Genomic DNA, 72,089 nt, shown 5'->3' on the forward strand with positions numbered 1-72,089 from the left:
GACATGTTAGTTTGTAATGTAAACTAAATTGTGCTTATTGTGTTGTGAAGTTAATTACACCTAAAAACATGAACTTGATTAGTTTTTATCAATAATGTCTGATAGGCCCCGCCGCGTATTTGAGGTGCAAACCTCTTTTTGCCATGGACGAAGTCGCAATACACAGATTGTGCGGATGAATCAACCTACGTGCAGTTGTGGCAAATACAAGATAAGACACTATCCATGTTCCCATATGCTCATTGTTATGTCTGAATGCGGTGACAATCCATTCGAGTACGTTGATCCAGTATATAGGCTTCCTGTATACATGAGAGTTTGAGAAACTAAATTCAATCCAATACCGCATCAAGATTATTGGGATGATCCGCAGTGGACCTTAATGCTTAATGTACTTCATCTGCGAGAAGTAAAACAGGGTCGTAAATCTGTGTCCCGTATTCCAAATGAGATGGATATATCAGATAGGCGTTTGACCGCTCGTTGCAGTGAGTGCCAGCAGACAGGTCATGACAGGCGGACATGTCCGACGTGGCTTGGTCGATTAAGACTATGTAAGGCTTACATGAGTTTTGTGAATTGTGAAATTGTAAAATGGTTGCGCTTTTTAATTGTGAGATTGTAATTGGACAGCCCATGTGAATTTTTAGCTTGTAATGCAAATGACCCCATGTTAAACTATTAATTAATTATATTTACTAACGTTTTAGAGGTTAGACCAATTGAACATTTTGCAAACCCTAAAGTCATTTTCTTAATTTGAACTCTAAATAGATCATTTTTAATTTTAATTTTTTTATATATTGTAATTGTTTTATATTAAAAAAAAATTTACAACTAATATACTAAGCAAATAAATTAAACTAAATATGTATGAAAAAAATTTAACTGTAGCACATAGGCCTAAGTTTTTTTATTGTGTACTTGATTGAAAATATGTATTAAAAAATTCTATACTTAATCAAATAGTTCTTTTACCATTTGAAAATTTAATATTTATGAATAAATTTAATATTTTCAAATGCTCCAAGCATTTTTCACATTTACAATTTATGAATAAATTTATGTAATTTAAAAATTTTATACTTTATTGAAACTTTTAGCATTACAAAATCAATAATTAAGTTTTGTCAAATATGTCATAAATGTAATCATCAACCTATTTTTTAAACAAAATTTTCTCATTTCAATTTTTTGGCAAATATTTATGTAGGAAAACTATGGACATGTTACTGCACTATGTTCATGGTCATTATTAAGATTATGTAACTGAGGCGCTAAAATTATTTTGAAAAAAATTTCTATATTAGTTATAACATAGATAACGGTAGGTTTTGTTAAATTGTTTATCATATTTAATGACACATAATTTTGAATCTTAAAATAGAAATGTATATATTTTTTTAAAAATCATAAATTATGGAATAATTAGAGTTTTTTTTATGATTATAATTAGATTTTAGTGAATTGCTTCCATATTAGGGGTCACACAAATTCATAATTTTAAAATAACTGAGCACATTTTTCTTTTAGAAGTCCTCATGTATGAAATAATTACAGTTTAATTGTTATAGTTAAATTACAGTTAACCAATAGAGTTTTTTGAAATAAAAATTAATTACATTTTAGTGAAATGCTTCCATATATAGTATCAGACAAATTTAAATTTTAAAATAGCTGAGCATATTTTTCTTTTACAAATCATAATTTATGGAATAATTAGAGTTTTTTTGTTATGATTAAATGAGAGTTTTATTGTTATGATCTAGTATTTCACTTGTACAGGCTTTCATGGCACATCTACGTGAGACGGTCCCACTTCTCATTCATCCACATCGGGCCAACAGTATATGGGAGCATCCGGTATGCAATATCGTTTATTAGACTTTACGCTTACAATTAAAATACCCTTAATTTTGTTCTATCTTACGTGATAATGCTATTATTTAAACTAGTCATTCTGTTATACAGGAGAAGGCAAGTACAGCGTTGACATGCCGCCGGGCAAATTCTGGCCTGTGGGAGCATCCGTTAGACCATAATGTCTTGCAGTATATACTACGCCCAGGATTTTATGGTGTCTACCGTATTGGTCATATTAGACTAGACCACCCACTCATCATTGCTCTAGCCGAGAGATGGCCCACGGAGACTCATACATTCCATTTTCCGATCGGAGAGGCCACGGTCACGTTGCAGGACGTATCTGTCCTATATGGTCTACGGATTGACGACCGAGCAGTTACTGGTATTGACCCAGCATTTACGAGGGACCAGTGGATAGCTCTATGTGGTGAGTTATTGGAAGTAGCACCTATACCTGCAAATTTATAAGCAAGTAGACTGAGGGTGAGGTGGCTAGCCGAGCATTTTGGTCCTCTTCCAGAGCAGACGCCAGATGAGTTGGTATGACAGCATGTTCGAGCATATATTCTATGGCTTATTGGGGGGGTACTTCTCCTTGATAAGTCACAAAACCTGCTCAAGCTTATGTACTTGCCACTGCTGAGAGACATCGACGAGATCGGCGAGTACAGCTGGGGTGGCGCGGCTTTGGCATGATTGTAAAGAATGCTATGTCGAGTGGCTCAGGTGGGTGCGAAAGAGGTCGGAGGACCACTTGTCTTGCTACAGGTTAGTAAGAATTTTAGTACATGTCAATTCATGTTGTATGACATATATCAGTATTGTAATTGGGTTCAAACTATTGCAGATTTGGGCGTGGTAGAGATTCATTCCCATTGTCCCTTCTATGTGGCAAGTGTTGCACCTGGGGAGCTTCCTATGGGGCAAGGAGAGCAACAGTTGCCACCCGAACCTCGAGGCAGCTGGTGGAGGGTTGACTTCGACCACGAGGTCATATCTACCCATGTAGTCGTCGTTTATAGAGACCAGTTCGACCGGATGATCGAGGGTGAGGTTTGAAATTTATTGCATTTTAGTTGTCTTGTTCATTGTATATGTTTTGAGTTCACAAGAGAATTTTAATATACTTGTCGTTGTTGTAGTTTATATGGCAGCTGTATGCTAGGGTCCTCAGTACGCTGCCAGACTACTGCCGACTAGACCAAGAGATATAGAGGGTGAGAGTGCAACTTATTTGTTTTGACGTGATTGAGTGGCATCTCCCTGATCGTGTCCTCCGACAGTTTGGTCAGGTCCAGTTCGTGTCGGACCGGTTCGACACCGAGTGGCAGTTGTATTTGACTGATAGGTGTGGCCAAGCTGGCACTGAATAGTGTCTGTTTTACATGCGGTATATACAGTAGTGGGATGCCCTTCGGGACACTATCGTACAGGCTAACTGGAACGATGAGGTACTCCTATCATCCGACCCTTACATGTTGTGGTATCGACGACATACACGTCTACTAGTCGGTAATTCGAGCCACCTGTCTGAGTCTGGATATCAGGGAGTTGGGCCTTCTCTTGAGGCATTGGTGAGTATCATAGTATGTGTCAGATAATTATTAAGATTATAATTGATTTACTTTCAGTCAACTGTAGCCTAATACGTCCAAATTTTTGTTCGGGTGATTAGAGTTGGGAGGTCATATCACTTGGCTGAGGACGCCTTATTGAGACACGATGGACAACATGCCTTGTAGGCCGTTAGAGAGATCTGAGACTTATTGTACGAGGCGATCCAGCATGTCCATCGGAGGGATCGTCTACATTTTGGCCACTATGGTGTACAGAGTGCTGCAGCTGCTCCAGACATATCAGTGCCATCCACGTCAGTGCCTTCCACTTCAACTCTGGCCACATCAGGTCCTTAGACATCAATGACCCTACTGCATGCTACCCCATACATATCTCCAAATTGCCTCCATGTACATCCTACCCAGCATACTCACATACCTTATGTAGCTGACCCTGATTGGACACCTCCCTGATACATGCATGAGGTTATTACCCCACCCACCCAGTTGCTACCACCACATAGTTCAGGTGTGTGTAGTGTTGGAGTTGATACATGTACATGACATATTCCCACACTATATACACCTACTTTTGTGGGGACTAGTTCGACCGCGACCACGACTACACATGATGCAGTTCCACTGACATCTCCCACGCTCAGGATGAGGTCTATATTGAGGTCCCTCCCCCAGAGCGCGATGGAGAGGCTGAGGTTATGGTTGTGGCGAACGTCGCGACCGAGGTCGGGGTGCAGGCAGAGGCAGAGGTCGAGGTCCAACTGTAGATTGTGATACAGTTGCACCAGATGAGGGAGTTTCACAGCTCACAGCAGTATCCGATGTTGGGCCAGAGGGAGGATCAGAGGCAGCACTGTGACACGCTGAACGTTTAATTAAATATCATATAAAAATTTATGGTTATATATAATTGTGGGTGTATGTGATAATATATTATTAAATAAATAATAATAAGTAAATAAATCTAATTTGGCATTGGGTTATCAAATATGAGATTAATTATGAATTATTATTTGGGGCCAAATTAACACAAATATGAAATTATAATATTAGTTGGGCCAAATTAGAATTAAAGATAGTAAATAAATAAATATAAAAGTAAGAGTAAATAAATAATAATATTAATAACAATAATAATAATAATAAGCATGCTTGGTGTAACTTGATAAGGCCAACATCAATTACTTGGTAATTAATTAAGAAGACTTATGATCTCTCTAGAAGAGAAGGTTGTGCGCCACTTATACCCTCTAACCTGTAGAGAGAGTGAGTCATCAATGTTTAGGCATTATGGGTTGTGTATATAAGAGGGTATTTGGGGGGAAGGGGGGCTGCAAAATGAGGAGAGGTATGAGGGGAAAAACGAAGAAAAATTCAGAGGGATATTGTGTAGAAGGGGATCTCGAGGAGGTAGGAAAATAGAAAGGAAATAATAAGACTCAATCTTAAGGTGGGTTTTATTGTACCTTGAGTCAACATAATATATTTTACTTACGTTTTGACTTACCATCATTTATTTTACACAAGTTATGTTTATAAATTATATTAATATTTCAATTACGTGAGCTATTTTCTGAACTTTATTTGTTTAAAATGAAACCCATTAATATGTTTGTTTAAATTTTAATATATATTTGACTATGACTTTATAAATAATTATGTTTTGTAAGTACAACCACGGGAGTCCCACGCCTTGGGAGACTTAAATAACCATTGGCCTCTGTTTGGCCACTTCGTGGTCCTCTGTTTGTCATGGATCCACTGACCTCTGTTCTGATTGTCACTTCTGTGACCTCTGCTCTGTTCTATTCTGTACCGTGGTTATGGTTATTTATTTACATAATTTTTGTATTTCAGTTTCTACCACTTAAATGATTTATTTTACCAAATTGAGTTATGTAAATATTTTGGCTTAACTAACTATCCATGGTTATTTTGTATTGCCTATATTCTTGGCATAATATTTCTCACTCTGCTATGTGCTTATAACTATTACCCTTTCAGGTGACGAGATGTAGGGGAAACCTATAATCTCATGAAATAGAATCCGCACGTGGATTGATGTCGAACCACTATTTTGTTTTTGTTTTTTTTTTATATATATTTTTTGCTCCCTTTTGTTCTACTCGGGGCCGGTCACTGAATAATAAAATAATAAAATCCCTATAAACGTATTTTCTCTTGTTAAAATAGTAAAATGGAATAATTTCCTGTTTAATTATTTTTATTTCCGCTTGCGCAGTTTAATTTGCTACAAATAGAATAAGTTAGTAAGTTGCGATTCCAACCCTAAGCCCCTAGGGTTGGGTCATGACAAGCACAAGCAGGAGAGGACGGGTCACAATCACAGGCTCCACAGGCAGTTGCTGGAGGGCCACATATAGAGGAGGGAGCACCACGGGATCCGCAGTTGTGACTGGAAAAGCCACATATTCAGAGAGTCTATGGCAGGAGACCGAGGAGGGAGGTCCACGGTCGGGGTTGTGGGACTCGGGGCAAGTTAGGGCATTAGAGGGTGTGAAATGGAGTGTAAAGTATTTTTTATTTATAGTTTTTGTAAATCAAACGTGTACAGAGGATGTAAATGTGCTATATTTATTTATTCCAAAATAGAATTTTACAATTTTTGATTCTTACTTATTCTGAGGCTTTCCTAAATACTTCAAATATTCAAATGATGATGTCACAATGGGTCAAACAATATGACTAAATTACTCGTAAAAAATGAATACGTAGTTATTAATTAATATATTTTGCTTCAATAGATAAAATAAAAAGAAATTTGAGAGAGAAAAAAGTTTCAGTTAAAAAAAAATTTGAGAGAAAGAAAATGGTGCAAATGGGTACATAAGAGATTGAAGTTGTGCTGCATTTGGTACCATATGGATTTTCGTTTTACAATAATAAACTATATTTTTTTTTTTTAAACAATTTTTTTTTTTTAATTTTTTTTAAGAACAATGAATTATTTCTTTACAAAAAACACAATAAATAAATAAATAAATTTTATTTCTTATTTTGTACTCTTTTTTTCCCAAAGAATTTGATAACATAATGGAAAATTTAATAACATTTTTTTTAAACACACACACACACACAAAAATTTAAGATTAAAGAAAACTCCAAAAAAAAAAAAAAAGTACAGAACCTGATAATATAATAGAAATTTTAAGAACTTTGATTTTTTTAAACAACATGAGCACACACACACATACAACATTAAGAAAACAAACACACAATTTTTTTATACTTGTAACGCCCTCAAAATAATAACATTAAACCCTTCAATATAAACATGCATTTAGATACAAAAGATCTACATTTCCTCACATAACTAGAGTACCTCATTACAAAAGTAGTACTTGTCAACAACAAGAATAAATGCCCTACGGGCTTACAGCTTTCCAAGTTAACACTTGGTTATAAAAGAGAGTATTGACTCGGTTACACATTAAGCCCTTGGCATTGAATTTACATGTAATACATCAAAAAAGAGATAAGAGAACAAGAGTCTGCCCGCCTCTAGCGTCCCAAACTATGTCCTTGGAAGTGGCAAGTACATGTACCTGAAATGATGTTCCCATATAGGGTGAGCCACAACCCAGCAAAGATATACTAAGCCAACTATAAACAATGCCTAAAAGATTAGCAACTGAAAGATGGTCGATACTTACACCTCTACTTACATCTTATTTTAATTCCAAGACAACCAAGTCTATGTTACAATTCACTTTTCATTTCTTATTCAACTATGAGTTTGAAAACAAGGCTCAGTATTCTGGCCAAAACATTTGATGATGTATCAATAATACATGAACTACTTCCATACTTCACAAACGATGATGATATACATTTTAGCGCTATATCAAATCAAACAAACTTTTCAATAGATAAGCATGTGAGCTACATCACTACTACAACAGATAAGCATATGAGCTATATCAACATTTCAATAGATAAGCATAAGAGCTATATCAACATCACAACAGACAAGCATGTTACACATCCACATATAAGCGTATTAGCTGTATCCACACTTCACTAGACAAGCATATTAGTTGTATCTACACTTCACTAGACAAGCATATGAGCTGTATCTACACTTCACTAGACAAGCATATGAGCTGTATCTACGGAGTTCATCCCCCATCTCCTCCCAATCCTATCCGGTTTAGAGGTACATCCCCCATCTTCCCCTAAACCGTGGAGTACATCCCCCATCTCCTCCTCTACACATAATGCATATAAACACATTAGTCATATACGCAATCACTCAATACATACAATTAATGTATTCTACCAATCGTCTACACATAATGCAATATAAACACATTAGTCATATACGCAATCACTCAATACATACAATTAATGTATTCTACCAACCGTCATACTCTATGACACATCCGATTGATTAGTTTTAATTTGCCTAATCATCATGCATTGTCTACAACAATCAACACTACCCTCCACCGGTAGCCCAAAGCAATTATTTCTAAGCAGGAAATAAATGCACAAATGGATAATATATCAACATTTCAACTAGATGAGCAATAAAAGATTCGTCTACACTCTTTAGTCACATACATTCCCAATTTTAACATTCTCAATTCAATTCCTCATTTTCTTCAATTAATCGTATGCATTAATTAATTAATCCAATTAGGGCAAATCACCATAGTTCACAAAACAACCCTAAGGTTCCATTTCCATCAATGTCCCAACATTAATCTCATTTCTCTATGCCTAACATGCATATAGGTTTATATATTTAAAACCCCAACTTTTGTAAAATTACACAAAGGCCCAAACTTTCTCAAAATTACCCAACAACCCCCAACATATCAAAATGCTAAAATTCAAAGACAAAACTCATAAGATGGAGTAGGTTATCCCTACCTCGAATGATGGGACCCAGCGAATAAGATGAAGAAACGGAAATGCTCCAAATCCCGAAATTTTCAGATTAAAAGATAGCCCTCTACGATCAACACAACTTTTGTAAAGGCCCAAGGTGAGAAAACAACTCCTACTAGATCAATTCTAAGAGAGAAGTTAGGGTTTTAGAGTGAGGTGCTCTCCAATGGAGGTTTTGAAAAAAAGTAAGAGAGAGAAAGGAAATCAAAAAGTGATCAAAAAAGTGATTTCACGGACTGATATAAAAAAAGGTCCGCTCGAGCGTACAACACCCCGCTCGAGCGTCAGACACAGGTTCACGCTCGAGCGTCCCAAGATCCGCTCGAGCGCCGGATGCACTCTCCCAGAATTTTCTGCAGATGTCCAAAATGCTGAGAGAAGGAAATTCACGCTCGAGCGTCCAAACGTCCGCTCGAGCGGAAAGGCAGCAACAAAATCCCGCTCGAGCGTCAAATATCCGCTCGAGCGGAGAGACCAAAACTTGGGCAAAATTTCTAAGTTTTAAAACACGACCAACTTATTCCCAACTTGCCCAACACAACCCAAAACTCTAATAAAAAGAGTAGGGGATAGAAATGAGGATAAGACAACAACGAATCTACGGAACCGAGTCCGGATTACAGTTAAACAACAACAGGAAATACCGAGATCGCTATAATACTCTACTTTTTTTCCTCCAAAAAACCTGATTACATAATGAAACTTTTTAATGAAGAAGATAAAAATTATAATTAACAATATTACACTTACTGTGCAAGACGAGTAGTAGATATATATTTTGAACAACCACTCTATCAATTTGCAACAAAACTATAAGACTGCAATGTTCTTCAATAGTCTTTCTTCACACCCAAAAAAAAAAATTAAAAAAAAATAGAAAGAAAGAAAAAAGTTCTTGAATACTTGAATAGTCTTTCTCCAAAAAAAAAAAAAAAAAAACAAAAAACAAATTTTAGTTTTTGAATAGAGTGAAGATGGTGAAATGTGGAACTTACACAGCAGTTTGTTATAAATTTAAAATATAAAATAATAAAAAAAAAGAGAGAGAGAAGATGGTGAAACGTGAAACTGCACAACAGTTTTTGAAATGTGGGAAGTGGAAAAGTGGAAGTTATTTACTGAGTTAGTAATGTACGATTTGACCCTTAATTACAAATTGATATAAGTTTTAAAATAATAAATTATTTAACAAGTTATGGTCATTTTAAGAAAAATAGAAAAAAATTTCTAAGCCGGGCTTCATGACACCAAAATTAGTGTTCCCCTTCAATAATAGAATAAATTAACCCCCCAACTGGACCAACAACTTGCAAATGAGATTGTTTCTACAGCTCCTAAATTCTGTAATTTGCCAACCCCACATTTCTTCCTTTCCATCATCACTGTGGTCATCGCTCTTACTCGATTTCTTCCAGGAATCGCTTGGTGAATCTTTCTACCATCCTGTTTGCGACTGTAATTAACTTTACTATGGCCCTCTTCACGCAAAGAACCCCAACCCCCTCTACTGGACCCTTAGCCATTTGCCTTTAACGTTGTGTCGTTGTCCAAAATCTGATTTTTGTCAACAGCCCACTCATTGCCACCATTAGACTCACTATTTTTATTACAACTCCAGATATTAGTGGGTGACTCATTCTCATGCGTGGTTTGAGATTGTATTTCAACTTTACTCCCCTCATTATTCAAAGAACCCCAAGCAGCAGAAGTTTTTGACTGAGGTACATACTCTACATCTTCTTACTTGACTGTGTGAGCTCCCCAATTGGACCAACCACTTGCTTTGGACACTGTAGGCCCTAACCCTCAATTATATCTTCTATCCACATGTCAACTAGGTTACGAGCTTGCAAAACAAGTTCATCTGGTACTATGAACAAGTTCTTAATTAATGGAAGTTCAATCATGTAGAAGAAATTTTTTATTTATGAAAGAGAATTGAGCTTCTCTATAATTTGGAATGAAGCTAGTATTCCGTTTTTAATAATAAACAGTTTCTCCAACTCCCAAATTCTGTAATTTGCCAACCTCACATTCTTTCCTTCCCATCATCACTATGGTCATCGTTCTTACTCGACTTCTTCTAGGAATCGCCTGGTGAATCTTTCTGCCATCCTGTATGCGACTGTAATTCAACTTTACTGTGGCCCTCTTCACTCAAAGAACCCCAACCCCCTCTACTGGACCCTCAGCCATTTGCCTTTGACATTGTGTCGTTTCCCAAAATCTGATTTTTGTCAACATCCTACTCATTGCCACCATTAGACTAACTATTTTTATTGCAACTCCAGATATTAGTGGGTGACTCATTCTCATGCCCGGTTTGAGATTATATTTCAACTTTACTCCCCTCAGTATTCGAAGAACCCCAAGCAACATAAGTTTTTGACTGAGGTATATATTCTACATCTAGGTACTTGACTGCGGGTGTGTTTCATAGTGCTGTTTATGATTGAGAAATTAATTTCGGTTTTATCTCATGTAACTTAGCTCATGGGCATTTCAAGACACTTGAGGGTATTATGGGCATTTTAGTATTTATTTTTGATGACATTAGCAGCTTCGGTTAGTTGGGTGGACAACAGTACAAAAATGAGAGAATCTTGATATTGTCAGTTAAAGTATGGGAGACTTATGTAATTATCAAAATTATAGGAGAGATTTCTATATTCGTCAAAAATCTCAAAGGAGGTAAGTGTAATTTATCGAATAAAAAAAGAAGAAGAAAATGCAAAGAGAAGAAAGGGGGATGACTGTGAAGTTTCGTAAAGTGAAAATAAGATAAAATATAGGCTGCAGTGCCAATTTTCTTTACATATCAAGTAGCCATTTTATTATTTTGTTTTGTAGTGGGATGACAAGTGTCATAAAGGCAACAATTTTGTTTTGTTTTGTTTTGTTTTGAACATTGTTTTGGTGAAAAAATCAATGATAGTTTTACAGGTCGAAGTGAGTTGGAAGGTTGTGTATTTACTTGCATTTTGTTTCATAGTTGTTTATGAACATTATTGCTTTAAAACAAAGAAAATTAAAGCCTCTATTTCATTTTGTGATTTAATTTATAATTTTTTGCAAACACCAATTTGTATTGAAATTGTCAGTTCGAAGTGACTACTTATTGTATTAAAAAAGCATGCATCAGAAAACAGTTTACTGTGGCGATGTGACAACTCACTGCATTACTGATTAATTTGACAACTCGTTGCTCGAATATGAAGGGATTGCATTGTGAAAAAGACAACCCACAATTATTATTTTATCTGACAACCACGTCCATTCATTTTCTGCTTTCGTTTCTAACTTTATGAAATTGTAATTTTGGTCTGCAAGTGCATGTCCGATGCGACTACTTACTACGACACCAAAACAAGCCATGTTACTTGAGCTTGTCATAGTGGGATGAGGGGTGTTAGAAAAGCAACGATAATGAATTGAATGGCGATTAAGTCTGCCAAAGTGACTGCATCACGGGTACACAAAGTCACAGACAACATATTACTCAAGATTGCATGAAATAAATAAGAGAAAATAATATCACGGGTATCACTTCTTCCACAACATCTCAATTATCGTCACCATGTTATCTCTTTTGCATGTCTATAAATAGCTCTACCCCAAGTATGATGTTTGTTTAAGTCATAACAATAGTAATATATCTACAATTATTATTCTTTTAGGCCTAAGTGTTTTTTATTTATTTATTTATTTTTATGAACAATGTCTTCAAGAGGTGCAGGAAGTTCACGCCGTCAAAGAAATCCAAATGTGTGGCTACTACCTCCAATTACTTATGACTTTAAGAGCGAAAAGTACTCGAGTCTAAAGGATTATTATGCTGGTATCCGAGCAGAATGGGCGTTTAGGGTAACAGAGCAAGAAAAATTGTTTAATGAGCTACGTAACTTTGGGGCACCGGTACCTCATCGTCGTTCATTGACCATGGCTAGACGAAATGTGAGTGACTATGAAAAAGCAGTTAGTAGAATTAAGAAGAAGAACAACAGAATGTTGATGTGGAGATGTCGACATTTCATGCTTCAGCTAGCCATCGAAATGGCAGAAGCAATCAACGGAGAATTGACAGTGATTGAGCGAAATAATGTCTTAAACAATGAAAAGTATCTCTCTGACTACTACATGTCAGATGAGGAATGAGAAATCAAACACCTTTATCTTTCATATATGTTTGTATCTTGTGTCGTGTCTTCGTTATTGGGGTGTAAGACAATGTTGTTGTTTGTCTAGGTTACGGATGTATTTCAACTATTTGTTATATGAAGCTGAATTTTATGAAATCACTACATTTATAAGTACATATGTAAAGATTTATTACAAATTTCTCTTCTTATTGATAACTCATGTATGAGCATTGCAAAGCCATTACAATGAATGAAAACATTTGGTCATACATGCAACCAAGTTCATTCAATATCATCATTATATTCCACTTCAATAATGCATAAAATCATGAAAGCCTAGTTCAATTAGCGTTCTTCAAAATAACAATAATGGCGAGAAAGCAAAAGTAATTGTTATTTGTAGAATTACAAGGACTATTCAAAAACTATTGAAATTTCTCCCTTCATTGATAAGTCATGGATAAGCATTACAAATCCATTACAAGATAAATGGTTTGGTCATTCATCCAAACAATTTCATTCATTATCATCATCATCTGATATCTTAATGTCAAATTCATACATAACATCCATACTCCAGGTAAAGTACTGGTGTGTATCATCCATTAACCCATCTTCGGCACGCTCATTTGTAGTCTTCATTAGTTCGGACCTTTGCAAACATTGGGTCATGCGATTAACTTCGTCGTTGATATGATACAATGCCCTTTGCAACAACTGTGGAGTGTCAATTGGCATACGCATGGCTAACCAGCGAGGAAATTTAATATTAACTTCACGACATAGCTCAATGAGAATGCTTGCTTGAGTTGTGCAAAATTCCCACTCAGCTCTCATGGTATTGACGGCGGCATGTGCATAACGCAAATTTGGATTTAATGGGTATTGAAATTCATCTCCATCTATAACCCAATGGCGACCCATTGCTGAATATAGATCAACCACCATATATCTCATGATGATATCGCTCGATATATCAATAAAACTTTTGTTGTGGTATGATGAGATATTTATACCACATATACACAGTTGTTGCAACATGCACAAATTCAAAATGAAGATGGACGCAAGTATTCATGTCTTATAAACTCTAAACTCACATGCCGACAATGAAGTACTGATACTTCAGGAAGTTCACATGGTAGCTGTATGTTTAAAATTATTGTAAAAGAGTTGTCACGTCAACCTTTATGACCTGAAAAACTATGCATCAACTCTAGAAGTTGTCACTTCGACTTTTATTGACTACTCAGTGCATATCTGAAGGTTTTAAGCAAAGTTCAAATCCGCTTAGAAATTTAATTTTACTTTTCCGCTTACAAATATAATTTAATTTATTTTGCCTTGACAATATATTTAATTTCACTTTTTACCTTACATATTTAATTTAATTTAATTAGAGAAATTTAACCAATTTAATTTCAAGTTAACTATGTGTTAATTTAAGTCGGTGTTGTTCTTGTCTGCATACTAGGCTAGCTTTTATCTGTAACACTTTCAAGTTCTATACATCGAAAAACCCATCTATAAGTACTCTACTACAAATTAATCTTCAATACATTCCAACTCTATAATATTTTCTCTTCAAGGTTTATAAATCTATTTGAAGCTGCATAGGGTGGCTTTTTAAATATAAAGGATCTAATTGTTTTGTTTTTTTGTTTTGACACCCCCTCATCCCTTTATGAATTGCTGAAGTTCACATGGGCACAGTAGCTATGGTACGACCTCTTGTTTTTTTCATACAGTGAGTAGTCTCGTCAAAGTCGTCGCAATGATACGTCCAACATTTCTCAGTCATGCAGTGATGCAGTGACTTTAACAGACGTAATAAATTAAAGGAGTCAATGAAATGGCCAAGTTCACATGGCCACAGTAAACAACGTACGGATGATTGGTCTTTTTTGAAAAAGTGAGTAGTCACCTTCGAGTGACGATTGAGGTACTGATTATGTGGAGCGTGTTTAGTATTGATTGTTTATTACTCATAAATATGTGGGCTTTTAATGGCATGTGACTTTGTGCAGCGCGACTTAGATGCTTTGTTTTTTCCTCACATTTCAGATTTGAATTATTAATCACATTAATACGACCACATGGCAATAGTGTTGACAAACAACTATATAAAGGATTGAAGGAACGATGGTAAACACACAACCTTTCCACTCAGTACTCCCTAGGAAACTATCATTCATTTATTGAGAAAAAATCAAATGGAGTATACATTCACAGCAGGGGGTAGGAATCGTAGAGGTGAGAGTTCACGACGAGGAAGAGGAACCGGAAGGGGACTCACAGGGGGTAGGAACTTTGAAAGAGATGAGAGTTCACACCGAGGAAGAGGAACGGGAAGGGGGAAGTGGCGATGCTGAATTTGAAACACCGTTTGCATTGTTAGATGCCTCTTATGCTTATCATGATAGGTTTGGGAAGCAACATTTTGTTATGCCCAAGTACTATCGAGATCCATGTGGTTTCGCGGAGGATCCATCTATTAATCAAACAGGATATGGTTTAGCAGACGCTACACTTTTGAAGTGGCCCGCACTATTTATAGAGGGCAAGCAAATCGAAAGATTATGTCGGAAAAATCGACTGAAGGTGCCGAAAGCACGTTCAGTTGAGATCCAAAAGGAAGATCCAAATAATATTGATAGACTATGTGAAAAACTTTGACGTGAGATTTCTTAAATGCACCGTAGGCTAACCCACGATATGAAACTACCTATACTTAAGTCAGATGCCAAGAAGAACGGAACAGCACCAAATGGTGAGGCTATCAAGGCTGTCAAGGAGGATCCTGCACTTCTCTCTGAACCTGAGCTCTCAGATTGTTCGGACTTTGAGATTGCCGATTTGAGCAAGGATTAGGCATCTATCTGTCTACTAAATTATATTAGGTTATCCATAATTATGTATTGTGTGTGTTAAAATAACTTTTTTAACAATAAGTTTGTGAAAGGTTTGTCTAATATTTGTCTATGTAACTGTTAAGTATTGTACTCGTCACTTTATTTTATGTATTGTGTTATGTTGAATGTTTCCACAAATTATTTTTGTGGGATACTTATGTTTGAACTAGTTACGTCGTTTTAACGTGTTATAAGTGTTATAGTCATACATTTATTTTGTTTTTCTGTTGGTAGCAATAATTAGCAAATTAGATACTTTGTATATGCTGTGTGAAGTTTTATTTAAATATTTCTTAGCAACAAATATTTAAGGGAACAACAAATATTTAGTTTCGAAAATTCCACGAAAGTAGGCATAGTTTGGAAAATAAATTAGTATAGGGGCTTAGTTTGGGAAAAGCCCTGACAAAATCTCTCTAAAACTGTGCAAAATGTTCTCTAGGGAGGGTGCGTGTCTCGAGGCCATTATTTTCTTCTTCTTTTTTAATTTTTAATTTGTTGTTTTTATTTTTGTCCATCATCGATCTTTTTTAAATTATATTTGAATCATAAATTAAAAAAAAATAATCAGGTAAATTAAGCAAATATTTAATTTATATTTTTCGTATTCTTTTTTTACTTTTATATTTTTAAAGTCATAAGCGATGATCATTGATTCAATGGTAAAATCTTAGTCTAATAATCTTTGATATGATGTTTATGCTTGCTTGTTGTTGGTTTTCTTTTTATTTTTTTATGCCATTTCATTACAGCTTAAATCAGAACTCTAGTTTTAGAGCTCTTAATCACTACGCTTTAGACAATTCATGTTGTTTATTTTTAAAAAAATTTATGTATAAATTATTTATGTAAATATCAAATTGATCTGATAGTCGTATATATAATTTTATCATTTTTTAAAAAAAATAATGGATGAGAAACATTATTTCAAAATTAGATAATTTATTATTAAATATTAAAATAATAAAATTTGATAGCTAAAATTGTTTATCAATACGATATTTTATATGAATAATTTATATGTAGAGATCTAAAAGATGACTGAGTGAATTATAGAATGTGGATTGAAGAGAAATCAATCAAAATAATAATAATAATAAATAGTTTTTTACTAATTTCAGATGCTGGACAAACAAATTTCAAGGGCTTTTAAAAGCGTGGTTACAAACCACGCTTTTCTTTTAAAAGCAAACTTTCTTTAAAAGCGTGGTTACAAATCACGCTTTCTTTTGAAAGCGTGTTTTCAAATCGCACTTTCACTTAAAGATGAGAACGCTAATAGGAACAACGTTTTCTTAATTAAAAGCATATTTTGTAACCACGCTTTTATGATTTTATTCATTTTGTACGCCTAGGCCAGAAACATGATGAAAGCGTGTTTTGTAAATACGCTTTAGCTTATTCTGGGAATTTCAGCCAAACTTTGCTTGTTTGGGAAATAGCTTAGTAGGGAGGCGTAATTTGGGAAAAGCCTCTAGTAGATTCAGATGTGTTGGTTTTTGTAGATTTTGTGGAGGATTTGATTTGTTAGTTTTTCGAGCTTTTGGGGCCGTTCATTTTTGTATACTTTGCATCATCTTGATACTTTTTTTTAATAAAGTTCCGTTATTAATAAAAAAAAAAATTTGAATTTTTTTTTTTTTTTTTGTATTTTCTAATACTAATATGGTACTTACTGCTAGCACTGCTGTTCGTTTCTTTTCATTTCATATATTTGGAAAGTAGATATGTGTGATTTATCATTTTAGTGTTTCTTCGTTAGCTCATGTTTCATGCGTGATTGAACTGCGTTTCTCTTTGTTTAGTTGACTTGACAGTTATAATCTATTGGGAGCTTGGATGAAATCAAAAGATTGTGTAAATGGATTCATTATGTTGTATGAATACGGGTCAATATTTGGATCTTACGAGATGAAATTAAACCAGCTTTTCATTATTAGTTATAGTATTGTGTAATACATATGTAAAATTTAACAGGATGGACTTTTGCTTCTGGAGGCAATGCAAAATAATATTTGCTGAAATGCCCAAGCACTCAGCATTCATAAAAATAAGATTTTAAAATAAGATTTCAATGATGAATAAAGACTGCATAGTACTTCATATTTTGCATTGAGACTCCTAAATCCTTCTTTTAGTTACCAGAAAAAGAAAAGAAACCTGTATTACAGTGTTCTTCGCATCTGTAAGGAGTTCATGTTATGAAAGCAAATGTTTTGAAAGCATCTGTTGCTTATAGAAGTTTTAATGGTCAACCAGAACTCTCTGCAATCAATAAGTTTAATTCACTAAAAGCATCCGCTAGCTGTATTGTATAAGTTCTGGTATGAACTGTCCTCATGTAGAAGGTAATGAATCCCTTTGTGTAGTAACTGCATGTTCTCACTCTCTTTTATTTTTATTCCACATATGATATGACTAACAAAATATGATGGTTATTAATGGATCACCAATGGAGTTGATAGCATAATATGTTTCATTTCAAGTAGCAAGTGGACCTGGATTGTTGAAGAGTTCAATTTTTTGCATACAAATTACAGTAGAGCTTCCACCACAAAAGGGCATAAATGATTGAGGTTTGGAGTATGTAAAATGTCCTCCACTTGCAATTTCTTCTTGCAATCTGTTGTAAAACCCATTTAATTTGAAGATGTTGGAGATAGGGAGTGAATAAGGGCTTAGGAATCACTATACTGTTCTTGGATAAACCCTGAAAGGGTCGAGTATTGAGTGTTACTGTAAAAATGTTAATGTTGTTAGAATAATAATTTTGAACATGATGTTTGACCATCTTTGAGCCTAAATAAAAGTGGGATCCATATGTCATTTTTAAGGCGGTTTCACATTGTAATAGGCTTGCTTCTATATGTAATTTTGATTGTAAATAGAGTGAATATTTGAATTATCTCTTTGGGAGCAATGTCAATGCTTGCTTATGATTGAACAAAGTCTTCCTTGTTTTGCTTCCAATGCTTCTCCTCCCTGTCTTTTAGGGTTTGAATAGCAACTTTTTTTTGAATTCTAGCAGATTTACTTTAATTTTATATTTTAATTAAATAACATTATTTGAGCTCTTCAAACAGAAATAAATAGTCTGGCCGGTTTAGTTTGTTGGAACCTAACTATATTGCCGCAACCTGACATTGTTTTTCCTTTTTTAAAAAAAAATTTTTTTGTTAATCCCATAGTTATAATAGTTTTTTTGTTTGTTGTTTAAGGAAACTCTTCAATGGAGTGAGGTGTAAATTTTAGGCAAAGGGACAAAAAGCAGGAGATCTGGTTACATTACATTGTGATGTTGGAGAAAGCAACCCATATTTTTCTATATATATTAGAACCTCCATCCCCTAAAAGAGGGAATAAATTGGCATCATAAGAAAATGGTCTTATTTGGTGCTGTTTATCAGAATTACTTATGATTTTTTTTTTTTTATAAAAAAATTCACGTGTTTGGTACAATTTTTGCTTTAGTTTATAAGACAAAAATATTTAAATAAATTTTAAAAAAAAATAATTATCTAAAAGTTGAGATAAGACTGTTTTTAACTTGTATTTTTTAATTATAAACTTTGTTTAGCAAAAGTTAAAAAGCCGCCTCTTTTCTTTTTCTTTTTTTTTTTTTTTGTGTGTTTATTATTATTTTTTAAAAAAGTTCGTATTCTTTTTTCCGTCTTTCTAGTTTAAAAGAATCAAAAATAAATAAAATAACTAAAGATAATTTTTTTTGTTGCTATGTTTACTTTTTCATTTTTTAATTTTTAGGATCTTTTAAGATCCAAAAGTGAAGTATTTTGGGTATTCTTTAAAATAAAAAAGTTCACTAAAAATAAAATGCTGTTAAATAAGTAATTGGGAAACCAGCACACCCTGAGAAAAAGCTATTCCAAATAGGTTTTAGGTCTTGTTTGGCATGAAATATTTATAGTTTAAAAGTTAAAAAGTTATTATTAAAAAATCAAAAAAACTTATAACATATATCAAAAAGTTAAAAATTTCCTTTTATCTTTACTTTTTACACATTTTTTTAAAAAATTAAAAAATCATTCCAAACATATTTTTGCTTGGTTCCATTTTTTCAAAAACACTTTTCAGAAAATTCTATTTTCTTATTTTTCGTGTTTTTTTTTGTTTTTATTGAATTTTTTTAATATTTTAAGTAATTTTTTTACTTTTTTAAACACACCTAACATAAATACACCTAAAAAGTAAAAAAAAAATTATAAAAAAAATCTTTTAAAAATTCACTAAATACCGAAAATACAAAAAAAATACAAAAAATCAGTAAATTTTTTTATATTTTTACCTATTTATAAATTTTTTAAAATATTTTTTTCACTAATTTTTTACTTTTTAAATACATCTAGTAAGGTGCATCCAAAAAAATCAAAAAAAATATTTAAAATTTTAAAAATATTCATTAAAAACAAAAAAAAAATACGAAAATAAAAAAAACTCAATTTTTTAAAAATTTAATTTAGAAAACTCAAATCAAACACACTAAATTTAATTTTTTTTATCTTATATGTTAGTTTAAAAAATTAAAAAATTACTAAAATAATTTATTTTTAAATGAGATCTAACATATAAGAGAGAGAGAGAGAGAGAGTGAGTGTATGTGATCTGTGAAGAAGGGGATGTGAGCTAAGAAGCTTTTTCATCATCAAAGTCCAGCTTTGAAAGTAAACCGATGAATCAGAACACAAATGCATCCCAAGAGGCAAGGAGTTGTAAACAAACTGACTGACTTGTGCTTTTGGAATCTTGTACTCCCCACTCCCTCCCTGCATACATTACAGTCCTAAGCCTCTACTTTCATCATTTTTTCACTAGTAGCAATGATTTGTCATTTTACTAATCCTACTAAATACTTCTCCTCTTTATGAGCACAGGCTAAAGAGAGAAATTCCTTAATTTTTTTTTATAAATAAAATAAAAAAGCATTTGTGAATTGTGACTCTGTTTTCCACCCCGTTAGAGAAACAAGAAGCTTCCTTTATTTTTATGCTTGGCGAAAACTTAGTTGGGTAGTTGAGATTTTTTTTTTTTTAATATCCAGAACACTCTCACTATTAAGATTCATTCTTACAAGTTAAATTGAGAGAATATTAAAATTCATTCTTACAAGTCAAATTGAGAGAAGCTAGCCGATCCATCTAAGCGGTCGGACTTTTATTTAAGTAATAAGAGATTCGAACCCTGATCAGTAAAAAGAAGAATATACTCCCTTATCAACTAAGATGACTCTTTAGTGGTAAAATTGAGATTTCAACTTGTGTATTAATGTCATCTTTTCGTCATTTATTATTACAAATTTAAACATAAAATATCAATGTGATAGTCACATGAACACGTACAGGGGCATTAAATATACAAATTTATACATTTCACTTTTCACCTTTTAATTGAAACATACTTTAACTCAAATTTCAAATAGTGAAATAACAGAAAGATTACACGAGTTGAAATTTAAGAACATTGTGATTACAAATAAAGAATCAAAATAAAATTTAAGTGAAAGTTCTAGGGTAAAAATATAATTTACTCTTCTATGTTATTTTGGATACTTTTTGGCTGTCGGATTCTCAAGTTTGGTTACATGAAAACCAGATAAACATTCTGTTATCCTTCAAAAAAATTTCCTCTTTGGGTGAAAAAGATATCTTCTGCTTCAACTATTAGCTATAAAAACAAACCACAAGATAAATACAGAAATTAAAATATAAAAAACAAAAAAAAAAAAACCACTCAACTAATTTCTCTACATGGTTAAAGGATCACTCTCTATCCAAAACTCTCATCCTCAATACATTTCTAACCCACGATCCGACAAAAATATCAAAATACAAAAAAATTAAAACACAATTATATGAAGACGAGAATTTTGAGTCAGAAGATCCCGTGCTGCTTTCTACATGTATCATCATAACTACCTATGACTGCAAAAGTCCAAAAGCTTTTTCCTTCCTTCAACAATTTCATCAAAGAAATCATCAAGCTGCCCAACAATATTCTCAGCCCCAGATCTCAAAATTCCAAAACTGCCCTTCAAAGTCTCCACTCTCTCCCTCATCCCAACCTCTTTTTCCCACTCCACCACCACCCCTTGTGAGCTCCTCCTCTCCAACTCCCCCCTCAGCTCCTCAACCGCCGTCTTCGATCTCCGAAACTCGTACAAAAGAATCCCTGGCTGTCCGCCGCTGATCCGCCCGATCTCCGCCGCCACTCTCTGATGCAACCTGGCTGTTGATATCATCAACCCAGATCCAAAAAACAAGCACCCTTCAAACCCACCTCTCAGAAAATTTGATTCAGGCCAAGAACAGTACACCAATCCACATAGCAAGATCATGAGCAATAGTGAACTAACATTCCTCATTGCATAGAGAACTCCCCTGAATCCATTGAACCCATTGAGCTTTGATTCAACAGAGACTTTCTCATCAAAACAGAGTGATAGTGGCTCAATTCTTGTCTCCATCAATGCCCTGTTCTCTTCTCCCAATCCCACAGCCTCTCTGCAACACCCCGAGATTGCCCGGATCACCTGTTTCAAGAATTCAATCAAGAAAAAAATAATTATATTTATGTTTTTTTTAGTAAGGATCAAGAAAATAATTATGATGACTTAAATAATTAAAATACAGAAAAACAAGAACACAAAGATATACGTGGTTGGGCGAGAGACCTGGCGACAGAGGTGAGGAGTGAGATAATGATGAGTGTCTAGTGAGGATGTTAGGTTGAAGCCTGCAGAGTGGTAGTTTTCCATGCTGGTTATGGCTGATTTGAGGACATGACAGACTTCCCAGAGCTTGGAACTCTCATCCATGTACTCATCAAGCCACTTTTCACCCACTGGCAAGTGAAGTTTTTGGACAAGAAGAGTCAATTGGGTATGGCATGATCTGAGAAGAGAGAGGGCTCTTTGGAGGAATTGAATTGACATGAAGTTATTTGAAAGAAAGACTCGTTCGAGGTCATCGATTCCTCGGGTTAGAAAGGTGTAGAAGCCATTGACAGAGTTGGAAGAAGAAGGATCCATCATGAGAAAAGAAAAAGGTTGGTTGAGAATTGAGTGAGGGAGGGGAAGGGATAGATATTTAAATTGGGAGAAGGAAGGGGAAAAGGGAATGAATGGAAGGAGGGAATGTATTGGAAGCTCGGGTTTCTAAGGTTGGAATGGATTGTTGGGAGCAATGATGTGTGTTTCCTATGATGCGTGTTTCCTATACAGTGGAAAAGATGATTGATAATCTGTCATTTTTATTCTTTAATGAAAAAAAAAAAAAAGGAAAAGAGAGAAGAGAGAAGAGAGTAAAACCAAACAAATCAAAAATTATGAAATTTTTAAGAGTTTCCTTTCAACTTTTTCCTTTTCGTTTTGTGTTTCCTTTATAGTTTGAAATGGTTTTTTTAATCATTAAATTATATATAGTTAACAATCATATGCATTAATAATAATAAAAATCTTCAAAGCAGACTTGATAGATGAATCGATAATTTAATGATAAAATAAAAAAAATGGCAATAGAAGAAATAGTAGCAAAATCAACATGAAATATATGTATATATTAATAGTGAGTGCAAATGCGATGGGTTTATTATTTTATATTTGAATTTTTGGACAATTTGATAAGTGAGAAAGTAAAATTGAATATGAAAATTATCAAGCATTTCATTAATTGAATTATAGATTAGAAAAAAAATGAGTTGACAATTTTATGAAGGCTCTTGTAAGAGAAAAAAATGTGATGCCAAATAAATTATACACTTTATATAATAGAATAGTTGAGGGTAGGAGAGAGAAAGATAGTAAGTTGGGCTACAACCTAATTATTTCTAGGGATACTTACGTGTAGGTCTTAATAAGTGGATTTGTTGTCTGTCTTATGGAAAAAAAAAATCATAAAAAAGGTTACTAATTGTAAGTTTTAACGACAATTTATAAAAATCATGATAAAAAAAGTCACTAATTGTAAATTTTTAGCGACATATATAAAAAATTGTCATAAAAAAATTATTTTTAACAACAATTTTACAAAGATTTATTTTTAATAGGACTTGATGAGAATTAAGTTCAACTATTAGGACCTATTGATAGTTTATCTTTGTTTTTCTAATGAGTTGGATGTTGTATTAATCTAATTCAAGAGACTTGTTAATATCAAAAAAGAAAAAAAAGAAAGAAAGAAAGAAGAGAGAGAGAGAGAGAAGCAAGTGGTATGTTTTAGATCTTGCTGCCATTGGTCTATGATTGAGTTCATTGGGTTGTAAAAAGTTTGACCAGATTTACTGGAATTGTGCTCTGCTTTAACTAGTACTACCAATTTTTCCATTTGGATATGAGTTCCCCTTTTGAATTGAGTGCTCTTTGGTTTCTTCTTTCCTCTTTTTCTTCCTCGAGCAACCGACTTTGGTCCTTCACTTCCCCTCTCTCCTATTGAAATTTGTGGGTTTCCTAGATATTTGTTTAATTTGATTTTGTTGTTTTTTTAAACAAATGGAATGATGGGGTTCCTTGTATTTGTGTTCTACACCTTTTTACAATGCAGGAATCGGTCTTTTTAGGCCACCCAAACCTACTTTCCATCTATTCCTCCTTTTATTTTGGTCATACAATGTATAATGCTCTCTCAAGACTAGAATAAATCAACAAGAAGCATATAAATATAAAAATTAATCACATAATTTGACATAGAATGTAAATAAATAAATAAGATCGATTTTTTAAAAGTAAATCTCGTTGGATATCCAAAATAAAAAGAATATCCCACTAGCGAGACGTGTAAAATTTTATTTATTCATATATACTTTATATCTAATTATGTGATCAATTCTCATATTCATAACAAAATTGACAAACTAACCGACATGATGTTTGATGTAAGCCATTTGATTGGTAGACCTTAGGCCCCATTAAACATGTTTTTTTATATGATCACCTCTCTTGTTAATATTCCAAATTTAGGCCATGATATGATCAATTTGCTAATGATTTTGATTGAACGACAATGGAGCGGCGATACTAGTTGCAAGGATCTATTTTGTTAATGCTCTTAATGAGCATCTAATCTATTCTTCTTTTGCAATTTTTTTTAATATTTTATTCATAATATATATATATATATTTTTAGATGGGGGATGAGGGGACCAGGAAATCTTAATTATATGAAGAGGTTGATGCTGTGTTTATTTATTTGATTTAGGAGAGTGCTCGTGGGTTTTTGAAGAATGAGACACTTGAGAGTATGTTGGTATTTTTGAGATCTCATTGGGAAATGAATTATAGAACTAAATTAAGGGCATATACATTGGAAAATTTATATACTAACATATAAAATAGAAAATTTTATTTTACTAATTGTTGTGACATACAATTAAAAAAAAAAAGATATTTAAAATGATACTCACTAAAATAATACGATAACAATAACTCAATACCACATCAATTTGTAAAATAAATTTATAAGTTTAGTTTGTTAGTTTAATATTATATCATGCACTCTCTTTATTTTTGCTCTAAAATAATATTATAATCATTTTAAATTTGTTAATATATACCTTAAAAAGTACACGTTTGACAAAAAAATTATAAGATAAATTTTTTTTCTCCCCTTTCCCTTCTTGTTTCTCTTCCCTCTCTAAAATCTTCCAACTGTCACAGTTATTTTAGTTGTATTTAAGTTTGTTTTAACAATTGATTAAAATAATTAAAAAATTATTTTAAAAAAATTAATTATTTTATATATCTTTCCTTAAAAAATTATTAACTAAAATATTTAATTTTCAAAACAACCCATTAATTATTTTAAGATGTAAAATTGATATTTAAGAATGTGAATGAATATATAAATTTTGTTTTAATATTTTATGCAAGTAATAATATGATGTAAATAGGTAATCATTATTGTCTTGAATTTTTGCTTTGTGTCATGCTTTAGCAACTTTTGTGCTGGTGTGTGTCCAAGTCAATGCAAGGTCATTCCATGCTCTGCATAATTTGAACCATGGAAAAGGAACATAATTGATTAACAAGATCTTCCAAGGAAATTTTTGAAAGATTAATAAGATTTAATGATATAAGATATTGTGCCATTTTGAGAACATGGTAAAAAGTCACGTTTTTAGACAAAATATCCAAAAATTTGGCTGCCAAAAACGCCAGAAAAGTCATTTGGCAAGTGCCAAAAACGCAGCCGTAAAATTACAAATTAGGGCCTATGAAAAAAAAATAAAAAAAATAAATCTCTTATGTTGGGTAAGGGTATTTTAGTCATTTTAATTTGATTTGACACCATAAATAAATATTAAACTAAAAAGCAAAAAATCAACTTTTTACCAACTTCCCAAATCACTTCCAAAAAAGTCAAAAAACTTAGTAAAAAGCCAAAAGTCAGCTTTTTACCAACTTTCCAAAACAACCCTAATGTGATACTATTAGATAAGAGATGTAAAATAAATTATGCTTATTTATATACTAATGTAATAGTATTAATTGGTCGAAATTAAATCTATAAAATTAAATAAAAGTTTTAATATATAAAATGTGTTTTTGCTTATTTTTATAAAATAGGGGTAAAATAATCTTCTCACTTACAATCCCATGGCATAGGATAAATTGTCCCACCCCAGCCCACTCCTTTGCAACTGCTGATCGCACTATGTGAGCACAATTCTTTGCCGTTTGGCAAGTGGGTTGGAGGTGGATTAAGACTAAAAAATTACAAGAAAAAATATATTGGGGTGATTTGAGAAGTTAGTTAAAAGTTAATTTTTAATTTTTAATTTATTTTGGGTCACATCACTTTTTATATTTTTTACACATACAAAGATAAAATAGTCAAAAAATCAATTTTTAACCAACTTTTCAAATTATCTAATTAAATAAGTTAATAAGACAAAATGTCATATCTAAATCATAATTATTTTACTTTTTCTTTTACAAAAGAATTAAAAAAGTCAAAAAAATAAATTCCAAACAAAACTAATTTAACAAAGCTAAATTAATTAAAAAACCAAAAAATTAGACTAACAAAGGTTCATCCCAAACAAACAATATCATGTTTTTCAGCTAAATATGATTTTTTGATTTTTTAATTTTTTTGATGATTTTTTTGGCAAAAAAATTGAATTGTTTTTAGTAAAAAAGCTGACTTTTTTGACAAAAAAACTAAAAAGTAGAAAAACTAACTTTTTATCATTGTACCCAAAAGACCCTATGTAACAACAATGATTCATCCCATTAAAAATATCACCACTAATAGCACTAATGCATTAAAAAAGTAAAAAAAAAAAACACAACTCCAAAACCAAAACATCACATCATTAATGGCGGGACCTACTGCCACCTAATTAGTGGGAGCACTAATTAGTACTCCTAAACATTTTTCCCCTATGTAAACTTTCCCAAATTACTAATCCAATCACATCACGAAACTAAACAAACACGGCCATAGCTCATAATTATTCCCAAGCAAAGATGCCCTAAACTCTGATAACTTGTCCATTTCACATGTTGCTGTTTCCACTTAAATTCTTATTAATATTATGTTAGATAATGTCTCAATGGGATTACATAATTAAATATGGTGTTATCATTTATAAGAAGCCTACAATTTAAGTGATTCAATTTAGTTAATAGGCTTAAGGGTATATGTGTTATGGACCTAATGTGTAGATATTAGTTGTATAATTTCTATTTCTATGAGAGGCAGAAATAGAAATTAAAACATATTGGTTAAAGTTGGTTTTCATTCCTTTTGAACTTCCACAACCTTTCAGTTTTGAAAACCAATAAATAGAAATTAAAACCAATAATGGTTAAAGTTGGTTTTCATTCCTTTTAAACTTCCATAACCTTTCAGTTTTGAAAACCAATAAATAGAAATTAAAACCAATAATGGTTAAAGTTGGTTTTCATTCCTTTTGAACTTTCACAACTTTTCAGTTTTGAAAACCAATTACAACCTTTAAAAGGTTATGGTCCCTATTCCTTCCCAAGTGGAAATAAGAACACTGCCATTGTTTTTCTAAATCCTCTCAAGGAAAAACATAAGACACCAAAGGGGAAAGGATTAGAAGGCAATAACATAGTCAATATCAAAGGTTTTATTGACAATCAGACGCTTCCGTTTAACCGTTCATCAATGGATTCAGGTATGCCATTTTGTCTTGATTTCTTGATAATACACATGGTAAATGATCCAAAGTGTAAGGTTTATGTTCTGAAATTTATGTTTACAATTGGTATCAGAGCCAGCATATCATGTGTCTTATCAGAATTGATATGCTTTATTCATTCTATTTAGTTTCTTGGAATCAGATTCTGAATTTTCTTATGGATGTAAATTCTATTTTTCCCTGTTTTGTTCTGTGAAAATGGCAATCTGTTTTCTGGAATTGTAAAATGATTCGGTGGGCAGTTTTTTTTTTTTTTTTTTTTTCTCAAATGGATGAACACAATGTATTTATATATATATATATATATCTTGCGATTTGATCGGTTTCATTTTGAACATCATAATAAAAAATAAAAATAAATAAATAAAAACTATTTGTTTTTGGACCCGTCAATTCTATTGGAATTGCTGCAGATTATATAACATATACGGGGTCACAAATTTAGAAATCTTTAAATTTAATGTAATTTCATACAACGTCTACAGAAATTTAATTTTTTAGCATTCTCAATATAAGTCAATTCAAACAAGATGTCACAAAAGTGATCTCTCTTATCTAGATTGTTTTATATGGAATGTTTTGAAGTTCATGTCTGTGTATCTCATGCGGGTATTTATCGGTCCAAAGACATGATTAAGACTTGGCAGAATTACACACACATTTTGTGGTGATAAACATGTGCCAATTGTCAAGAAAACCTAATGTGAATAATAAATCCATCAAAAGATAGATTTGTTATTTGACATAACTTATTGTCAATGTTTGATCATTACAACAAGAATATCACTTACAGTTAATATCACTACCCAAAGGTTTGGTATTAATGTTGTGCTAGGTATCTTGGTATTATTGTCAATATTTGAGACGGGAATTGCAACATTTTTTGAGGATGTTGAGTTTGGGGGGAGAAATCCAGTTAGAGACATTTGTCTTTGAGGAGGAAGCAGGAGTAATCCCACTTCCTACTACTACTTTTGACCAATCACAGGTTCCTATACCTGTCATTGCTCGAGAAATAATTTCGGATCCTCAACCAAACAATGTTGTTCAAGATAATATAGTTCAAACCCCCATTCAAGATGAGGTAATTGTTCCTGAGGAACAAACTCTACAACCTCAACCTCAAGAATCTGTGCCATTAAGGCGATCCACCAGAGAAAGGAGATTTGCATTTTCAGATGATTATATTGTATATCTCCAGGAACATGAAGTAAAAAATGGAATGTCGAAAGATGATCCAATCAACTTTCGTCAAGCCATGAAAAGTTCCAACTCTCATAAGTGGATAGAAGCCATGAATGAAGAATATAAGCACTGCAAGACCACTTAAGTTATATTGTGACAATAAGTCTGCAGTTTTATATTCCAATAACAACAGGAGCTCGACAAAATCAAAACATATTGATATCAAGTTCCTAGTTGTAAAAGAAAGAGTGCAGAGTGGACAGATTTCCATAGAGCACATTGGGACAAACTCCATGATAGCGGATCCACTTACGAAGGGACTACCACCCAAGGTCTTTCATGAGCACACTGCTCAGATGGGTGTTGTTCTATTTGAGAACATTCTGGTTTAGTGGGAGTTTGTATTTATATTACTGCTTTATGTCAGCCTTTAGTTTTATCTATGTAATTAGATTAATTTCTGCAGAAATGAAATATTCAGTTTATTACGCTCTGTTACGTATTGTGAAGTATTGATCTCAATAAAGTTAAGTAGGACCAGTTGGAAATAGGCATGTATGGATCACATCACATGTAATTTCCATGCTATGCATCCATGATTGATCTATGTCATTTAGCTGTATTAGTATACGTGACCATTGGTGGGTCGAGTTACGATTGATGTAACGAAGATCGCTTTGATCCTATATTAATATAGTTAATGGACAAGATTGTTTGGATACCCTCAAGTTATGATAACAAATTTCTGAGCTCACTAAAGTTAAGCACATTTTTCAGGATACATATGTTGTCCAGTGGGAGATTGTTAGATAATGTCTCAATGGGACCACATAATTAAATGTGGTGTTATCATTTATAAGAAGCCTACAATTTAAATGATTTAATTTAGTTAATAGGCTTAAGGGTATATGTGTTATGGACCTAATGTGTAGATACTAGTTGTATAATTTCTATTTCTATGAGGGGCAGAAATAGAAATTAAAACATATTGGTTAAAGTTGGTTTTCATTCCTTTTGAACTTCCACAACCTTTCAGTTTTGAAAACCAATAAATAGAAATTAAAACCAATAATGGTTAAAGTTGGTTTTCATTCCTTTTGAACTTCCACAACCTTTCAGTTTTGAAAACCAATTACAACCTTTAAAAGGTTATGGTCCCTATTCCTTCCCAAGTGGAAATAAGAACACTGCCATTGTTTTTCTAAATCCTCTCAAGGAAAAACATAAGGCACCAAAGGGGAAATGATTAGAAGGCAATAACATAGTCAATATCAAAGGTTTTATTGACAATCAGACGCTTCCGTTTAACCGTTTATCAATAGATTCAGGTATGTCATTTTGTCTTGATTTCTTGATAATACACATGGTAAATGATCCAAAGTGTAAGGTTTATGTTCTGAAATTTATGTTTACATATTATAGATGCATATCTATTAACATTTTTTTTAAAAAAAATACCAAAAATATTGCATCAAAATTTTGAAATAGATTTTTGCATTAAAATAAAGATGAACATATTCAAACTTTATAATATTTTTGTTTTTCAAAATATAAAATATCAAAGGCATTACCAAAACGAATCATTAGAATTTGTTGCCAACTTTATGATGTAAGATTATAGCTGCTTAATTCTTCATCATGATGGTGCATATGCAACCACTGTAATGGAAGACCTTGTATACAGTAGACTTATAGATAGCCCTGCCTCTAGCTCCAAAAGAAAAAATAATAATAATAATAATTGTAAAAATAAAAATAAATAAATAAAAGATGTGAAATCCAAGTATCTCCAGTGCATTAGATATGGTAGCATTATCTCTACAATAAGGGCATCTCTAAGGCTACATCAATTTTTTTTTGAAAATGCATAAGACTCCAGTGGGGGTGACCCCCCACCCCACTGATTTTTTATTGGTCCATAATTATTTATTATTTATTTATTTATTTTCTTTCATTGGCAGCTCCTCACGTGGAGGTGAGGGTGTTGGGGGTCACCCCCACTGGGGTCCTAGCATTACCAATTTTTTTTTTTAATCAAATTTATGTAAAAGTTTTTTTTTGATATTAAGTGCTTTAACAAAGGGATTTATAGTTTTATCAAACTATCGGTCGAGTGGACTGACGACTAGTCAGTCGACCAGTTAGTATAATTTTTTTATAATTTTTTACCTTGAAATAGTCATCTGAAAGACATTCAATAGTGAAAATCCAACGCCAATGAACAATTATTTGATAAAAAGACATTAGTTCTCCATTTGATTAAAAAAAAGTGAAATATTAAATCTAGTGATAAATTTGAAGAACCGTCAAAAAATAAAAAGTAATTCTTTTGTATCAAATTTAATTTTAATGATGAATTTAATAAACGAATGAAGATAGCTTAAGTAGTTGTTACTTTAGTTTATATATCTTTGGAGAGTGATCTAACTAAAAAAGCAAAATGGGACTTGATGATTGTGATCATTGACCATGATATCATGAACTATCTAGTGGAAAGACTTTTCACAACTACACAAGTAACTCACAACCTCAAGCTGGTTGAAGGTCCCAAGTTGGCATTGGGACTCAGGTCGGGGGGGATTTTTTTTTACATTTTTATAAATTATACTAATATTATTATTAGGGTCACGAACAAATCATGTCAAGCCAGAGTTTAGAATGTTCAAGTTTGGCTCATTAGAAGTTAGTAGAGTTTAAAGAATCGAATCTAGGTTGGATACCAAATTTGATATTTGTTAAGAAATTAGATAAGTATTATTAGTAAAATGATTCATTCAAAAGAAAATTAACCATTTCAAATGGGACACTAGCTCTTTAATCCCTTCGAGAAGAGATGATAAATATTTTTGGGCCATTGATTTTAGTTTAATTTTTAAAAAAGCATTATCAATTGGAGAAATTGTCACAAATTAAAAAATTTAAGGATAAAATTAACGCAATTAAAATTATGAAGACTAAACTAACATAAGAAGTAAACTATAAGGACATCGAGTATAATTTTATCCCATTTTTTTCTTGGTGTTGCAATTGGTTTTATAAGTCTAATTCTCCTTTTATGTCAGGCTCAAATTCTTTAAGGTTTTGATTTTTTGAAATAAAGTGGAATAAAATAATTATTTCACAAAATATTTATTTAAATTTTTAGTTTACTAAAATAGGATAACAAAAAATATATTACAAATAAAATTATCGTTCATCTTTCATAATAAAATTAAGAAATGACAATTACCCTCCATTCTACATTCATTTAAATAAAACACTACCTAATCATTTTGTCCAAAAATACCAACCAAACAAAAACAAACAATATATATATATATATATATTGAACTTAGGCCAAGTTTGGCATCCCTTATATAATCCAACTTTTTATCTTTTTATCTTTTTTCCATCACATCACCTCTCTACTTTTCTGCACATCTTTTCGTAAAAAGACAAAAAGTATACATATTTAGATCATCATACTTGTGTGCAAAATATGTAATAGGAATATGGAGTAATATTTATATACTGATAAGATATATGGCATGTGATATTTTTTATTATTATGATTGGCTTTGATAATATAATCTACTATATTTAGGCCAAGTTTGGCATCTTTCAAAAAATTCAAAAAGTCAAAAAGTCACTATCTTATTTAAGGCACATCATCTTATTTAAATCACATCACCTCTCTAACACATCACTTCAAACCCAATCCAAATCCAAACCATATTTCATAAAAAGTCAAAAAGTACACTTATTTATTCTTCCCAAACTTGACCTTATATGGAGTGTTTAGAAAACAATAAAAGACATATATAAATTAGAGAAAGATATTGACATACAAAAATTTGTCAAGAATATGGAATGGTTAGCTTTTTTTTCTTAAGGGGCGTCATATACCTTCCATTGCTAATGGCCAATCCACTCAAGAACCAGTGCTCCAATTCCATCGATTGCTTCTTGTTGCGCCATTGTAGATTGTTTTGGTAAAAGAGATCTTGGCAAGGCTAATGTAGAAGAGGGTCAACCATGATTCTCTATATTATTTAATTTTTTTTATATCTTTTTGTTTTAAAATATTTGTATTTATTAAATCATATTTTGAGATTATTACATCTTGAATTTTTTTATAATTTAATGATTGTGAGTGTTTTAAAATAAAATAAAAAAACAGAGAAATTTAGAACGGAGAGTCTTGACCACCCATGCAAAGGAAAAATAAAAGGTACAAACCAAGAGCCAACCAATAAGTATATATTATAAGACAAGAAGGTCCTGCTATCATTTTCTTTTATTTTTTTTAAAGTTTGCTTATGCGATAACTAGTGTCCCGGGCATTGGTTTGCATCAAAATTAGGATGGTCGAAAAGTATCTTGAAATTAAGTGTAAATGTTAAGAAATACGTTGAAAATGATGAAAACGGTTTTTTCCTTTGTTAAAATTGTTTGCTGTTCATTATTTTCTTATAATTAGAGACACTTGCTAGTAAGATTTCAATTTAATTTCATATATAAATTTTGAGTTTAAACAAACAAAAATGACCGACATCCATTCAATTTAATCGCCATTAAATAGAATTTAAGAAGAATAAATTTGACATGAACTTAAGTTTCGTTTGAGAATAAATTATTTTAATAATTTTTTTATTTTTTATAAAAAAAAATATGTAAAAAAATAAAAAAATAATATGATAGCTTATAATAATTTTTTAATTAAAATTAAAAATTACCTAACGAAACCTTAATCTTTGATATATTATCTACAGAGTAATTATTTTCAAATTTCAACTCACGACTTTAAAATTATAGGCCTTAACTACTGAACTAATAAGTGCCTATACCTATGTTTCGAGTCTATCCCCTATAATTCATTACCCTTCTTTTAACTAACAATGATACAAGGGCACCTGCTTTTTGGTTTTTGAGGATTCCTTCCCACTATAGATTCACTTTAGTCCCCATCTCCACACCTAAAAGAGGGAACTTGTAAAAGCATAAAGACTTGCAACAAACTAATACAACTCTTTATCAAAGTAGTTATAGTAGGCTACGTGTTCAAGTGGTTGTAGGCTTTAAATGAGTATTAAAGTGAACCCTTAGCTTAGGACTTCCTTTACCATGATTGTGATTTTCATGTGGAATTTGTAGTCAGCAAAAGGTTTAGGGCATTACATCATATGCACAAGCCAAAACAAAGTTGCCACGTGTTGCAAGATTAATGGTCGCGATCCATCTGTACCATATGTCATTGACACATGTCATGATATCATATGAATTTTCATGTAACTAATAGAGTTTGCTTACCTTGATGGAAAAAGCGTTAAGTAACTCAATGAGTTGAAATAATTGTATCTGGTAGCGCCATAAATTTATAATTTTTATTATTATTTATTATTTATATAATTACAGAACACGTGACATCTTTCTGTGTGTTTAGAAATTATGAGAAGTTATGAAGATATGAAAGATTATGTGACATTATGGGAATGAACATAGAAGAGTGGGTAGTTTTAAGTAGTTATTGGATAGTTATTGCTGAAAGTTTTTTCCTATAAATATTTGTTCACTACAACATTTTCTTAGTTTAGTGACATTTGAAAGTGCCACAAAACTATTCTTCTAATGACATTTTTTGGTCTTGTGGCATTTTGAACAAGTGCCACTTCTATCGGTGCCACGGTAGATACGAGTGCCACGGTAGATACTTGCAAATGCCACTGCACCATCATGGTTGAAAACTTTCAATGACATTTTAATGTCATGGTAGATATTATTTGTGGCACTATCAAGCGCCATTAAAAAAAGAGTTAGTGACACTTGTAAGTGTCATTACACCATCAAGACTAAAACCTTTCAGTGACACTTTAATGTCATGGTAGGCACTATTCGTGACGCTATCAAGTGACATTCATGACGATAATTCGTTGTAGAACAATTTGATCCGCTCTTGCAGAGACTCGAACCGCCAACCTTCCGCACCATAAACCTTATACACCACACTCTTCCCACTACACCTCTATACCACCACATGATTATATATGCAACATATATTATTTATATAGTACATACATCCATATTAATATAAAAGTATATGTATAAACATAATTATTTTATTGAACATAATTTATGTAAAATAAACTATTTACTACCAAAATAAAAAAAAGACCACTTTTGGTGACTAAAAAATATTCTATATTTTTGGCTACTAATTATTTTTTGGTTGCTAAAAAACTTAACTTTTGTCAACTAAAATCGGATTTGGTAGCCGATAATACACTTTCAGCTACCAAAATTTTGGTCACCAAAAAATTTTATTCCCGTCTTAGGATTTTAGTTCTCCAGCGCTAAAAATGACTACTTTTGGCGACTAAAAAGACTTTTGGCTACTAAAATTTTTTTTGGCACCAAAAAGCTTTACTTTTGGCTACTAAAATTTTTTTAGTCGGTAAAATCCATATAACCAGCGACCAAATTTATTTTAAGTCGCCAATTGTAGACTTTTGGCTACTAAATTTTTTTAGTCGCCAAAAAGCTTTACTTTGGGCTACTAAAAATTTTTGTCACTAAAACCCATATAATCAACGACCAAACTTATTTTTAGTCGCCAATTGCAGACTTTTGGCTACTAAATTTTTTTAGTCGCCAAAAAGTTTTACTTTGGGCTACTAAAAATTTTTGTCACTAAAACCCATATAATCAGCGACCAAACTTAGTTTTAGTCGCCAATTGTAGACTTTTGGCTACTAAAATTGTTTAGTCGCCAAAAAGCTTTACTTTTGGCAACTAATGCTGTTTTGATCGCTAAAAGCTATACTTTCAGCGACCAAATTTTTTTGGTCAAGAAATTTAGTCACCGAATATGTTTTTTCCTGTAGTGTATATTGAGTTTAATTCATTTATTTTTAATCATTTACTGCATTTTAAAAATTTAGAAAATATATTGGCATTTTTTATTTTTTCAAAAATGTCATTATAAGCTTGGAAAGTTTTTGGCTTAGTGGCATTTCTCAAAATGCTATAAAATATTTATTTATGACACTTTTCACCTAAGTGCCATAAAAAGTAATTTGCACCTACCTAGTGTCTTGACATTTTTTAAAAAATGCCATTGCAACTAAAGTTTAGTGGCATCTAGTGGTAAATGTCACGAACATAATTTTTTGTGTCATTATTTTATAAAATGTTATAAAATTGATGTGACATTTCTTTATTGAAATGCCACTAGAGCCTTATATGTTTTGTGGTTCTATGGCATTTTTCTAAAACATTTAATGCCAATTTTTATTTTTGTGGCATTTTCTAAAAACATGCTACTAGTGTAGTGTCACTAAAGCGTAAATTTGTTGTAGTGACATTTTTGTTGTAGTGAAGTGACACTTTTTTTAATTGAAATGCCACTAGAGCCTTGTATGTTTGTGGCTCTATGACATTTTTCTAAAAAATGACACCAAATAATCTTTTTGTGACATTTTTTAAGAACATGCCACTAGTATGGTGTCACTAAAATATGTTTTTGTTGTACTGTTGTGACACTTGTTCATTAAAATGTCACTAGAGCCTTTTATGTTTGTCGTTTTGTGGCATTTTTCAAAAGCGTGCCACTAAATATCATTTTTGTGGCATTTTCTAAAAATATGCCACTAGTGTAGTGCCACTAAAGTATGTTTTTGTTGTAGTTTTGTGACACTTGTTCATTGAAATGTCACTAAAGCCTTTTATGTTTGTCGTTTTGTGGCATTTTTCAAAAACGTGCCACTAAATATCATTTTTTGTGGCATTTTTTAAAAATATGCCACTAGTGTAGTGCCACTAAAGTATGTTTTTGTTGTAGTGGTTTATAAATAGCCATTCATGACTATATTGTAAAAGATTCAAAATTCAAATAAAAAATAATTGATTTCAATATTTCTTATCATTTTCCTTATCTTAAGAGTAGTTTAACATAGATTTATATTTCGAAACATTTATTTTCAGCATTTCTATTTCGAAGCATTTTATGTACTTCCTTTTCGAAGCATAGGAGTAGGGGTAAGTAATTATTATTTTGATTGTTCACTCAATCGTCTTTCTCCGTATCCCTCATTCTTCTTTTAATTCTTCTTTTCTCTACACTTGGCAATTTTGAAGTCCTTTTTGTTGAGGCAAAAAAACCATCAAAGCAATCGCTTGATAATTGGCATAAATTTAATCTGTAAGGATTTTTCAATCCTTGCTGGTACGCTCGTATTTATGATATTTTCCTTCGTAAGAAAAATAAGCCAACAATTTTCGACACGCTCAGTGGGACGTCAAGTGTAATAAATGAAAAATAAATTAGATTTGTTCATTTTAAATAGCATAGATGAAATTTATTGGCGTAAACAAGAAATTTTGGATCTTCAAAAAGAGATTCATTTTCTTGATGAAATAAATTTTCATCCCTTACAATATTATTTAGTGGAAGAAAAAAGACACCATTTAATTGGAGAAATTCATTAACTTGATATGGAAATTCGCCAATGGAATGATGAGTTATCAACTCTCACTACCAAGTCTTTAACTGAGGCCTTAATGGCCGGAATTGGTGAATTTTTTCAGAATTTTTTCATGGTTAAAAATAGCAAAAGCAAAGAGTTGATTTCACCAATGGCTCGGGAGTTTCAAGAGTCCATTTTTAAAGAGCCAAATTATGAAATTAACATAACGAAAGAGTATGTTCTTGAGCCAAATTTGGCTAAGAATGATGTTTCATGCATGACTCGGGGGGTCTCAAAACTAATTTTTAGAGAGTCAGGTCATGAAAATAACATATCTATGGGTGATTTTCATAAGCCGTTAATGGCTAACATGGAAAAACAACCCACTTTGCCAAATAATTATGAAAATCTATTCGGCAAAAGTCATGTTTTAAAAACAAACATGGTCAAAAATAATGAACAAACCACTGTTCATGAATTCAATTTTTTTGACATTTTTCAAAATGTCAAAAAGTATGAATTTTCATGGTCACACTATACCATGACTTTTGTTGTTCGAAATCTATTTTGGATTTGTGAATCACATCAAACCTTGAATTTGATGGAATGACTAACAAATAATATTTCATTATTGCAATATATTGAGCCAAAAATGTTGTTATTAGTTGATCCATAAAACCATCACCATTTGATTTTGTGGTTACCTTCGAAGCATGTCTCAAGACACTTCGAAGTAGATTATTCATTAAAATATCATTTTATAGCCATTAATGGCTAGTTAAAATGCCAAACTAATTTTATAGTAATCCAACTCTTTGGATTTAGTTCGAAGAGATGTCGTGAGCACTTTCGAAGGACGGCTTTGATCCTTTAGTAACATATGTGACTTTCGAATGGTGACTTTCGAATGGTGATTTTGTCATCATTAAACACCTTCGAAATATAACATGAGATAAGAAAATTTTCGAAATGTGTACCTCCCTTCAAATATATGTAAAATGACAATTAATTAATTATCGAATAATACCTATTTTTGGCATGATAATTAGTGGTTTTACTGATAACCATTTTTATAGCCATTTGTTACATGAAAATGTATCTAGCATTCTATAAAAGTTGGTTCGAAGAACAACGGTTTTGATGTCTTTGGAGAATTAATAATTGGTTTAAAGCATAAAATTAATATTTTCATTAATTATGTATGAACCAAAACATAAAAAATTTGAATAACCACAATGTTGGCTAAAAGTTGCTTCGAAAGCCCTTTTGCCATAATTTTGTAAGCTTTAAAGCACTCTATCTTGCATCAACTACAGCTTCGAAGAAAAAATAGTGATAGTTGTGAACTTTCAAAGCTTTACCGAGTATTTTCAAGGATGTAATTCGTCTTTCCTCGGCATTTTCGACCTTCGAATGATAATTTTAGTCCTCTATACCACCTTCGAAGCTGGTTATTTAGCATGTGTAACAGTTTGCTAAGGTGAATTATTGACTTTGTCTTGAAAATATGTGATTATCTTTCGAAACTTTTCTGTAATAATATCCCTTCAATGCGTATATATATAATTCGCAACATCTAGTCATAATTTCATGCTCATTTGAAGCAGTTTATTGGTGCTATTATATCATTCGAAGCACTTTGTTGATATTATTCGAAGCACTTTATTACTTAGATTAGTGATGTACTTGGTTCGGCCTTTCAAAAATTCAAATAAACATTATTTTTAAGGGCCACGGGAGGTAATGTTAGCACCATAAATTTGTAATTTTTATTATTATTTATTATTTTTATAATTACAGAACATGTGGCATCCTCCTACTCATTGGAGGTTATGAGAAGTTATGAAGACATGGAGGGTTATGTGGGATTATGAGAATGAAGATGGAAGAGTGGGTAGTTTTAGGTGGTTATTGCGTAGTTATTGCTGGAAGTTTTTTCCTACAAATATTTGTCTATAAATAGTCATTCATGGCTACATTGTAAAAGATCCAGAATTCAAATCAAAGATAATTGATTTCAATATTTCTTGTCATTTTCCTTATCTTAGGAGTAGTTTAACATAGATTTATATTTCGAAGCATTTATTTTCAGCATTTCCATTTCGAAGCATTTTATGTACTTCTTTTTCGAAGCATAGGAGTAGAGGTAAGTAGTTATTACTTTGATTGTTTACTCAATTGTTTTTGTCCGTTTCCCTCATTCTTCTTTTAATTTTTTTTTTCTCCACACTTGACAATTTTGAAGTCCTCTTTGTTGAGGCAAAAGAACCATCAAAGCAATCGCTTGATAATTGACTTGAATTTAATCTGTAAGGATTTTTCAATCCTTACTGGCACGCTCGTATTTATGATATTTTCTTTCGTAAGAAAAATAAGCCAACAATCTCCAATCAATTTTTGTGTTGAGTAATGCTCTTGATTGTGGAAGGTGATCAATGGTGATGAATTTACTAAGAAATTATAGGAATAAATGGCTTTTATATCAATTTTGTTATAACTATAGAAATTAATTATGAAATCAAAAATATCTCTTTGAAATTATTGCGACAATGACAAAAGAAAAGAATACAAATAATTTTTTGGTTGGTAGTAGCACCCTGCAAAGATATGTTTGCGATTTTTTGAAAATGGTTTAAAGGTTTCAATAGCTAGCATAGCATGACATGACCCCAAAGGGTGATTTACATTTTCAGCCGGAATTGGAGCCAAACATTGGGTCCACATCATCATCAAAAATACAAAGAAAAAGCATCAACTACTACTATTATGGCCATAGGGTTGGCCTAGCTATCTAGCCTTTGCCAATGCCAAAGCAATCATTTCGACCAAACCAAAGTTTCTATTAGATTTGGGAAGTTGGCTTAGTTCTGGTGGGTGACAAGGACTCAAAATTAGTTTTGAATTCATCATCATAATATTTGATACATTCAGGAGAGGTATGCTATATATTCACACTTCATTTTTTAAGTCTTTCACACTCGATCATTTAAAATTTTTAAATTCATCTAAACTAGATCATCTTAAAAAATAAAAAAATAAAAATTGAAAAAAAAAATCATTAAAAAGGGGGAAAAAAAAGAAAGAAAAAAAAAAAGAGGCAATTTCAACTAATGTCAGCTTATTTTTTGTTTTTCTTGAATTTTTTAAAAATTTTCAAAGTTTAAAATTAAATTTTGACATAATTTTAAAAACTTATTAGAGACTAAAGTCTTCGTTTAGAAAAATGAGTTGGCTTTCACACTTTTTGGTTATTACTCGGGCAAAAATCCTTGTTTGTGATTGGTTTTTTAGTTCTTTTAATTTTTGTGAGAAAAAAAGTAAAATAATTATGATTTAGATGTGATATTTTATTATATTAATTTTTTAACCTATTTTACTTTTTGTAACTATTTTAATCTCAACCCATATATGCCAAACGTAGCCAAAATAAATAACCCACAAATTAATTAAGAGTGTTAATATCTACAAAATTATTCATTGATTAATATTGAAACAAGGTAGTCAAAAGTTGCATGAGATTTGTAAAATGGGCCAGGAGAGCCTCTCGGAAAAAAGAACAGTAAAGCCACAAAAGTTGCATGAGATTTGTAAAATGGGCCAAAGAGAACAGTAAAGCCCTTTGATATGGGCCTTCCTTACAATTGGGCTAGGCAACCCAAGCCCAGTCCAAAAGAATTTAAAATAAAGAGAAAACAGACACGCCCAGTGGGACTCGAACCCACAATCGCCTGATTAGAAGTCAGACGCCTTATCCATTAGGCCATGGGCGCTTTCAATCTTGTGTTCGTAACTAAATTTATATCTTTCATTTTACTTTAGATTTTAAATAAAATTTGAAATGTTCCTCGAATTTTGTATACATTGTTTATCTATTTTCTTTGTTTGGAATAATATATGTTGAATGTTTTGTAGAAAGAAACTATAACATTCATATTAGTAATTTGTTTGAATTTTCAGCAAATGGGATCATTAGAAATTAATAATAATAATGCTGTAATGACCATATTCATATATTAAATTTGATATATCATCTTACTTACCATAATAAAGATATTTACACTTTTTAAGGGGCAAATCGTCAAACGGCTGGTTTTTTTTAAGGATACGAGGACATCATTTTATGGGTTTGGAGAAGGGATACTGTACTGTACTGCTAGACTATCAACAGAACATGCAAACCATCTTTTAAAATGTATTTTGCATTATACAATGCCCAATTAAATGGATTACAAATAATTCAAATTGTCACAGAAAGAAGCACACAACCAGAGGAGAATATAGACAACTGCTTCAAATTCAACCTCTCTACCAAGTTTCACGGATGTTCAAACTACCATTACAGGGAAAGACTCAACTATAACAAAAGCAAGTTCAAAGACTACCGCTCCATCGCAACTTCATTGAAATTCCAGTCTCTCACAATGTCTCTTCGAACTGCACAACTCCTGACTAGCCGTGGAGTGCCTGCAACTCCATTATTTGGAATACTTGGCTGTGGGGTTACCTTAGACGATGATGCAATAGAAGTGTTCCTCGTTGGGTATGGAAGAGATACCCTCCTGGTCAAGCAGTTTGCAATTGCAGAACATCTTCCCTCGTTGTCTGAACTTGAAACAGAGTAACTCCTAAAAGAGTGCGAAGGGCTTTCTACACTATGGCATACTAGACATGCCAAACTCATATTCAGTATTTTGGCAGTCCCAATCCTCGGAAAGTTTTCCTGCAATGTACATGCTAATTAGAAAAATAAAAATAAAAATTTGCCATCAAATTCAAAACTAGATAATACAAGTATTGTATTTATATAATATAACCTTAAAAAAAATAAAATAAATAAAATCATACTTTCATAAATTGATAGAAAAGAAAATTTGCTATCAAATTCAAATCTAGATTTTTGGCCACGAGGAACGAAATTCAATTCTTATCTTTCAAGCAACCCAGCCAACAAAGAAGTATGAATGCTACAGAAAACATTTGGAGAATATGAAAAGAAGGGGCAAATTAAATCTCTAGTCCTTGTAGTTTGCCTCCTGTTCCTTAAATTTTCAGTGTAAATTTAGTTCAATTAATAATGCCCTTTTAGAAATTGGACTAAAATCAATGGGCAAAAATAATCCATTCGACCTCCTAAGCGTTGGGGTCCAAGTTGAAATGGTCTATTCCCTTTTGAATTGACCACTTTGCTCTTGATTTTTGTTCAATTTCTTAACTAATGGTATTAATTGGATTGAATTGACACGTGTGGAAAATTAAGAGAAAAAATTGATATAATTAGAACTACAATGAGCAAATTGACATAATAGGCAAATTACAGAGGCTGTGCATAATTCGCCCAAAAATAAAAAATAAAAAAGCAATACAACCAGAAAATTGTTGTTACCAAATGGATGCATATCTATTGTATAGTATGAAAACCAGAGAAGAAATGTCAAGAAGTAAGCCCTAAAGGATTACAAGAACTGAGCAACATTCTAGAGCCAACAGTGTCAAAGAATAAACTCCAGAGTGGTACAGCTGATTAAACCATGAAACTAGGAATCTATTTTAACAGGCCGTTAGGCTAACCTATTTCAATGCACACTACATATTTATATTATTGTTAATAAACTATGGTCTATAAACTCTTCCCTCTTCCACATAATTACCTTCCCTTCAAGTCCCCTCCCCACCTCTTTTCTATTTTTTTCAAATCAAAATGCAGCTGCCCCCTCCCAAATTTTCTAAACCACCACTTTTACCTATTCTTGTAATAACTTATTGTTTCTCTGTTCCTTCCAGTAAAGCACATCATCCCCACAAATACGTAATGAAAATGGTTGATTGATCTCACTTAACAAAAAATTGTAGAAGATTAATTTTCGTCCCTTTCTTTAATCCTAATGTTTCATACATGTTGGTACTTATATCTGGTTCTCCTACGTAGGATGCTAAGTCATCGTGATGTGTTTGCCACGTGATCATCTCCAATTGGCTTGATTCCATGTGTCAGCTTTGTGAGTTGACACATGTATCAATCATGCATCTCCACAAACTCATATCCTGAGTCAAGCCATGCCGGCCAAGGATAGTGCACACTATGCCTTACCATCAAGTCAAAGATGTGTTGAGGGACACTATCGAAGCATCTCCCAATTCATTCAAATGAGCGTGCTTGAAAGAACCTCCAAGGCTAGGCCGAGCAAACCTCAACCCAAGCACATCACCCTCTTCACTTGAGTTGACATGCTCAACATTGAAAATCCCAGCTCACACTTCTTAAAATCCAAGTGTTAAGAAGAGGGAAACTGGAGCCTTATAACCAGCACAAATGGGATAACTCTAGGTGATGTGGGACACATTCCAACACACCCTATTGGACCACAACATACATTAACTGAACAAATGACACACCAGTCACAGGCCTAACTAAGCTCTGATATTGAAAAATTCAACCCACACTTCTCCTTAAAACCCAGGTGTTAAAGAGAGGGAAACTGGAGCCTTATAACCAGCACGGATGGGGCAACTCCAGACGACGTGGGACACATTCCAACACTCAACACCATTGACTTGGTTGAGCAAATCTCCGTTCAAGCTCCAAGATTTCCCATGGTGCTGAACATGCCCATCTCCTTAAGATGTGCTCAATCATTCGTGGATTCAACCAATTGAACCTCTAACCAAATGCACATCTCTTATAATCTACATATTCTACAAAGGCACCTTGATAATACCGTGCCAACCTAGGTAGGGAGTACAGCTAAAAATCATCTCGAGGTTAATGCCACGGTCATAAGGAGCCCAAGAAACCCTTATGATCCCCGTGTAGGAACTTTGGAGTCTTGTGGACTAAGAAGCACGGACACGGACACAAATACGGATGCGGATGCAAATGCGGACAGGAGACATGGCTATTTCAGAAAAGTAGAGATACGGACACGGCGGAAACATGATAATAAAATATGTTTATATATATATATATATATTGCTAACTCCGCCGGAGTTGTTAAAACTCCGCCAGTCCCAAGCCCCGATTAAGGAGGAGGGTTGTGTGTTAGGCAGCCGACAGCCAACACGTAAAAAAGCCACTCGAATCCCTTATGACAATGAATCCTACTTTGAATCATTTAAATGCTAGGTTGTTTCCCTCAAGTGACGCGTTGCGCCTGCCTCCGGGTGTTTTGAAAAGTAAGCAAAGGGCGCCTCATCGACGCGTGGGTGCGGTGAAAAATGGGCAAAGGTTCCCGTGTTTTTCTAGGCGAGCGCGGGTAAAGAAGCTAGTCAAAGACTATAAAGTTAGGGTAGCCACTTGGAACATAGGAACCTTAACTGGTAAGACGATGGAATTGGTAGATGTTATGATTAGGAGGAGAGTTAGTACAAGAAACTAAGTGGATGGGTGAGAAAGCTAGGAAAATTGAGGATACCGATTTTAAACTGTATTATAGTAGTAAAGATAAATGCAGGAATGGTGTACGAATCATAATTGCCAAGGGTCTTGCGGAGAGTGTAGTGGCGGTCATTAGAAAAGAGGATAGGATTATGCTAGTTAAACTAGTTATTACGGGAAATATAGTGAACGTTATTAGCACATACGCCCGTCAAATAGGATTAGATGATCAGACTAAGAGGGATTTTTTGGAGCAAATGGATGATATCTTACAGGAGATACCCGTAGGAAAGAACCTGGTTATAGGTGGAGATTTTAATGGCCATGTAGGCATAAATAAACTAGGCTATGGAAGGGTGCATGCTGGATACGGTTTTGGTGACAAAAATGAAGCTGGAGAGAGTATCTTAGATTTTGCGTTGGCTTCTGACCTAGTGGTGGCCAATACTATGTATAAGAAGAGGGAAGAGAATTTGATAACCTTTAAGAGTAGATTAGTTAAGAGCCAAATAGATTACTTCTTAGTGAGAAAAGTAGACCGCCTAAAATGCAATGATTGTAAGGTGATTCCTGGAGAGAGCCTGGCCACTCAACATAGGATTTTGGTATTAGATTTATGTTTTAGAGGGCAATACCAAACTAGGAACGATGGTGGGCGTCGTAGAACGAGATGGTGAGACCTAAAAGCGGATAAACTAGAAATATTTAAGAATCGAATGGATAAGGAAGGTATTTGGGACTTGGAAGATGATGCTAACACTATGTGGAACTCGATGGCCAATTGTATGAGGAGAATCTCAAGGGAAGTGCTTAGAGAGTTGACCCAGCTCTAGGGAAACTTGGTGGTGGAGGGAAGAGGTTCAAGCGGTAGTTAAGGCAAAAAAAATGTGCTTTAAAAAGTGACAGAAGGATAGAACTGAGGAAAACATTAAGAGCTATAGATTGGCTAATAAGAAGATCAAAAAAGTAGTGAGAGAGGCTAACTTGAAAGCTTATGATTACCTATACACTAGACTAGCTAGTAAGGAGGGAGAAAAGAGGGCATACAAACTTGCTAAGATATGAGAGAGGAAAACAAGAGATTTTAATCAAGTTAAGTGCATCAAGAGTGAGGATCTTAAGGTATTGGTGAAGGATGAAGAGATTAAGGAAAGATGGAAAAATTATTTTGAGAAACTATTAAATAAGGAACATGGAGGTATGGTAATAGGGGAAGAAATAGCCAGTAATACGATAAACCAAGACTATAGATTCTATCGCAGGATTAGGAACTTTGAAATTGAGATTGCACTTAAGAAGATGAAATCAAATAAGACTTTAGGACCCGATGATATCCCTATTGAAATTTGGAATTGTTTGGGTAAGAAGGGAGTTGCTTGGTTAACCGGGTTGTTTAGCAAATTTTGTTGACTAGGAACATGTCAGATGAGTGGAGGAAAAGTATTTTAGTGCCAATCTATAAGAATAAAAGTGATGTCCAGAATTGCAACAACTATAGAGGAATCAAGCTAATGTGTCATATAATGAAAGTGTGGGAGAGGGTGATGGAACGCCGATTGCGAGATATAACAGAGGTGTTAGAGAATCAATTTGGGTTTATGCCTGGCAGGTCAATAATGGAAGCGATCTATCTTTTGAGGAAAGTAATAGAAAAGTATAAAGAAAAGAAAAGAGACATTCATATGGTGTTTATCGACCTTCAGAAAGCATATGATAGAGTGCTCCGGAATATAATATGGTGGGTGTTAGAGAAGAAAGGGGTGGCAAAAGGTTACATTGATGTGATTAGAGGCATGTATGAAGGGGTGGTGACCACTATTAGATCGCCAGCTGGAGAGACAAATAAATTTTCTATCACTGTAGGGTTACACCAAGGATTTACATTGAGTCCTTATCTTTTTGTTTTAGTTATGAATGAGTTGACGATAAATATTCAGGATGATGTGCCATGGTGTATACTTTTTGCAGACAATATTGTGCGAGTGGATGAGACTAGAGGATGAGTTAATACAAAGTCAGAGATTTGGAGAAAAGTTATTGAATCTAAAGGATTCCGGATAAACAAAACTAAGACAGAGTACATGACGTATAAATTTAGGCCTTGTTTGGGAAGACTAAATAAGTCCACACTTTTTATCTTTTTTGGGTCACATCAATCAATATCTCCTCTCTACTTTTCTACACATCTTTTTATAAAAAGTCAAAAAGCGCACTTATTTAGAACATCCCAAGCAACCCCTAACAGTAGCAATGAAAGCAGAGGAGAAGTGAAGATTAAAACCAAGAATTGCCTAAGTGTAAATATTTTCGTTATTTAGAGTCGATTATCACAATAGCGGGGGCGATTGATGCAGATTTGGCCTATAGGATTAAGACGGGATGGTGTAAGTAGAGAAGTGCGTCTGGGATATTGTGCAATAAACGAATACCTACTAGATTAAAAGGTAAGTTCTAAAGAACGGCTATTAGACCAGCAATATTGTATGGGACGAAGTATTAGGCAACCAAGAAATAACATGTAGATAAGATGAGTGTGGCTGAGATGAGGATGCTAAGGTGGATGTGTGGTAAGACTAGACAAGACAGAATTAGGAATGAGCATATTTAGGAACGGGTAGGAGTAGCACCGATAAAAGATAAATTGAGAGAGAATCGATTGAGATGGTTTAGTCATATTCAACGGAGACCAACAGAGATAGTAGTGAAGATATGAGATGCTGTAACGGTAGATGGAAGTGTTAGGGGAGGGGGTAGGCCTAGATTAATGTTGGCTAGCGTTGTAAATAGAGATATAAATCTACTTTATTTGACTAATGAAATGGCCTTTGATAGGGCCGCGTGAAGAAGAATGATTCATGTAGCCGACCCCATTTGATGGAACTTAAGGCTTGGCTTGGTTTGGTATGGTATATATATTGGTATCTAGATTAATATTACACCACAAAGAATCAATATTAACAAAAACTAACTCTAATTCTATTCATATATATATATATATATAAATTACTTTTAAATTAATACTTACAGTTTATATCTTTTTTATGAATGATTTATTAAGTATTTAAATTTAAAAAAAAAATGATAAACATTTAACATTCATAAAAAACACTAAGTAAAATGAGAGAAAAGACAACTTGGCATGTCCCTAGTGTGTCTCCGGCGCGTCCCCTAAAAATAAATTAATTAAATAAGGGAACACACCATGTGGTGTGTCCTATACGTGTCCCCGAAATGTCTGCCTGTCCCTGAAGTGTCCGTATCTCCGACATGGATACGGCACTTGTTTTGCAGTGTCAGTGCTTCATAGCTTGTGGATTAGCGACTTAAAATTGAGGTTTTGTCATCAAGATGTCTCATCCAATCCTCCCTCCAGGGAGTTGTACATTGGTTGGTTGTAAAGACATAAATCTCACAAGAAAGCAACTTCAGAGTCCAGACTATAAACGAGACACATGATGATGTGCTCTGCAATCTGTACTTAATACATTATACACCTAACTACCAACCATCTACGTTATTAGGTCATTGCAACCTCCCAATTGTCTGGCCAAGGACGGTGAGCCACTAATCCCTCGAGCATGACAGTGTACTCAAATGATCTGGCCCCCATGGCCTAATTCCCCAGCAAACAGGAGGTTGTCACATAACCCTCTTTGGAAATTTCAGAACGTACACTAGCACTCTTTTTCTCCATCTAAGACCACCCCAAGCTCCTAATTCAGCAAAATTGAAATGCCATTAGTAAACCCAAAAACCTCTAAGGGTGCGTTTGCTTGAGGGATAAAATGGGGTATAAGAGGTGGGGGAACATGTGGGTCTCATTAGATTTTTAGTCTGGCCTTTGATTGTGAGATTAAAAGGGGGATTATATGTGGGGAAACATTTGGGCCTACATGTTTTTAAGCCCGGTATTTGTTTTTACAGTATTAAAACTCTGGATAACTTTAATACTAGTATGGATGATCTACATTACAAGGACTGATCAGTTTTGGTGAAGTACCCGTGTCGACACGACATGGCTACGGGTATGGAATCCGGCAGGGATACGGCATGGAAGAAGTGAATACGGCATACAGAAGTACGAAGAAAGATGGCATACCTGTGATTAGGGCTTCGATCCTGCAATTAGGTCTTCGATCTTCTTCTCTCAATCCGTCTTCTTCTCACTCTCACTCTCGATTGTTCTCTTCTCTCTCTTCTCTATATTTAGATTGATTTCGTCTCTCCCTTCTCTCTGTTTTCTTCTCTCTCTCTCTCTCTCTCTCTCTCTCTCTCTCTCTCTCTCTCTCTTCTTTTTAATATAATTTATCATAAATAATATATAATATAATTTATATCATTTATAGTATAATTTATCATATATAATATATCATTAATAATATAATTTTTATGCCTAAAATAAAAAAAATATTTATTTTATCATATATAGTATAATTTATTTTATGCCTAATATAATTTCTACTTGTTATTTCTTTTTTATTTTTTATTTTTTAACAGAATCTATTATTTCTTAACTTTTTTTTTTTAAACTCATCTTTATGTAATAAATATATTTAAAAAATAACTATTTAACGTATCCAGTATCCGTATCCAAATTTAGATCCATATCCAAGTATCCTCAATTTTTTATTTTGAAGTGTCCGGCCCCTATATACGCATCCACACCCAATACCCACACCCAAGTCTGTGTAACGTAGTGGATGATTAAATCAAGAAAAATGGGGATTAATTAATACCATAGGATTGTGGTATTAGGGGGATTAAAGTATAAGGTTAAATATAAGGTAGATGTTACATTGTCAATAGGAGATAAGTATCTTAACTTTTTTTTAACATACAAAATTAGGATAACCGTGACTCCTATGATGATATTGACTAAAAAAATCTAAAATAAGAAATCACTATCCCTATAATGATACGCCACTTCAATTCTGTGTCAGAAAAATCATTGTCCAATAAAACATTTACTTCACAATTAAATTCATATGATCTGACTGAAAATACTAATTTTTGGAGGAGGGTGTAGGAAAGGCATTTATCTATCATTCCTGCAATCTTTTCTGCCTCCATGTCTTGTCCTACTTTCTCATGAATTTACCATTTCAGTTTGACCTAATTTGTGTTGAATAGGTGCTCTGCATATTGGTCGTCCACACAATATATGAAGGTTGTGTTTGGATCAAAAACTTGAGAGAACATTTAACTCCAAGGGATTGGTCTGGTGGCAAGGCCTTGGGTCTTTGTTGTGTACTCCCTACACGGTTCATAGATCGAAACCTCTTTAAGTGCAAACAATTTCTTAGAGACATCAGACCGGAGGAAAATTTTTTAAATTAACCATGATGCACTTGTGTAAAACTCCTTGCTGAGGGCTGTGCAGCCTGGGAATTAGTTGGACTTTGACCCAGACACCAGTGCCAATCAAAAAAAGAAAAAAAACTAAGAGAACATTTGTGGAGGGAAAGAATTCCTCTTCAACTCATTGACCCAAACATAGACCAAAGGAGCAAGGGCTTGTTAACTATTCTAACCAGACAAGTTACAGACAAGCTCAAAGAAATTCTAACTAATTTTCATCTAATTGTACACTATACCCATGACCCAAGTCACCCAACTAACCCTAGATCCTTAAACAGAAACTATCATTAATCCATGTCATACACAATCAATCAAGAATCGCAATTACCCACATTGAATTGACAATCCTAAATTCCACATACTAAAGAAATTCAAATAAATTAAGTAATGGGTTCGAAAGAAATATGATTCATTGGCATCAAACAATCACCAAAAAAAAAAAAAAAAAACACTAATTGAAACTAAGCAAAATTTTGGAGGTTATTATGACAAGTGATCTGAGAAAGTATCAATAAATAGTTTTATTTAATCATGCGAGTTTAAGGACTCGGAAGACTGAAATGAACGAGTCAGTGAAATTGTGTTCAAGAACTAAATCAAGAGACACGAAATAAGAGTGAAGAAACAGAGAGAGAGAGAGAGAGAGAGAGAGAGAGAGAGTGAGATCGGAGAAAACCTCTTTTCTCTTTGTTCTCCTTGTTTTCTGCCTGTGTGTGAGAGAGAGAGAGAGAGAGAGAGAGACAGAGAGATCAAGAAGCGATGATGAGAGATGACTAAATTTGACTCCTCGAAGATTGAAAGATGGATATGGGAAAGTCAAAAAGGAGAGATTTTATAAAGTAAGCCTTCGTTTGGCAAGAAAAAGTCCAGGTTTTTTTGGTTAAAATAGTCACAAAAAATAAAATAGGTTATTTTAGCCACAAAAAATAAAACATCAAATTCAACCCATAATCATTACAATCCCCTCTCACAAAAAAAGTCAAAAAAGTCAAAAAGCCAAAAAACCCTTCCCAAACCAGGCTAAAATAGCCCAGGCTAAAATAGCCAAAAAGCCAAAAAGTCAACCCACTTCCCAAACGGAGGCTAAATTATAACAATGGCCAAGTTACACTAACGGTGTTCATTGGCCTGTTTGGTAGAGATGTGAAAAATATTTATAATTTATGTTTAAATAATTTATAGGTTATAATTATGAATATAAGTTGATTTCTGATTTATAAATTAAGTATTTTCTGTCTCACTCAAAGAATAAGCTGACTTCTGACTTTCAAAAAGTTATAAGCTAAACCAAACACATCAAAATAGCTTAAATTAAGTTAAAAATTGAAATAAGCAACTTTTAAGCTGCACCAAACAGGCACACAGTTTGAGACTTGAGTTATTTTGATTCTTGATTTTTTAATTATAATATATTTGATTTTAAATTTTAATTTTTTTTTTAAATAAAGATAATTAAAGATATTATTATGTAATTTTAAAGACAAAATAATATAAATTAATTTGACAAAAATAAATCTCAATTTTTTTTAATTTAAAAAAATTATTTATATTCACTAAAGATAAAATTATGTAAAATTGATAAATCTTTTAGACATTTATTTATTTCAATGGCAAAATCGTTAATTTGATAAAATATAAACTAATTTGACAAAAATAAATGTCAAAAAAATATTTTTGAATTTTTAAAAATTATTTCTATCATAAAATTATGTAAAATTGATAAATCTTTTAGATGATGATCATGTAATGCGTGGTTGTTTATATTTTCATTAAATTAATTTTTATTTGTCCAAAAATCAAATACGCAGACAATTTTGATATCATTATTAAACCAATTCATTAAATCAAAAAGTTTAAAACCAAGAACATTTCATATATTAAATATATCGATTACATATTAAAATTTTAACAAGCACCCATTACATGTTCATCATCCAAATACATAATAAAAATTAATTTGGTAAAAAAAATAAATAAATGTCTAAAAGATTCAATTTTATATAATTTTCTCTTTAGTGGTAGAAATAATTTTTAAAAATTCAAAAATATTTTTTTGATATTTATTTTTGTTAAATTAATTTATATTTTATCAAATTGGCGATTTTGCTATTGAAATTAAGCAATGATATCTTCAATTATCTTTATTTGGAACAAGATTCAAAATTTAAGGTCAAATGTGTCACAATTGAAAAGTCAGGGATTAAAGTGAATCAAGTTCCAAACTACAGGGACTGTTAGTATAATTCGCTCTATAAAAATTTATAGTAGTTTTAAAAATTATAAATATTTTTTTATCAAAAAAATTTATTTAATAAAGTTAATAGAAAAAAACAATGAATTACTTTTTTATATAATAATAAAATTATCAGATTTGTTAAAATTTCAGAATAATATAGGATTGTGAAAAGATAAAAATGATTTTTTTATATATATTTATGAGGTAGTATTTGGTAATTTTTATAAGTTAATTTTTCTTATATAAATATGAAATGTTATTATGTTTATTTTTCTTATTAAAAATTTAATACATAAATATATTTAGAAAATAAAAGAAAAATTCGTGTTCCCTAAGTTGGTATGATATTAAGTGATACTAGTTAGTGTTGATGAAAGGAAAAAAATGACAAAAATGGAGGAAAGAGCGTGAATGAGGAGAACAAATGGTAATAAGAACAAATACATAATAATAAATTGCTAGTAGGTGACCTGTGCGATATACGAAAATTTATTTTTAAAATAAAAATTTGATTTTGAATCTTAATATTTTATGTGTAGAATATTTTAACAATTGAAAATCACATACAAATAGATTGACTAATAAATGATGAAAATTTTTGTCACTGTGTGATTTTATGTAAAATAACTCCGTGGGGAAGTAGTTTGGAAATACTCTTCAGATCTTGGGGGACGCTCGCGATCCTTAGATTGTCACCTAAAAAGAAATGAACACTCCGGTCGGGGGTGCCGAAATTAGCACTCCAACGGACAAGTTAGTCTCTACTCTCTCTGGATTACTTGTATTTTAAGTTGAGTATATTGATTCTCACATACCTCTTTTCTGGCTGATGTTCTTCTATTTATATCTTTTCTTTCTTGGGTCTCGGGATTGGGTCCACTTTCAATTCACCATTCGGCTTCTTTTGTAGCAAACCGCTTTTCACTCGGCCCCCTGCTCAACTGGCTATTTGGTCGAATAGGGTAGGATTTGAACGTGCGAGATGGGGCTGAGTGCTATATATTTCGATTCTCCAAGTTCAACTATTCGGCCTCTTTACGACTCCCAATATTCGGCCCCCACAATTGCCCCCCAAGCACTCCACTAACGACGGTTGGCTAGAGGTTTGGTTTCGAACTCGAAAAGTCAGAGCCGAAATTCGGCGGTTGACCTCATTCCAACGCAGATGTCTGAGCACACGCTTCTCAGTTATCATTTTAACTTCTTGCCCCTTCGTACACTTCTATTTATTGTGATTTAAAATTTCAACGTCTTTTCAAATACATACACATTTTTAGGTGCTCGTCCCTGGATTGCCTTCCGAATTACCTCTGCAACTTCCTTTCCTTCACTATCCTCTTCGTCTCTTGTATGTTCTCTCCCTCTCTGCTTTGAATCATTTTCCCTAGTTTGTTTTTGGTTTAGCATATTCCCATAGACTGAAGGAAATGGCAAAACATTGAAAGATCTCCTCTCCTCGGATCGAATTTCGGGCTTCCGACTTCATTTTTCCATTCCTGATGACATCCGTCTGTCACTCGTGACAGACAGCACTCTCGATATGGAGAGGGTTGATAAAACCATGATCGTCTTCCCTCTCCTATCAATCGCAGAGGATGGAGTCCGTTTCCCCCTTCATCCATTCCTTAGGGCTGTGCTTTGCCATTGGGGTCTAATCCCTTCCCAACCCAATGTCAACTTTTTTAGAATCATAATGAGGATTATAGAGCTAAACCATCGCCTTAGGATTAACCTCGGCATTGTTGCTATTCGGCATTGTTATGCCTTGGCCAAGTCTTTTGGTCAGCACAGACGTTATTTCCTTAGGGCCAAGGACGCCGACCATCAATTAGTGACTATGCTTTCCAGTTCTGGGAAGTGAGTCGATGATGTTATGGTCGTTGTCCAAGGTAACTGGGAATTCGGCGAAGGCGAGGATCGCCTTGATCTTATTCCTAGACGGAGGGGCGAACTAGGTGGCCGTATAGCTTCTTGTGTTTATTTTTTTTGTTATATTTATAAAGCTTCATTTTTTAGACCTCATGGTTTTGCTTGTGTAGGAAACGATTTGAAGAAAGTCCTGACTTCAACCGACGACACCGTTTTTTCGAAAATCCAAGTTGCGCTCAAATATTTTGGCTGTCCGAGTCTTCAGAAACAGGGAAGGGCGGCCCACGTTCTGCTTCACTACGAGCCGACATATATGACCTTCTCGGTGGCAGAAAACATCCCAATTCCGAAGGGTGAAGAGTTTCTTACCGCTCTTATTTTGACCGACTTCAAAAACTTGCAACAAGTTGGTTTCGAGGGGTCCGATTCGGAGCGGGCGGAAGTAGCTGAGGTCGCTGAGTCAAATCAGTTCAAAGCAGAAGTAGACGAGGCTTTGAAGTTGGCCTTTGGAGAAGCCGGCCTTAATTCAGCTGACCCTCCATCCACTTTGGGCCGAGGAAACCTTCCATTTGACGACGTTTTTCACGGTTTAGAGGACCTTCTCGGCGCATACCCCGAAGACATGGCTAGATTAAACCTCACACAACTTGCCAAAAAAAAAAAAAAGCGGAAAGAATGGCCGCGTGGCGAAGAGTAGAGGCCATTCGATCTGAAGTGCCACCTGCCGCTGAATCTCAGCCCTCATTGCCTGTTATTAAAGAGAAAATGGCAAAAAACCGAAGTGCCATGTCCGAGGTGGTTGTGCAGGCCGATCAAGAGGTTGAGCAAAGGGCAGAGAAGCGTCCTGCCGAGGTCGAGGCCAGCTTAAAAGAAAATCGTTCTGACAAACGGCCTCGTTTAGAGGAATCAGATGTGATTGTGCCTTTTGTCATTCAACCGAAGATGAAAAATACGCCGATCACCTCTGATGCTTCGGCAATTAAAGACCTAACTGTCGCACTCAGCATGGCTACGTCCGTCTCATTGCCGGCTGACAAGGCGGCTTTCCGGGCAGAGCCGGATCTCCTAGCAATAGTGCTAGCCGCTTAATCGGCTCTCCTGGTATATACTTTGACCTTGTCTTTCCCTTTTATGGAAATATTGTTTTGGTTTTAATTTCTTGTTTCGCAGACGGTCGGGAGAATAGCCAAGATAGGCCGTCGCCAGCATGACGCCGTCGAACGACTTGGCTGTTTACAAACGGAAGTAGAAGGCCAAAGGAGCAGGGCTGATTTCGAGGCGGTGAGGGCGAAAATGGAAAGCGCCAAGGCTGAGGCCGGGATGGAGAGGGCGAGAAATGCGGATCAGCTGAGATTGGCCCCCGAGAAGAGGGCAGACGCAAGTGAAGAAGCACTCAAGTTAGCCCAAGAGGCAATCACCAAACTGGAGGCTAAGTTAGAAAAGTTAAAGAAGGCGAAGGAAGCAGCCGACTCAGAGGCTTCCAAGGCGTTCAAGGCCGGGCAAAGTGCTACTCTCGCCAAATATGTGGAAGAAGTCCCTAAGTTTGAAAATCGGGGATTCAAACACGGCTGGCTCAAAGCCCTTGTTGCTGCTGATGTGACATTGGCTATGCCGATTCCATGCGAGCAAGTGAATGTTGAGCCGCTGAAGTCTGACTCCGAGGATTAATTTGGGTGACACTTGTTTTTGTTTTAGGATTTTGAATGTATTCTTACAGCTTTTCGTTTAGTAGTTTTCATGTATTGCTACAGTCATAGTTTTTTGCTAGGCATTTTCATGCGAACTTGTAGCTTTTTGTTTAGTAGTTTTCACATGTAAAATGGCTACAATTTGTGCCCAATTTACTAATGAAAATTTCCTTTGTACTTTCCTATTATTTGTGTTAAATTTTGTTATTGATGAATGGTATTGTTTTTTGCTATTTTGGGTAAAACATTCATGTATACTTGCCGATTAGATAACTAGGCAATTTTAATTTATCCTCGTTGAATAGCCGATCAGATTGCTAAATTTGCCCTTGCCCCAGCCAATGCATGAACTCCAAAAATTTGAATACTAATAGTTCATGGAGTGGCTGTGGCACACAATGATCGGCATCGGGCTTAGGTGCTTGGCCGATCAAATTAATAAATTTGCCCTTGCCCCAGCCAATGCATGAACTCCAAAAAGCCGAATACTGATAGTTCATGGAGTGGCTGTGGCACACATCGATCAGCATCGGGCTTAGATGCTTGGCCAATCAGATTAATAAATCTGCTCTTGCCCCAGCCAATGCATGAACTCCAAAAAGCCGAATACTAATAGTTTATGGACTGGTTGCGGTGCGCGTCGATCAGCATCCGTCTTTTGGAGTTTAGCGTTAATTAAATCGTCTTGGGGGTGCTGCAAGCATTAGAAATAAATGGGATGAACTCTTCACGCCAGTGACTCCACCTATTGTGTTCGGACTCGATTTAAAACAATTTGTTGCGTAAAGTTAGATAAGTGCGAATGTCAAATAGACTGTTCTTCAACAGCAGAGGAGAAGCGCAAACATTGGCTGAGCTTGATACTGCAATGAATTGCAGCAGTAAACCCACCCGTGTGGGAGGTAGGACGTCCAAAGAACGGGAAAAACGTCAGCCTCCAAGTCGTCGAAGTAGATCACCCTGAAAGGAAAAACAGCAAAGAGGAAGCTCCCCACGGCCACGACTGAGAAATGAGGCCAACGCGACACCGCGACCGTTGAGTTTTGCGGTTTTTGTGAGAAATAAACCGATGACGGAGACGGACTCCATTGTTAACGACCCAGGTGTAGCGGTTGAGTTCGCTTGACAGATTTTTTCATCGGAAATCCAGCAGTCGATGGTTGATCGACAGGATTTCGAAGTATTTCGAGAGGGCATCCATAGGGCGGTGAAAGGGCTGTATACAGCTTATGAAGTCAGCATGCGCATGTGTGCCGCACGGTGAGAAATAGAGAAAAAGGACGAACGAATTCGGAACTTAGAGGCTCGCACAGAGAAGGTTGAGCGTGAGCTTAGGGAACTTAGGAAGGCTCAAACCACCGAGCCGCATGCGGCAGGTCAATCTAACCCGGTCGTGGAGGAGAGAGTGACCCAACGGCTGTTAAGTCATGCGATAGCCGATCGGGATACGGCAAGCATGTTTGCCGTGGAAAATGCAAAGACTGTGGGTTATGAAAAAGGCTTCCACAACGGCCGAAGAGTCAGGATAGACAAGACCAAGGAGAAACTCGCAGATGAGGTGTGCCGATGCAAGAATCAGGGCTTTAGGCATGGGTGGATTAAGGCTCTTCAAGCCTCAGAGGCACTCCAAGGAGCAGGAGTTGAATCAGCGTCGCCATTATATCATTGTCACGACTTTCCTTTTAACACTTTCGAAATTGAGAAGAGCGATGACGAGGGCGATGCCGAATAGAACTAAACATATATTGTAAACGTTCCAACACAAATTGGGCGTCAACTATGTATCTATTGGATAATTTAATAAAATATTTTATTTTAAATGTTTGTGTTTGATTTTGAATGTTTACATGCCTGATTGGGCATCTCGTTTCGAATGTTTGCATATTTTAATTTTGTTTATGCGGTTGTGCCGGACCAACTTATTCAAGCATTTCATTTTCAATGTTTGTATGCTTTTAAGGTGTAAACGGTTTTTGCCAGCTTAGCTTAACAAAACATTCCATTTTGAATATTTATATGCCTTAACCTTCGTCGTGAAGGGCGCTCCGAATCCAGAGTCTTAATCGGCCCAAACGTGTTATGCACGACTGGGGCTTCGGATTCGGAGGCTTTATTTGGCCAATCGTAATATCCACGAAGGGCGCTCTGAATCCGGAGGCTTAATCGGCCCATAGGTGTCATGCACCGATATGGCTCCGAATCCGGAGACTTAATTTGACCAATTGTGATATCCACGAAGGGCGCTCCGAATCCGGAGGCTTAATCGGCCCAAGGGTGTCATTCACCGATGGGGCTCTGAATCTGGAGATTTAATTTAGTCAATCGTGATATTCACAAAGGGTGCTCCGAATCCGGAGGCTTAATCGACCAAAGATGTCATTCACCAATGGGGCTCCAAATCAGGAGACTTAATTTGGCCAATCGTCATATCCACGAAGGGCGCTCCGAATCTGAAGGCTTTAATCGGCCCAAGGATGTTATTTCCCGATGGGGCTCCGAATCCAGAGAGTTAATTTGGCCAATCGTGATATCCACGAAGGGTGCTCCGAATCCGGAGGCTTTAATCGGCCCAAGGGTGTCATTCCCCGATGGGGCTCCGAATCAGGAGACTTAATTTGGTCAATCGTGATATCCATGAAGGGCGCTCCGAATCCAGAGGCTTTAATCGGTCCAAGGGTGTCATTCCCCGATGGAGCTCCGAATCCGGAGACTTAATTTGGCCAATCGTGATATCCGCGAAGGGCACTCCAAATCTGGAGGCTTAATCGGTCCAAGGGTGTTATTCCCCGATGGGGCTCCGAATCCGGAGACTTAATTTGGCCAATCGTGATATCCACGAAGGGTGCTCCAAATCTGGAGGCTTTAATCGGCCCAAGGGTGTCATGCGTCGATGGGGCTCCGAATCCGGAGTCTTAACGGCCCAAGGGTGTCATGCGTCGATGGGGCTCCAAATCCGGAGACTTAATTTGGCCAATCGTGATATCCACGAAGGGCGTTCCGAATTCGGAGGCTTAATCAGCCCAATGGTGTCATTCACCGATGGGGCTATGAATTCGGAGACTTAAGTTGGCCAATCATGATATCCACAAAGGGCGCTCTGAATCTGGAGGCTTAATTGACCCAAGGGTGTCATTCACCGATGGGGCTCCGAATCCGGAGACTTAATTTGGCCAATCGTGATATCCACGAAGGGCGCTCCAAATCCGAAGACTTTTGAACTGAATTGTGCGATGAGGAAATGGGAGACTTTGCATTGCAGGAGTGAAATATGTACATGGTGAACCATTCAAAACTAGTATCATTCCCCACAGGTCGGGTTTAATGATAAAATTTACGCATGTGCATTGAATTCCAAGGCCGTCGCAGGCTCCTTCCAGACATGTCTTTGAGCCGATATGCCCCTACTCTAGTGATCGAATTGACCTGATATGGGCCGTCCTAGTTTGGACCCAATTTTCCATCAGCCGATTTTCTGGCAGCTGGGAGTGCTTTCTGCAGGACCAACTCTCCTGGTGTGTAGCGGCGCAGCTGAACACCTTGATTATGCGACTTAGCAAGCTGCTGCTGGTATCGTGCCATGGACGCAAGGGCACGGTCTCTTCGTTCTTCAATCAGAGTCAAATCCAAGGCCAGCATCATGTCGTTTTGGTCCATGTCAAAAACTTTCGACTTCAAGGTTGGAAGGCCGATCTCCAGGGGTATAATCGTCTGGGTTCCAAAGCATAAAGAAAACGGCGTTTCTCCAGTGGATCGCCTCGGCGTAGTTCAATGAGCCCACAACACACTTGGCAATTCTTCTACCCATTTGCCTTTAGCTTTTTCCAGCCTCTTCTTGATGCCGTCCAAGATAGATTTGTTAGAGGCTTCAGCTTGACCATTGCTTTGTGGGTAAGTCGGCGTGGAAAAGTAAGGCTAGATACCAAACTTGCTGCACAGATCTCGGTAGACGCCGCAATCAAATTGGGTGCCGTTGTTTGAGATATGTGCTCTTGGAATGCCTAATCGTGTTATGATATTTCTCCATACAAAGTGCTTAACATTAGTATCTCGAATGTGCATTAATGCCTCCGCTTTGACCCATTTTGTGAAGTAATCTGCCGTGACAATTAGGTATCGTTTGTTCCCTGGGGCCTTCGGCAATGGTCCGACGATGTCAAGTCCCCATTGGGTGAACGGCCAAGGACTGGTTATGGAGCTTAGCTCTTCAACAGGCAGGTGGGTCAAGGGAGAGAACTTCTGGCATTGTTCACACTTTTTCACGTAACATTCGGCATCGGCTCTCATTGTCAACCAGTAATACCCCTGTGTCATGGCTCGATGAGCCAAAGAGCGCCCGCCAGAATGGGCGCCACAATTGCCTTCATGTATTTCAGTCAGAAGCTCTTCGACTTTGTCCAGATGCACGCATTCCAAATATGGACCAGATAAAGTTTTCCTTGCAGATCCAAGTAGTATCGCAGGGCTTTGTTTCGCAGCTTGTGCGCTTCTTTCTTGTCCTCTGGGAGCTGTTCGGAAGATAGGAATGCAGCAATGGGATCCATCCAACTCAGTCTAGATTCTATGACATTGACCTAGATTTCCTCCGAAGGGCCAATGCTCGGCTCTGGGATGAAACCTACTTCGATGGTCCGTTTAATCTCTGAGTTAATGGCGGAGGCTACGCAAGCCAGGGCATCTGCATGTGTGTTCTGATCCCGTGTTATCTGATTCAATTCATGATGGTCAAATTTTGCCACCAAAGAGTTAGCCGTTTTCATGTAAGCCGCCATACGGTCATTTCTTGTCGCATACTCCCCCTTTAGCTGATTGATCACCAGTTTTGAATCGCAAAATACAAGCAAATGCCGAGCACCCAGAAGATGTGCATTCCGCAAACCGATTAGAAGGGCTTCGTATTCGGCTTCGTTATTTGAAGCTTCGAAGCCAAGCTTGATGGCCTGCTCAATTATTGCGCCATCGGGAGCCATGATTACTACTCCGACTCTACTGCCCCGCTGATTGGATGATCCATCACAGGACAACTGCCAAATGTCCCTAACATAAATTCTCTAGTTCGGCTTTGGTCGAATTTCATCAGACTTGAAGTCGGCAAGACCCTTAGTGAATTCGGCAACAAAGTCGGCAAGCACCTATCCCTTGATTGAGGTTCTAGGTAGAAACTGAATATCGTACTGGCTGAGTTCAAGAGCCCACTTTGAAACACATCCTGATGCTTCTGCACTACGTAGTACTGATCGGAGGGGATAATTTGTTAGTACCCCGATGCTATGCCCCTGGAAATAATGCATCAGTTTTCTTACCGTCATGACTAGGGCTAGGATGAGTTTTTCCAGCTGAAGGTAGCGTGTTTCGGCGTCAACCATTGCCTTGCTCACATAATACATTGGCCGCTGCTCCCCCAGCTCTTCCTTTATCAATACGGCGCTGACGGCTTGGTCGGAAATTGCCAGATACAAAATGAGCGGGTCGCCAGCCGATGGTGTTGTCAAGAGTGGAACTGATCGGAGGTAGGTTTTGTTGAAAGGGGCTTCGCACTCGGCAGACCATTCAAAAGCCTTGCCCTGCCGTAGTGTATGGAAGAATTGTCGGTAGCGATCTGTAGACCGACTGATGAACCTATTGAGTGCGGCGGCCATCCCTATCAACTTTTGAACCTCTTTTACTGAACGAGGGGAGCCGTGCTCCAAGATTGCTGTGATGTGCCTCGGGTTGGCTTCGATTCCACTGTGGTTGACAATGTAACCCAAGAATTTGCCAGAGCCGATCCCAAACGCACATTTGGAAGCGTTCAGCTTCATTTTGTATTTGCGTAGAATGCCAAATGTCTCTTCCAAATCGGCTAGATGAGTTTGCTCTTCTTTAGACTTGACCACCATGTCATCAATGTACACTTCCATAGTGTGGTCGAGTTGCTCCTTGAACATGACAGTGACCAGTCTTTGGTAAGTTGCCCCCGCATTCTTCAGCCCAAAAGACATAACCTTATAGCAGTAGGTTCCTCTTGGGGTGAGGAATGCAGTTTTGTCTTGGTCCTCCGGATGCATGGCGATTTGATGGTAGCTTCTGTAAGCATCGAGGAAGCTCATACGCTGATGGCGTGCCATCGCATCTATAAACTGGTCAATTCTGGATAGAAGAAAACAATCCTTGGGGCAGGCTTTGTTTAGGTCCGTGAAATCAACGCACACTCGCTAAGTCCCATTTTTCTTCTTCACAACTACAGTATTAGAGAGCCATGTAGGGTAGGTCACTTCCCTGATTGCCTTGGCGTCAAGCAACCTGTCGACCTCTTCAACAACGGCAGTTGTATGCTCTGCGGCTGACCGTCGACTTTTCTGAATGATCGGCTTGCATTTATGGTCAACATTCAAACGGTGCTGCGAAACACACGGATCTATACCTGGCATCTCATATGGAGTCCACACAAAGACATCAAGGTTTCTGAGCAGGAAGGAAATTAGCTGCTGTTTATCGGCTTAATTCAGGGAGGCGCCGACCATGAAGAACTTGTCTGGGTTTCCGTCGATTTCAATTCGATCTAGGGCTTCCGTGGTCTTTTCACTTGGGAGCCACCAACATCGTCGAGGATCTCCCGATCCGGCACCTCGATAGAATTCACTTGCAACTCCTTTGGCGTCTTTCCAGCAAGGAGATAACATGTTTGTGCCGACTTCTGGGAGCCACGGATTTGCTTAATGTCGCGTTCTGTCGGGAAGCGTAGCAGCGAATGATAGGTGCTTGGCACGGCCTGCATAGTATGCAGCCAAGTTTGCCTCATGATGAGATTATACGACGATGGCAGTTTGACGACTAAGAACTCCACATCCACTGTTCGGGAGCCCGCTCGAACGGGTAGTGTGATTTTTCCCAACGGGTATTCTGGATTGGCATTGAAGCCGAATAGTGGATAAAGAGTCAGAGAGAGATCCGATTCGGAGAAGCCAAGTTTAGTGAATGTCTTGTAATACATAACTTCTGATGTGCTTCCTGGTTCAATGAGTATGCGCTCAATAGTGAATTGGTTTACGCGTAACTCGATTATCAAGGGATCAATGTGGGGAAGTGTCACTCCGGCTAATTGTGAATCATCAAAAGCAATGCTCGCAGCTTCATGGGGCCGTTTAGGTGGAGTGAGTTGATTTTGAGGGTCAGGATTCGACTGAATCGTATGCACCGCGGATGACATTGGTAGGCTATATATCATGTGGATCACGCTGAGTTGAGGTGAATCTTGTCTTAAAGTTATTGCTTTGGTTGAGTTTCTTTTTCGGACGTACTGTTGTAGCCGACCATCTTGTACCAATTCCTCCAAGTGATCCTTCAATGCATAACAACTCTCAGTATCATGGCCATGATCCTTGTGATACTCGCACCGCCTATCCCGTCTTTGCGTGTTGGGAGGTCCCATCATTTTGGACGGCTATTTGAAGAATGGAAGATGTTGTGGACATGACCGCACTGATCGGCTCTAACAACTTCGTATATTTCTTGTCGGCGCGTCTTGTGCGCCTGCTATCGACTTGCAATTGTTCATTTGCTCGGTGGGAGCATTGGTTGCTTGATCGGCGAGAATCCCGTCTCTTATCTCATTTAGCCCGATGCCGTGGTTCAGGGCTCTGAGGTGGTACAGAATTTAATGGCTGAGTAATTTCAGAAGGAGCCATCTTGTTGGTCACATTTCTGGCTTTAACCCGCAAGGCGTCATCTTCCACTTTACAGTATTCCTCAACTTTCTTCATCAATGACCAGACTGTTTTGGGGGGCCGTCTGGTCAAAGAGCTGTAGAGGGCACTGTCAGGATGCAGCCCCATCTTGAAGGCAGTAATGGCCATGGAGTCATTGCAAGCATCATCTACCAGATTAAAGCACTCCCAATACCGCACCGAATAGGCACGAAGGGTTTCCCCCGGTTGAATCTGCATTGCCCAGAGGGAATTGACTTGTTTTGGCTAGACCTCATTAGTGATAAACCTTGCCCTGAAGGATTTTTGGAGTTGGTGGAAGCTCTTGATCGAAGCTGGCTCCAGTTTATAATACCACCTGACAGCCAGTGGTCCCAGACTGCTTGGAAATATTCTGCACATGAGAGCCTCATCGTGTACATGCAGTGTCATGGCTTGCTTGTAATGGCGGATGTGATCGGTGGGATCTGATTTACCGTCGTACAAGATGAATGACGGTGCTTTGAATTTCTTAGGTAGTACTGCCCTTGCAATCCATCGTACAAAGGGATCGTGCTGGTCTTTTTTGTCTGAACTGTTTCTTCTTCGCTTATGCCTTATACGTGGACTTTCTTTAGAGGAATTGGCAGTTTCGGGTTGCCCCTTCTTCTTGGGCTCCGGGGATAATGAGTCGGAGTCGCTATCAGTGTCTTGTTGTCGGGCTCGAGGTCGTCGACCACTTGCCCTCAGAGGTCGTTCCGGATCTTGGCGTACAACTTGTTTGGACTTCGCCACTTCCAAGGCCAAATCCTGACGGAGACGTTCGTTCTCAGCGATCATGTTTTCCAACCTTTGTTCGTTTTGCTTTGCTTGTTCCATGATCGCTTGCATTGTCTCATGCGCTGAAGTCGAGGGTGAGGCGAAGTTCAAGGCGTGTCTTACGGCGATAGTCTTTGGTCCAAGCATGTTTGTTGGAGTGAGGTCGTCTCTCTGTGTGGTTTTGTCAATGACTATCGGAGGGTCTTCCATTACGCCCGCCATGGATGTATTTGAGTATTCCCACAGACGGAGCCAGTTGTGGGGAAGTGGTTTGGAAATACTCTTCAGATCCTAGGGGACACTCGCGATCCTCAGATTGTCACCTAAAAAGAAATGAACACTCCGATCAAGGGTGCCAGAATTAGTACTCCGACGGACAAGTTAGTCTCTGCTCTATCTGGATTACTTGTATTTTAAGTTAAGTATATTGATTCTCACATACCTCTTTCTGGCTGATGCTCTTCTATTTATATCTTTTCTTTCTTGGGCCTCAGGATTGGGCCCACTTTCAATTCGCCATTTGGCTTCTTTTGTAGCAAACCGCTTTTCACTCGGCCCCTTGCTCAACCGGCTATTTGGCCGAATAGGGTAGGATTTGAACGTGCGAGACGGGGCCGGGTGCTATATATATTTCAACTCTCCAAGTTCAACTATTCGGCCTCTTTACGACTCCCAATATTCGGCCCCCACAAACTCATAAAAATAATTTCTTTCAAAATCAAAAAAAAAAAAAAGTGTATTCTCAACCTGAAATCAAATTTTCATTTGTGTTAATCAAATTTACCAAAAATCATGAATTCCACTTGTATCAAAATATGTTTTCCTTAAAAAAATAAAAACAACGAAAAATTCTATAATATACAAATTATGACTTGTTATAACTCATGGTATATTATTTTTAATCGAAAAGGCCTTTGCTAATTTCTTATTTTTTTAGTTATGTTTAAAGTGATGTATCGGGTCTTTAATTATGCTTCAAGTGATATTTGATTACGATCTATTATAATATGTTTATATGACAATATTTAAGCATTTTATTACATGAAAAAGTGCTTAAAGTAGACTGACTCAAAGGTAAAGTTTATGCTTATATTAGTAAGATTGTAAGAGTTATTCACATTGATACATAAAAAATTATAAGTTCAAATCATAAACAGTGTCCTCAAAGGACACTACAACAAGTAGCACTTTTGGCGACTACATTTTTGGTCGCCAAAGTCAATTATTAGTCTCCGAAATTTTTTAGCGACTAAAATTTTTGGTCACCATGTTCGTTGGTGACCAATTGTCAGGAAAAGTTTTGGCGACTAAAAAGAATTTAGTTGCCAAAAGTCATCAATTGCCGACTAATTTTTTAGTCGCCAAAACATTTTCAAAAAATTAATATCGCAATTTCAGCGACTAAAAAATTTTGTCGCCAAAAACTAAAATTATTTAGTCGACAAAAAGTTTTCATTGTTCATCTTATTTTTTTTAGCTACTAAATATTTTAGTCACCTAAAATCTGATTTTGTTTTTGGCTACTAAAATTTTAGGCGTAAAATATTTTTTTTTTCATTTTTTTTAGCTACTAAAGTTTTAGTTGCCTAAAGTTTGCTCTTTTTATGGCTATTAAATATTTAGTAGCTAAAAAGTTTTTTTTTTCATTTTTTTATTAATTTTTAGCTACTAACTATTTAGTCGCTAAAAATACTTACTTCCTTTTTGGCGACCAATTGTTTAGTCACCAAAAACATGATTTTATTTATTTTTTAATTATTTTGTCCACAACTTGTATGTATTCTGTGATAACCCTATTTCGTATTATGTTAATTGGTCCTTATTATGAATGTGATTATATGTTTGATATGATTTTGTGTACCATTATGTGAAAATATGTGGTTTTGAATTTCTATCTATTCACTGTAGAAATATCTGTTTGATTATCTGCTTTGGAAATTAAATTGAAGGCCTTATCGGCCACAAAACCCGAAATCGATTATGTCATTGTGATTAGCGTAATTTTTAGAGCCTACGGTGAAATTTAATTGGAAATTGATTCGGATCAGATTAAATTGATTTAATTAATCAATGAAGTCCTCAAATATCTAATATTAAATTAAGTGACTTAGTGGGGTTATATAAGGGCCATTACACTCTCAATTCTTCTCTTTTGTGTTCATTTGGTTGATTTCAACTCTAAGAGAGAGAGAGAGAGAGAGGGTCGGCTAGAGAGGGAACAAGAGGGAAAATTATGTGTTTGGCTCAAGTTTGAGAAATTGGAAGGTTGAACTCAAAAATTAAGCATACATTGGGGAGATTGAGCTTCTAGGTGAGTAATCAACCCTTTGATTTATGAGTTGAGTTGTAATTTTGTGGATTGAAGATTAATTAGTGAGTTAGACAATGAAATTGAGTTGATCATGTTAAATTGAAGGTCAATGTATGCATGCATGTGTGTAATTGCTTTGAATTAGCATGTTTGAGCACAAAATGTATGATCCATGTAAGTTTTTAGTTGAAGCTCATGTTTTTGACCATCTCTTTATCATCTAAGTTGAGAATAGAAGTTGTGTTCCACATGCATGTACCATCCATGAGAATATAAGTTTGAAATACATGGAATTGTTATGATGGAAACAAGTTTGATGTAATTTGGAACATGCATTTAGGTAATTTAAGGAATTGAGCTTCATTGTGTTGTGATTTGGTGTTTATACCATGTTAGTATATGTATATGTGAAGTTTTAGCCAAAAGCATGCATTTAGAGCCTTTGAATATCAAGTTGAAGCTCAAGAACATGTTCTGGATTTTTCAGAAAATTTGATGCCCCCTCGAGCGGGAGAACCTCCGCTCGAGCGTGAAATTCGTGCTCCCAGTATATTTTGCAGACAGGATGTCTGCTCGAGCGGGGAAGTTCACGCTCGAGCGGGGAGCTATGTAGACGGACCTTCAGCTCGAGCGCCCGACTTTACGCTCGAGCGTAAATTTGATGCATCCAGTACTTTTGCAGACCTCATGGGTCCACTCGAGCGGGGAACTTGTTTCTGAAAATTTTGAAAGTGCATTCTGTGTTTCGTTTTCCGTTCTCTTTCATTTCTAAGTACTCTTAGGCATGCATTAAGCATTATAAATGAATTAAAGGGATAAGAATAAAGCCTAAAGAGGAATGCGTGAATTAAAGAACGGATTGAACCATTTGTGACCCATATGTGTTATGTGATGTGTAGGGTCAAGCTCCAGGGCAAATCAACCAACCGATCACTGTGAGCAATATCTTGACAAAGATATCTGAAATATGTTGTTGTCCAATCTCTTACTTCTATGTAAGTTTATAAGTTTGTCAATTTGATTGGTGGACAATGTCTGCTATACCAAATGAATGGGCCAAAGGCCAGTTTGACATGAAAGTATGAATGGGCCAAAGGCCAGTTTGACATGAAAATATGAATGGGTCGAAGGCCAGTCTGACATAAATGAATGAATGGGCCAGAGGCCAGTATGATTTGAACGATAGAATGAACGGGCCAGAGGCCAGTACGATCTGAATGATAGAATGAATGGGCCAGAGGCCAGTATGATCTGAATGAAAGAATGAGTGGGCTAGAGGCCAGTCTGACATGAATGAAAGACAAATGGGCCAAAGGCCAATTTGACATGAATGGATTGGACCCGAGGCCGTCCGACGTGTTTGGAACCGATGTCACTTGATCTATAGCTATTTATATACTAGATAGAAATATGAATTGGGCCTAAGGCCGTCTGATGTATATTGTTCCAATGCATCTTCTTCAATTGATATTATTCACTAGGCTTTCGCTCACGTTCATTCATGTGTTTGTTAGTGAGCCAAGAGAGGCCCAGACCCAGCCTTAGTGAAGTCTGTGTGGAGCAACCAAGGTTTTGAAGAGTTAGCCCTTGCGTCTCACGAACAAGACTCGTCTTCGCCCTTTTGTTATGTATTTATATTTTGTCATGTTGGCGAAGACTTTGAATCTGTTGTATATAGTTTTCATGGGTTGACTTAGACTTAAATGATCCTATCTGTACAGAACCTTATGTTGCTATACTTTCTGTTGTGAGTTATTAACATGTATGTGTATAGTTTGTTATGACGTGCCATGTAAGCACAGCTCTATGGACAAAGTTTTAAATTTTGCTTCCGTTTGGCCCCTTTACTCTGATGAGTTATGTTTGGTTTGATTTGAGGCCGTAGGTAATCTCGTGATTACTGACCGGTTATGGCCTAAACCCATAAGGGCGGGTTCGGGTCGTGACATATTCCATGCAACCTATACTATGTATATAAATAAAACAATACATATATTATCAACTTGTACGTATTCCATGTAGCGTGTACCACATATATATATATATATATATTTGGTGAATAAGTCATAAAATAAAATGATAAAATATACAAACTTACAAAGGGCATATCCTAGTCCTTACATCACCAACAAATAACACCTAAACAACAAAATCCAAACACTAAACAAAACTAAAATCAAGGAAATAAACAAAATACAAACTATAGAAGATCAATATCCAACCCACATAGGAACAAAATAAAATAAAGTACAACTGTAGAAGTAGATAATGGACCAAAACCAAACTAGGACCCTATCATCAGCTGCAACCACAACCATATCAGCAACTGTAGTCGAACTCAAGCTAGTACAGAGCCAAGAAAAGCAGCAGCTGCAGCCACCAGGAAATGCACAGTAGTAACCAGCTCCGGCCACAACCTCACAACAACATTGTAACAGCATCAAACCAACAAGCAACAACAACAACAACAGCTGCCCAACTTCAACCAACAACACCAACTGCCAAGCTACACCAGTATCTCCCAGCAACATCCAACCATAGAATAAACAAACAAGCCTCTTGGATTAGGATGCAAATCAAATTTAACAAAAGGAGTATATATCCCAATGGAGCCAACAGCAACCAATTGATATGCAAACACAAGTAGTACATCAAAAGCAATTGTTATCCAAAAATCGACTAAAATTCTTGACTAGATATGAGGGAGACCTATTATATTAACTACTCAAATGTGTTTGTAAAAAATATTTTAATTTCTAAATGGAAACTGCAATTATTATAAAGAACATGTTGTTTATATGCTTTACTCTTAAAACATGGGAAGAAAATGTAACAAACAAATCTTTTCCTGCCTAGAATTGGATTTTTTCAAATGAATTTTAATAATAAAAAAAGTGCACTGCCACTTGGGTTTTTAAGTCCAGAAATGCGTGGGAGCTCAAAGTTAGAGTGGCTTGAATGCTCCAAGTGCCAAAATGACATCGTTTTGGCACTTCTTTTTTTTTTCCCTCTTCCTCGAAACTAGTTTGAGAGAAAGAGAGAGAAACAGAGAGGTGAGAGAAAGAGAGAAAGAGGAAGAGAGAAGAAGCCGAAGCTTGATCTTCGGTTGAACCACAACCCAACCCACCGCCATAGACGGAGAGGTCAAAGCTTGATCTTCGGCTGTGGATCTTTGGTTGAACCATGATCTTCGACTAAACCACAACCCAACCCACCGCCATGATCTTCACCATGATCTTCTTCTTCTTCCTTGGGTTGGAAGGGAGAGAAAGAGAGAGAGAGAGAGACGATTGTGGCTGTTTTGATTTTGTTTTGATTTTGATTCTGTGGGTTTGACTTGGATTTGGATTTGATTTTGATTTTTTTTTTCACTCTCAAACTTTGGCGAGGTTGTCTTTGAACAACAACCTTATTCTTATGATTCAAATTAACATTGTCAACCTTCGAAGAACAATTTCCACACAGCTTGTTTGGCTGATCTTCTTTTCTCCTAAAACCCTTCTCTTGTTTTCAAACTCTCTCTCTCTTAAATCCTTTATTTTCTCTCTATTTTCAGCTCTTTATGCTTCAATTCTTTCAAACCCATGTCTGAACTCAAACCCATTTTGTTCCCTCTATGTCCATCTACTTTCTCGAAGCACAAAACGAAAAAAATCAAGATTTTGCTTTTGTTGTTGTTGTTGGAGAAAGGTTGGAACTTTGCGAAACGGATGGGTGGGTTAGGAGGTTGTCGGTGCAGAGGAGGCGGCGAAAATGCCAAAAAAAACACTTGGAAGTGGAATTTTGTGCCTCGGTTATGTTTGAGAGAGAGAGAGAGAGAAAGCGAGGAAACTGTGTAGAAGGCAAAAATTGTTGTGTGTTTGAGAGAGAGGAGGGAGGAAGGGAAAGGAAAAAAATAAATTCGGGCCATTCGAGCTATGTAGCGCGATTGTTTTAAGTCCAACATTCAATTTAGTTGCTTCTTATTGGAAATGATGTACATTTTCAACATCAAGTATGGCCTCATACATAAAATTGGGGATTCACATGTGCGCGTACAAATGAATGGGTGCTTGCTTGCATTCATCCTTAAAAAATCATACAATCTGGGGTTTTTTTTGTCAATCAATAAGATAAATTTCAAATATTATTATAAATTTTAAATATTTTATGAGAATTCAATCAAACTAGGCATTCAACTATGCGAGTAAGTTCAGCAGTCACTTATCTCACAATATCCATCCCCAATGTGGCCTTAGATAAGGAGTCTTCATACCTCTTCCTCTTGGGTGGTGTTTGTTTTGAGGGATTGAGCCATCGGATTGGACTATTAGTCCATCCGGACTAATATTCCGTTGCTTGGTTCAAAATTTTTGTATCAGACTATTAGTCCCAAATCCATTGGACTATTGTGTCCCATGGAGGGGGGGTTGGGACACAAATGGAGGAATAAGGGGAGATATGAGATTAGGTGGTGAAATGACCATTTTGACCCTCTACTATTTAATTATGTATTATATTTAGTAAAATTCAATAAAATTTAAATGTCTCAATTTAAAAATAAATTAATTTTATTTAATTTTTAAAAATAATTTTTTATAGATATTTTATTAATGTTTTATTTTAAATTTTTTTTATATTTTATTTAATTTCATTATTTAAATTTGAATAGATGTTTTATTTAATTTCATTATTTAATTATTATTATTTTTAAAATAAATTTATTTAAAATTTTGATTAAAAAAATAACATAGATTTTTATTGATATTTTATTTATTTAGTTTATTTAATTTTTAAAAAATAGATTTATTTAATTGTGTAAAAAATAAAATAAAATAAATTTTTATTTAATCTATTTAAAAATAATTGAAATATTAAAGATATGATTAATATTGCTATTACTTAGTAAATAATTGAAAAGGGTAAAATAGTCATTTGAATATTTATCTTTCTCTATAATATCCCAAACAAACATAGGATTCATATCCTATCCAACCAAATAGTCATTTCCTGACATCTAATCACATGACCAAACAAACATGGGATACAAATCCATTCCAACCAAATAGTCCAGGGACAATGTATCCTAGGACTAATAGTTCGATAAATTCTAACCCCTCATTATCCAATCCGTCCAAATAAACACACCCTTAGTTATAGATATTTTGGCCAGAGCCCTAGCTTATGCCTCTCAACAGAAACAAATTATACATTTAAAATTATAAGCTTCAAGAAATGGTCCCTCTATCCCCAATATTATGTTTTTCCAGTAACTGGTTTCTATTTGTTAAAAACCCCAATTCTAATGTAATTTCTGCACAAAATGTTTTACAAACTTTTGCCTACACAGCAGGACAATCCATTAATTATTCTAAATCTGTTGCTTTTTTCTTTCCTAACATCCTAGTTCGTGAAAGGTTCATCCATTGGCTTTTGCTTGGCTTCACAAACAATAAATATTTAGGTCTTTACTTATTTCGGTCTTCCACTTATTTTGTTGATAAATTTCTTTCCTATGTAGGCCAATCCACATTGATCAAACATGCATTAGTTCCCTTCCCACTTACACTATGTCCTTCTTTCCT

General features: G+C 35.2%; 1 protein-coding gene and 1 non-coding gene across 2 annotated transcripts; both read right to left on the bottom strand.

Annotated features, from left to right (window-relative positions):
* Window positions 1–21,047: 21,047 nt before the first annotated feature.
* LOC114306254 (uncharacterized) lies at window positions 21,048–22,766 on the bottom strand. Its single transcript, XM_082874734.1, has 2 exons — window positions 22,091–22,766; window positions 21,048–21,949 (listed from the first exon to the last, which is right to left on the bottom strand). The coding sequence occupies exons 1-2, from the start codon at window positions 22,448–22,450 to the stop codon at window positions 21,332–21,334; spliced, it is 978 nt and encodes a 325-aa protein (XP_082730860.1). The 5' UTR covers window positions 22,451–22,766; the 3' UTR covers window positions 21,048–21,331.
* An 18,142-nt stretch (window positions 22,767–40,908) lies between these two features.
* On the bottom strand, window positions 40,909–40,981 carry TRNAR-UCU (transfer RNA arginine (anticodon UCU)). The gene has a single exon. It is a non-coding gene; the product is annotated as a tRNA-Arg (tRNA).
* Window positions 40,982–72,089: the final 31,108 nt, after the last annotated feature.

Source organism: Camellia sinensis, chromosome 6 (assembly GCF_055761805.1).
Source record: "Camellia sinensis isolate YWXY chromosome 6, ASM5576180v1, whole genome shotgun sequence".
Taxonomy (NCBI): Eukaryota; Viridiplantae; Streptophyta; class Magnoliopsida; order Ericales; family Theaceae; genus Camellia; species Camellia sinensis.

What these genes read in the sequence shown, in the direction of transcription:
- LOC114306254 (XM_082874734.1), bottom strand. Translation starts at nt 22,450, where the DNA reads ATGATGGATCCTTCTTCTTCCAACTCTGTCAATGGCTTCTACACCTTT. An exon ending in CTCCTCACCTCTGTCGCCAG is followed by an intron (nt 21,950 to 22,090) that starts GTCTCTCGCCCA and finishes TTCTTGAAACAG; the next exon opens with GTGATCCGGGCAATCTCGGG.